General features: G+C 49.9%; 1 protein-coding gene across 4 annotated transcripts; it reads right to left on the reverse strand.

The window, feature by feature from the left end:
- Positions 1 to 725: 725 nt before the first annotated feature.
- Positions 726 to 49,702, reverse strand: LOC149352559 (uncharacterized). 4 transcript variants are annotated; one of them, XM_089581752.1, is made up of 6 exons: positions 44,797 to 45,202; positions 23,422 to 23,487; positions 15,161 to 15,258; positions 13,379 to 13,588; positions 3,360 to 3,458; positions 726 to 2,059 (listed from the first exon to the last, which is right to left on the reverse strand). In XM_089581752.1, the coding sequence occupies exons 3-6, from the start codon at positions 15,254 to 15,256 to the stop codon at positions 1,637 to 1,639; spliced, it is 828 nt and encodes a 275-aa protein (XP_089437878.1). In that variant the 5' UTR covers positions 15,257 to 15,258; positions 23,422 to 23,487; positions 44,797 to 45,202; the 3' UTR covers positions 726 to 1,636. The 4 variants fall into 4 exon arrangements, with proteins under 4 accessions (XP_089437878.1, XP_089437877.1, XP_089437876.1 ...); XM_089581751.1 differs by lacking the exons at positions 23,422 to 23,487; positions 44,797 to 45,202 and adding an exon at positions 49,550 to 49,702; XM_089581750.1 differs by lacking the exon at positions 23,422 to 23,487 and having other exon boundaries at positions 44,797 to 45,201.
- Positions 49,703 to 59,251: the final 9,549 nt, after the last annotated feature.

The following is a 59,251-nucleotide window of genomic DNA, read 5'->3' on the forward strand; positions in this document are numbered from 1 at the left end:
CTCACCTTTCTTTTAGTTGGCGCGTCTACGCAGGACACCCTGTAGCGTTGGCTGTGCTTCTCCTTACCATCCCTTCCCCTCCCCCCCTTCCACGTGCTGTCTTCCGCTAACCTTAGCAAGCGTTATTCCCCCCTCGCGTTGGCTGTGCTTCTCGCCTGCCTGCAGTAGTCGACAGCCACCCACGCATTCCTTTGGAGTGTCGCAGGTGCAGCTATCAGCGTACAAATCTATGAGAGTAGGGTTGGGGTTCGAGGAAGCAGTTCCTTCAGGCGAGTGGAGTTCTCAAGGAGTCAAGCTATCAAGGAGTCTGGGACCTTTGGAAAAAGTCGTAATGCAAACTTTCGAGTAGATTTACTAACGGGTGCCCACGTTATAAGAGAGAGATAAAAAAAGCCACCTGTGGCATAAACTGTGTGTCTGATTTGTACAATAGTGTCGCCACAAAATTTACACGCACGCACGTACAGTCTTTGTCAAAAGTAACCAGGCTGCATGTTTTGCTTCTAGCTTGTCTAGTGGAGCCCTTGTGGCTTTCCTAAAGACCAAAAGATGTTGGAAGTTGAGAAGACCGTTACTCCTTACCTTTAACGAAGATTTCAGCTTCAGGGAAGCCGTGAGGGCTCCACTGTACGAGCTAGAAGCAAACCATGCAGCCTGGTTACTTTTGACAACGACTGTACACGCATCCACACAGCACACACACAGGTGTATTAGAGGGCTCTGTCTCACGCTTGCTGCAAAACTTTTATTATTTTACGGTTGAAAGTTCGTCCTGCTTACACAAACACAACGTATGGATACATGAAATAAGCATGTTCAACCGGTCATACAGACATCAAATAAATGAACAGTCAAGCAGTATGTCACGCTAGCATGCAGACCACCTTGCTATCGCTCAGCCTTTAGCGCGGCTACTGTCGCTGCACAGCAATGCTCCTCTGGCTGCACAGTGTTTGAAATGCGACCAGCTGAGTCCGCTTGTCACGCCGCGTAACACGAATCAACACATTGAAAAACAGCTATCTTTTGGCAGCACAGGCCCGCACGTGCAAGCCCATCGCCCAGCGACGAGTGGTTTTCGCGCGATACGCACAGTCACGCGTCTTGAAATAGAACAGTGGCCAGTGTAAAGCACTTTCTATACACGAGTAATACCGCATGCCAAAATAGTCTGGGGACCAAATTTGCGAAGCTATTCGCACGTAAGGTCTCTCTATGACTGGCAGGGGTTTCGTTGTCACGCTGGCTGTCGTGACGGATGCAAGTCAGTCATGTACCGGGGCTCACGTGTTAACAGCCCATAACGGGTTAGCAGGTCCCGCTTGGGCTGCGTCGGATCATTCACACAGGGCACGATTACAACAAGCCTCAGTGCTAAGTGACTTCGCGTTCATCTCGAAACAAACGAAAGCCGCTCTCGGCCGTCTCGAAATTTCCTGCCCTATAGCACTCGCACATGCATCAGGAGGCTATGCGGACCAGTTGGGACGGAAACGCTAAAGCGGAACGCACACGCGCTATAGAGTATACACGTAGGGTGCGCGCCGTCCCGGAGCCTCGGGCCGGTGTATCACAGCTTTCCAGATGGTGAGGCACCCTATCGTTGGAGGCGGCCGAAGAGCGCTGGCCACACGATTCACGACGGCAGGGCGCTGCTGCCGGGCGACTGCGTCACGTCGTCTAGGTTGACAGTGACGAAGTTGGCGCTGTGCACGCTGGCGGTCTCGGCGCAGTCTGAGGAGCTGCGGGACGAGCTGCGAGACGACTTGGACGTGTCCGGCGGGTCCTGCCGGCGCGCGGCGCCTCCGCCACCTCCGGAATCCAGCGACGAACGGCGCGGCCGCAGCACCACGGGTCCCAGCCCGGGCGCCGCGCCATCCGCGTCGTCCACGCCGGCGGGCGGCTCCCACGACAGCTGGGACGCGCTGTCCTCCTTCGTGGCGCCCGGCGCGCTCTGCGCGCTGGATGCCCTGAACGGGAGCAGCCGGCCCAGCGGCGCCTCGGCCGCCAAGAACGACAGCTGCACGCAGTAGGCGGCCAGCGCAGCCACGCCCAGCACCTGCCACACGTAGCCACACATGCAGTTAGGAGCGGATCGCGTACAACGTCACGATGAGACTTGGGAAGGAAACAGATGCCACGTGCGGCCATTGCTCGTTTTGCTAATGTACGAACATTGAACAGAAGCCACACTGAAAAGAACCACCGTTCTACTGAGCTCGGCAGACGAGTATCACGCGGAAAAAGTCAACGTGCAACCAGTAGCATTTCCGTCTTCACAGTATCGTACATGCAGTTTGGTGCGAGACTCTGACAGCCGCGTAACGGTCCACGGTATACTGTTGCCACACGTTGGCAAGCATTATTGATGAATAGATATCGATGATGGTAGGTGCTGTGGCACAGTGCTGACGAAAGCGAAATATTACAGCCTTATTCCACAGGAAGCTTTATTCCATAGCCTTATTCTAAAGACGGCACAGACCAGCACGCACGTTTTGGACACACTGTGTCCCGGACAGGTGGGTCAATATCATTAATAAAATGGTTTTACTCCTCTCAGTGACAGTAAGGGCGGGCGCCCACAGCTTGAAAACACGTTCGCCTAATATAGCGAAAGGATCAAGCGCTCTGCTAATTAAGGCGCCCGTTATTTCTCTTCTAAATCGCTTTTGTGACTGCCGCAGGGCATAAGCGCACGAGGAAAAATAAGCGTTCTAACTTCACTTTTTCTGCAATAAAATAGGAGAAAGCGAGTCGGTATACTACACACGTATTCAGTGATAACGCTTTTAGTTACGAATTTAAAGGCCCTGTTGAACCGATTGAATATCAGGCAGGTCATCGTTGCACAGCCCTGGGGTGCTAGCTATGTCCTCAAACTGCGGTGACCAGCCAGTCACAGCCAAGTAAGACATTTGGAAGGCGCGGGCCCTTATTTGGGAGCCTTCAAAAATGTCATAAAAACATCTGCAGGTGATATTCTCTACCTTTATCATACATCGGTACCTGCGGGCGTCATTCCTCACGAGGAGCGATTTGACCCGTGTGTCGAGATGCATTTGGGACTCATTTTGAAGCGCGCATCGTAGCCTCAATGACATTTCAAGCGATTTCTAAGACACATAATCTTCCACTGTGAGCATAAACTGTATGCACATTCCATGCATATATAGCTATCCAGCGCGCAGTCTGCCACTAAATCACGTATTCGTGCAGGCGGCCGCTACCTAAACGATTCTGCTTCCTAGTGGGTTAAATCGGGTGTAAAATCTGTGAAATAACCGCTTTTTATCTCCCCCTCAGCCGGAAAGGCTGGCGTTAATTATGCGGCTTGCCAAATGCTGAGGCTTACTTACGGCAGCACACTGGTAGCCCAAGCGGTTTCCATGGTAAGCGATCATGAAGGCATCCGCGAAGAAGTAGAGAAGAGTCGTGATGAGCAGGTACAGGCATTCCTGCATGCACAGAACAGGCACAAAGGTAAATACAATCGAAACTTGAAATGTCCAACTCGAAGGAGATCGCCAAGTAGTTCGATATATCGATAATTTGATGTATAAAAAATGTCAATAGATAAGCTTGTCTGTAACACAGAAGTACGATTACATTGTACCCAGGCTAGTGACCACGAGCTAGGCGTTGCTAGTCTAACCTGCTTCGCATCGAAGTTGCAGCGGTCGGTGCTTTGGAACTAGCCACTGCCTGTCATGTCTAATCTTGTCACCACTACATCCTAAATGGAATATTCGCGCATTGAAATTCTGGTAAAGTTGATTTCCGCAATACCTTCGGCAGCAAAGCGAGCGAGGCATGCCAGACGAGTGCCACCGCCAGGCTTTAGTTAGGTTGGCTTCCTCGCATGACAGCGATGTGGCGTGGAAAATGAGTACGAGAGACCGAAGGCCACGCTCGAACACAGCCCGCCTTTCACTTCGTCATGCGGTTTCATAGCGCTAGCGCAGTCAGCAGGTGCCCAAGGCCGCGCAGCCAACCCGCCTCAGCGCGCGAAAAGTGATCGAAGGGCGCCGTTAGGAGAAGCGCCACTTATAGGAGCGCGGCATGCCGCTCGAATGACCGGCGAAATTGGAGTTCGATAGACTGGGCGACTTTTCTATACTTTTAGGTAGGCTTTTCATGGGGATAATCTGCATGTTCGATATAGGTAATAATTCGAAATATCCGGGTTTGATATACCCGGGCTCGATATACTCGCAAAATGCCACGCCACAACAGCAAAAAATAGTAACAAATGTTTCAGCGATGCCTCGTTTGGTCCGCTCTTAGCTACATGCGTCCCAGAGACATGGTACGTCCCTATAATCCCAGTTCCTATGTTTAGGAGCCCTATGTGTCGGCATATTGTCTTGCTACTTCCGCTACCCACGCCCTTCCTATATAGCGGTCAGCTGAAGGACAAAATGGTCGTAGTGGAACAAGCCCGGTAGCCCCCTCAGCGAGCGACCCAGAATTGCTGCATTAAGCGGTCTAAATGTGTCGCAGAAAAGTCGGTGTCGGCGTTATTGGCGTTGGCGCTGTAACACGAGAACCTCAAAATAAATCTTATGGAGATACGGGGAATCGAACCCGCGTCTTTCAGGTTGCAAGGCGACCACGCGCAGAACACGCTACGAAGGCTTGATGGTTCGAACTGAATAAAAGTGGACCTAGTTGGGGTCTGACTTCGTGAAGTGTTTTTGTGTACTGATGCGTGCATGCGTAATTATGAGTATACAAAATTTTAAATGGTACCCGATAACAATCGTGTTCTACTCTATAAAGCAGTTCAATTGACTGCCATGAGCTGTGGATACGCAGCGCCATTTATTTTGTAGAGATGGAAGTAAATGCGAATACCTTGCACTGAGGTATACGATAGGTGGTGCTATGACCGTGTTCGGTTTGAGTTTGGGTTTGTGTAGTTCTACATTACAAAGCGACTCAGACTCTGAGAGACGCCGTAGTGGAGGGCCTCGTTAATTTCGGTGATCTGGAGTTCTTTAAGGTGCACTGACACCGCACAGGGTGCTGTGGATTTGAATTTGGAGGACTGGCAGATGAAACTGTTGAGGATTTTGCGGGGTCGCAGCGGAGCACCAGACAGAGACGACCAGCGTGGCAGGCTTCTAGTTCCGGACTGCCCGTGCCGGGCGTGCGCCCCGAGCACGCGCTGTCCGCCTTTATTTTTTTCTAGCGCGCGCTGTAACGCCGATCTCAGCGCCGGCGCTTTATAGCGTCGCCGGGCGCTATAGGGCCCCCCGCCTAGACGGAACGGCGAAATGTACGCGCCGGCGGGGCAGAGATGGATTAGCCACAGCGGCAAGCAGGTCTGCAGGTGGGCCGGAAACATCGGAGGGGAGCTCCTGGGGAGGTGTCTCAAGGTACGCTGGTTTGAGTCGGTCGAGGGAGACGACCTCTTGACGACCATCGAGCAGGATTGTCGCTGACTTTGTCGTCCTGGTGAGGACGCGGTACGGGCCATCGTATGAGGGTGTAAGAGGCGCCTTTACAGCGTCTCGCCTGAGAAAAACGTGCGTCGAGGAAGCAAGGTCCGGGTGCACAAAGACTTGATGGGCAGTTGAGCGAGGCGGCACTGGGCGCAGGTGCTGGAGACAGTCGTGTAGGCGGTGAAGGTACTGCAGGGGTTGGGACGAGGGAGCCGAAGGTACGAACAAGTCTCCGGGAAGCCGCAGGGAGGTACCGAAGACGAGTTCGGCCGCCGAACAGCCAAGGTCACGACGCAGGACGGCGCGTAGGCCTAGGAGCACCATAGGGAGGTGGTCTACCCAGTGCTCGCGATCCAGGCGCGCAGTAAGGGCAGCCTTGAGCTGGCGATGGAACCGCTCGACCATTCCGTTGGCACAGGGATGGTATGATGTGGTGCGGCAGTGTTTAGTGCCGAGTAGCCGGGTGAGCGAAGTGAAGAGGGCGCATTCGAACTGGCGGCCGCGATCCGTGGTAACAATGCCGGGGCAGCCGAAGCGGGAAACCCACGTCGAAACGAAGGCTCTGGCAACTGTTTCCGCAGTAATGTCCGGAATGGGCACGGCCTCGGGCCAACGGGTGAAGTGGTCGACCATCGTCAGAATATACTTGTAGCCCTGAGAGGGGGGAAGCGGTCCAACCAGGTCGAGATGAATATGGTCAAAGCGTGATCCAGGCGGCAGGAAAGACGGAGGGGGAGTCTTGGTATGGCGTGTCACTTTGGTGGACTGGCAAGCAAGGCACGAGCGGGCCCACTGGCGAACGTCGGTGTTAATGTTCGGCCAGACGTACCGCTGGGTAACGAGGCGCTGCGTGGCCCGAATGCTAGGATGGCAGATGTCATGAAGGGAATGGAAAATGGCACGACGAAAGGCCTCCGGGATGAACGGTCGCGGTAGAGCCGATGATACGTCGCACCAGAGTGATCCGGGCACAAACGGATGAGGCACGAGCTGCAGACGGAGTGCTCGGGGGTGGTCACGCAGGGCGTGCAGCTCAGGGTCTTCAAGCTGTGCCCGCGCCAGGGACGGCCAGTCCACAGCAGGTGGAGACACGCCGATGGGGGAAATGCGTGAAAGTGCATCAGCTGCCTCGCTATCGGTGCCTTTGATATGTCGAATATCGGCTGTGAACTCCGATATGTAGGCCAGCTGACGAAGTTCACGGGAGACGTACTTCGAAGAGTTCGTACGGAACACATACACCAGAGGCTTATGGTCCGTGAGAACGTAAAAAGGCTGGCCCTCCAAGAAGTGGCGATAGTGCTGGATGGTGGAGTAGATAGCAAGCAGCTCACGGCCAAATACGCTGTAGCGAGTCTCAGCAGGCTGGAGCTTCCGAGAGAAGAAACCCAGTGGGTGCCACTCGGAGTCAATCTTCTGCTGGAGCACCGCGCCAATGGCCACGCTGGAAGCATCCACCATGATGCGAGTGGGCGCGGAAGTCCTAGGGTGGATGAGGACGACTGAATCGGCGAGGGCTTGTTTGGCAGCCGTGAAAGCGGCCTGAGCTTCGGGAGACCAGAAAATCGCAGAGGATGAGGACTTCGTGGTGCGGAGAAGGTCAGTCAAGGGGTGAAGAAGCTCGGCGCAGTGTGGGATAAAGCGCCGTGAAAAATTCACTAGGCCCAGGAACTCACGGAGCTTGCGTAGGGTAGTTGGTGCTGGGAAGTCCTTAACGGCCTGGACGTGAGAAGGCAATGGACGAATTCCCAGCGCCGAGATGTGGTGGCCCAAGAACTCGAGCTCAGAAGAGCCGAATACACATTTCTGGGCATTGACGACCAAACCAAACTCTTGGAGGCGTTGAAAGAGTTCCCGGAGGTGACGCTCGTGGTCCTGTGGAGTACGACTCGCGACGAGGATGTCATCGATGTAGGCGAATACCGCCGGGAGACCACGCGTCACTTCAGCGATGAATCTTTGGAAAGTTTGAGCTGCGTTGCGTAGCCCAAAAGGCATGCGCACGTACTCAAACAGTCCGAAGGGTGTAGTGATGGCCGTCTTCGGAATATCGGCCGGCTCAACAGGGATTTGGTGGTACGCCTTGACAAGGTCCACTTTACTAAAGATCTTGCAGCCATCCAGATGTCCAGTGAAGTCTTGGATGTGTGGAAGGGGATAGCTGTCGTGGACCGTGTGAGCGTTGAGAGCCCGGTAGTCGCCGCACGGACGCCAGTCACCCGGTTCTTTCTTGGGCACCAGATGGAGTGGTGAGGCCCAACTACTGGATGAAGGGCGAATAATACCCAACTGGAGCATGTGGTCGAATTCCCGTTTTGCAATAGCCAGACGCTCACCGAAGAGGCGGCGCGGGCGAGCTGCGACAGGTGGACCACGCGTGACAATGTGGTGGGTGATACCGTGCTTGGGTGGCTGATGTAGATTACAAGGCTTCGTGACCTCGGGAAAGTCTGCGAGGACTTGAGCATACGGGCATGACGGAAGCAGAGTTCGGATTCCAGTGGAAGCGACAGCTGATATAACGCCAGTGATGGAAAGGCGCGTCTTGCTGTCGATGAGACGATGGTGACGCATGCTGACGTCCAGATCAAAATGCGTCAGGAAGTCTGAACCGAGGATAGGTTGATGTACATCGGCGACGATGAAGACCCATCGAAACGTGCGCCGTAGGCCAATGTCCAGAGTGAGGGATCGGAGACCATACGTTGCGATGGAGGTTGAGTTGGCCGCACGAAGAGTAGGTCCATGCGACTTGGAAGCACGGTCTGCTTTGGAGGCCGGCAGTACGCTGACTTCGGCACCAGTGTCGATGAGGAAGCGCAGGCCAGAAATGCGATCCATGACGACGAAAAGGCGGCCAGGTTGAAGAGCGAGGTCACACGCCGCCGTCAGTGATCTCGCTGCGCGTTTCCCGACCAGTTGCATGGTGGAGTGCAGCGGCGAGCGTTGTGCTGGAAAGTTCGGTGATACCAGCAGAGACGCGGACGGCGAGGACTGGACGAGTGCGGACCACTCGGGGAAGACGAACGGCGGCGAGGTGTTGAGCATAAACCGGGCGAGGCATGAGAGGACGTCCGAAGGGCATCGATAGAAGCGGCCAGCTGATCGATCCGGGCCTCTAACCGTGAAATGACGGCGGTCTCCGGTGGAGAAGAGAGGGCGGCGACGGAAGGAGAAGTCGCGTCGTGGACTCGATCAGCGAGCTGGGCGAGGCGGTCAAGGGGCAAGTCGCCCGCAGCAGCCAAGACGATGCGGGACGGCTGCGGCAAGCGTTGTAGGAAGAGCTGCTGCAACAGTGCGCCATTCGGGTCTGCATTGGTTTCACCCAGGAGCTGCCGCATGCTATTGAGTAACTGGGAGGGGCGGCGGTCTCCAAGCTCTTCGTAGGTGAGCAGCTGCTGGAGGCGCGCACTCTCTGACGCCGTGGTGCGGTCCAGGATGCCCTGCTTTAGTCGCTGGTACGGGGTATCGCCCAAGGGTGCAGCAATGATGTCCGCTACCTCTTGAGCCACCTCAGAAGGCAGGTTGGAAAGTAAATGACGACACCGAGATGCCTCCGAGGTGACGTGGTGCAGATGGAAGACGGCTTCCACTTGGGCGAACCAGATCTGCGGACACTTGGGCCAGAATGTTGGTAGGCGGAGCTGGAGAGCTGCGACGTCCCGTGGGCGCAAGGTAGCGTCAGGCGGAAGGTCGCCTGAGGGCGGTAGGTTGCTGGGGTCGGTCATGTCTTAGGCCGGAGTCACCACTGTTGAGGATTTTGCGGGGTCGCAGCGGAGCACCAGACAGAGACGACCAGCGTGGCAGGCTTCTAGTTCCGGACTGCCCGTGCCGGGCGTGCGCCCCGAGCACGCGCTGTCCGCCTTTATTTTTTTCTAGCGCGCGCTGTAACGCCGATCTCAGCGCCGGCGCTTTATAGCGTCGCCGGGCGCTATAAAACCTTTGAAGACGTCAACTGGTCCGAACGCGTAGGCCGATGATAACACTATGGTTTCGCCCCTGCGGGCGGCAGCGTGGGTGCAACCCTTCGCGACCTCTTCGGGCTTCAGACGGGCAGGCAGCGGCGACTGGACCTGTGTACATCATGTTTTATGCGGGTGTCAACCACTGCGATGTCATGGAACCCGTACCGCCCGAGCGCCTGTGATGTATGCGTCTGTGTGCTGTTGTCAACAAATGCGACGCCAACAAGGGCGCAGACCTTCATTACGGCCTCTTTTTTTGTCTTTTCTCTTTCACTCCAAACTTCCTCCCTTTCTTCCCGGCGTGGCTGAGGTGTCCACTGATATGTGAGACAGTTACTGCGGCTTTCCTTTCCTCTAAAATCACAACGGAGACGCACAACGGCCAATTCAGGGAGCAGCGTCACAGCAGCCCGTTCGTGATCTCTTGCGGCGGCGGATGGGCTGTTTTCAGAGGCCTCCTAGGGGCTCCGAGCGATTTACCCAACGGGGAAGGCCGCCCGACGGGCGATGGCGTTCTATGGACTCCCTGGCAGCGCTGCAAGACGCTATCGCGTTCCACTCTTAAAGGCGAAGGTTAAGCGTCCTCCAATTTTTTCTCTTTTTCAAGCGAGCTCAGAGAAGGAAAACGGCAGGTTTGAGAGGATAAAGGATGGGCATTCGATCAAGAATCACATTGACTCGTGACCAGGAAACGATGCTCAGTAAAAGCGGCTATTCACGGTCTGCAGGATGTAACAAGTTTCAATAACGATAGGGAAGGCGAGTCGTTATGGAACAATCGAAAGACATCACGCCCTCAGCACAAACCTAACGAGCTTGCTCTGTGAGCACGAATAGACCACGTATTTCGTTTGAAACCCGTTAAATTAAAAAAAAAAGGAAATCGCTTGAAAATGGGCCTTACAATATTACTGTCCTTTACTTGCACAACTGACCATTACAATAAAAGGACCAAATTTTTGTAACCCTCACTTCGTTCCGTGCCTTTTTCATTTCCAGAATTACTAACAGAAGGATGAAGCTTGTCGCTGTTTCAGAGGCTAGAAAGTAGGACACTGACATCCTTTCTCGACGCCAAATGACAAGGAAAGTGCGCGGTTCAGAGATAAACCTTCTGTACGTAGCTAAAATATCGTACGCACTGCCCAAGCCGCTCATCTGCAAGCTGGAGTCTTTTTATCAGATCGTGCACATGGTTAAAGAGCATTGTGAACGCGGCGCAGCACAGTCCTCTGAATTAGGCTAAGCCTGTGTCCGATAACTAAATCCCGAGCCCGGCCCACCAAGCTCGGCACGGGTCCAGTCGCGGCGCCAGCGCAAGCGGGATACTGCTCACTATGTGTACAGTCTTTGTCAAAAGTATACAGCCCAAGGGGTCTGCTTCAGAGTCCTGCAGCGCGGCTCCTCTTGCGTACTCAGGGACCCTAATCTCACGAAGGCGGGAGGAACTTAAGTCCTCAACCCTCCCAAAGTTAGGACTGTCAAATGCGCTTAACCGCCCCCCTACACGGCTCGGAAGCAAACCCCTTGGGCTGTTTATTTTTCACGAAAACTGTACATGTAGACGCATACCACACAAGCATCAAAGTGGACTACAGAGCTGAATGCAAAATGGCTCCAGTTGCAACCTCTGATGAATTGGGGTTGGAAGACATCAAAACATGAAAAGACCACGAAGGTTCGCTCGTTTGGTTTCTTGAGCAGACTGCTAGGTTTCGCGCTCTGGCGCCCGTGGAAGCAATTCTTCGCTGCTGCTGTTCAACCTTTTGCTCTATTTAATCGTGCAACGTGTCTGAGAGTGCGTATGCCAGGTTACTTTGACTGTGTACTGCCGGTAAGCCTCCGTAAATTCGGATCACAAATGATGAAATAAAGCTCTCTCCAACGTTTGCTTCAACCAAAAGCCTCCGTGAACGGTTTTCTGCTTCGATATTCTTTTCCCCCATTCGTTTTAGGTGACAGATCAGAAAACCCAAGCTTTATGGCTAGAATGCCCCAACATATTACTTCGAGGCGTCAGAAGCCTTGCACAGCCCGGCTGTACAGGTATCCGAGTATGGCCTTGGCCCGCGGTTTCAAGTTCGAGCCGAGGCCAGGCCCGATCAACTAGTAAAAGCGCGGGTCCGGCCTAAAATGCGTCGCATCGCATGGCGCTCCTGCGATTTTTCGTGTACGGAGCCGAGTCCGCTGCGCAGCCTTGGACATCTGCTGTCCGCGGTAGCCACGCTCTATAACTGCGTGACGAGGGGAACATGGGGTGGGAGTGGGAGGGGTCTTCGGTTTGGCGTATCCATTCTCCACGCAACACCGCTGTCATGGGAAGAAGCCGACGTTCAATCCAGCTCGTGTCATGCAATGAAGCCAACCTAGCTGATCGAAGGCTATCGGTGGCTCTTGCCTGCCTGGCCTGCACTGCTGCCAAAAGCGTTAAGCACACCAACTGTGCAATAATTTTATTGAGGTACAGTTGTGTTTATAGTGCACTAGTGACAGGATTAGGCCTCTCAGCCGGAGTTTCAAAGCACACTGCGCTGCGGTCTCGATACGAAGCAGGCTATAGGCCTAGTGACAGCCAACGGTGCGTCGCCGGGCAGCGCATCGTTGCAGGAAGCGCTTCACTATCATAGGTGCACCATAATCTCGCTTCGAAGTGACAGATACTCTTATCTATAGTATCATGATTTATTTGTCAAATTATCGATATACTCAACTATTTCGCGTTCTTCTTCTAGTCAGATAGATCAGCAGACGACTTTACACCTAACTACACAACATTCACTACACTCCGTCTCTCTGGGACGCATCGCCTTTCTTAAAACATTGGTTCATGTTAGCTTGGCGTCCTCTACAAGTGAAGAAAGGATTTACTTCCAATGTGCACCTCGAACTCACGCGCAGCTTGCAACTGCATGACATTTGCGTTTATGGAAGCGTTGTGGGGAAGCAAGTTTAATGGAATAGTTTTTTTTTTTTGTACGTCAATTGACGACCATCAAATCTATGTTTACAAAGCCTGAATAATATGTCAAATAAAAGAAAACAACGGAGCAAGAAAGACGGTGAAGCGGCCAGTGTGCGCAAGCAGCGTATAATCTCGAGCCAACTGATTATCCACCAGTAGCACCCTCTGGAGCAAATGAAAAACAGAGAACGAAAAAAAAACAGACAAAAACAGTGACGCATGAATTAAGTTAGCACTACACTGTGCCCCAGCTTCTGGTTCGCGCTAAATGACACTCATATTGAATTATGAACTGGGCGCCGCCTTTGACACTGACAAGTTATATTTTAACGACGCCTTAATAATGACGTGTTCATACTTCCTTATAGTGTACATACATACACCTTCCTCAGAAGTAAGGGCATGCGTTCCTAGTATGGACATATCGCGCATACGTCCTTATACGGCCTCAGTAATGACGTCCGCGGTGTTTGCCGCATAGCGACTGTCTTTATCGTCTTTACCGTAAAGGTCGACAGCCAAGCTTTCCAGTTTGGCTAGAAGATGCCAGTTAACGAGTGACTTCACGGGGATATTTCCTGCGGCGACTTCTTCTTCGGCGCTTTCCAACAAAAATAAGACAGGAAAAGACGCCAGGAAAAGTCAGTCAGAGACCGCGCACATAGTTCGGCAAAAGTGCACGCGGGCCGCCCGTTGTGACCGAAGCATATCAGTCACCGTACCCTGCAGCAGAGTCAGCTGTCGAACTCCTGGCGCCTCAAAAGTTAGCAGAATAAGGGGAGCTCGGCTCACGCTCCTGATGGTCGGAGCGTCAGGAAAGCACGAGTGAGTGCCGTTGCAAGTCAGCGACGACTGGTATATTACAGCGCGCAAGCGGCCCATGTGTTGTCAACAAAAGTTGCACACATCTTCTCCGAGCACTCGTTCCATATAATGTGCATGCAATGCAATGCGAAATGTGCCCGCCGCGACCATGCAGCGAGCTGGATGCCACGCGCACTCACCGCGAGCGGGCGGAACTTGGTCGGGACGGGCACCCGGTGGGCTACGCCCAGCATGCGAGCCGAGAATATGGCCGCTGTGAAGATGACGCTGGCGAAGCTGACGATGGCGAAGAAGCGGTACGAGTGCACGCAGCCAGGCGGCGCGCAGTTGAATGCGCCCCGGCACTCGGCCACGGACTCGACGCAGATGAAGGCCACCAGGCCCAGCACCTGCGCGCCAGCAAGACGACGTGAGGGTAAGGCCGGAAACCGCCCGGCCTCTGGGGTAAAGCGCTGTCACAAACCACACTGTCGTGCTACTATACCACTGAAAGCCTGATGACGATGTGCAAGGAGCAGAGTAATAAAATCATACATTATGTTATTCCTTACTATGACTACCTTCGTTACCGCACACATGTACACACATGTCATATGCACACTCTTATGTGTGTACGTGAACATTGCATGCACGGCCGCCTTCGTCAAAGGTAAGGAGGGCAAGGGTTTGGCTTCTGAGCCGCGTAATAGGGCTTGTGTAGCATCCGTGGCAGTTCCATCTTTCGGAAGGTTAAAGTAAATGTAAATTGTTGACTTTCATGTCCCGAAGCGACACACTGGGCATGAGGGACGCCGTAGTAGAGGGCTCCTGGTTAGCTTAGACCACCAGGGCTAAAGTCTCGCACAGAAGCCTGGCGCCTTTTGCGTTTTTTTTCTTCCGAAATGCGGCCGCTGCAGCCGGGATCGAACCGGCGACCTTCGGATCAACAGCCGAACGCCATAGCCACAGAACCACCGTGACGGCTGTATCTTTCGGAAAGGTGAAGAGGACAGTTCCTCTCACTTTCAAGAGATTTAGAACGCAGCCGATGCATGACGAGTCACACAGCATGGCGCAGCAGCAAACCTTTTGGGCTCTAAACTTTTGACAAAGGCTGTAAGCACAAGCACTCGTGAGTAGCTGTCATCGTCAATTTGTGCGCTGGATATTTACTTTCATTCGTAAAAACAAGGCGCAGTGTGCTCATTTCAGTTGAGCGAATATTCATTTAGCGAACGTTTCTTCACAGGGTCCCCTGAAATTCGTTCAAGAGGTAAAGCCTTTGTCAGAAGTTTAGAGCCCAGGGGGTTTGCTTCTGTGCCACACTGCTTTGCTCGTAATGCCCGCGCAGAGTCCCAAATCTCCTGAAGGTAAGAAGATTTTTCGTCCTGCTCCCTCCGATGCGTAGGACTTCCATGAGTGCTACAGGAGCGCCACAATAGTGCTTTGAAGCAAACCCCCTGGGCTCTAAACTTTGGACAAAGGCTGTACATCACTGCAGCACTGCTAACGCCCCCATCAGACGCTAAGTTCGCATCCATTCTGCAGCGTCAGAAACGGCTGACCATGTTTTGTATTCGATGCGTTAAGAATGGTGCTTAGTAGGAGAGAGCGAGAAAAGGAGGGGACGAAATGGGAAGAACGTACGTGAACAGTGCGTATATATTTGGCTAAGTGTTTTGTTTGTTTTCAGTCCGACAACTTAGGGTACACAATAAACTAGCGCGCAATAAGAACCCCAGTTCGAGCTTGACAATTCACATTGCGCGGTAACATCAGTTGCTGTTAACCAGACTAGTTTTGTTAAGCAGTCCCCCATTTCATGTATGCATTCTTCTTGTTTATACTTCGTTGACTGGCCACGATTACCGGACGAAAGCCGGGCTAGTGTAGTTGCACCAGCCCGGATTTTGTCGGCCGGCTAACATTGAGTGGTAATTAATGAACCAGATAAAAATAGGCATTTTTTTTGCTCCTCTTACCATTTCGATCATTTGAAAGATTCCATCCCTTGATTTGGCGTAGCCGACGTTAGCCTGAATTTTCGTTGCGCCGTCTTCTTCGGACGGTTTTCCCATATCTGAAATGAATGACACAGGAATTAAAAAAAAAAAAACTGAAAAACCGGTCGAAAGTTCGTTAACCGTCGTTCGTTAATGTTTTTTTTCTCATCCTTTTCGTGTGCTGGGCGTGCGATTCATCTGCGCCCCGGTCAGTGTGTAAGCAGCCCGCAGAAGAACCACCGCGAGTTGAGCCACTACACTAAACATGCGCCTGTCGTTTTACATGCTTCTTTCGACATTTAAACGCTGGCATACAGTTTAACACACACACAACTGTTCGCTTGGCCGCTCGTGGCAGGTACTCTAAATACGGAACTGTCAACATCATAAGCTGCAACTTGATGATATTCTGTTGAAGAAATTGTAAGAAAAAAAGGTGTCTGAATCAGGAAAAGTTGCGAACCGACGATGATATTTAGGATGAGACCAAGAATTAACGAAAAAATCTGACACACGATTACGATAGTCGGTACTGCGAAGTTTGAGCGCAGCTCTTCACGTATTTTAGTTTTTCCACCCTTCGGGATCTTCCCGTGGCAGCCACCTTCCAGCTGTCCATTCCTCCGCTTTCACCGTGGCAGGGGGCATTTCACTCTGCTACTACCTGCCACCTGTGAGGTGACAGAGTGACCTGTGACGTGTCAGGTGCACCTGACACGCCATGGCGTGTCACGCCGACGCGTAGTGGCAGGTGGCGAGTTACGCTGCTCTCCACCCTCCGCGATCTTCCCGTGGCAGCCGCCTTCCAGGTGACGCTTCGTTCAGCTATTTGGACAACCGGTTACGCCGACAACGCCGACGACTACGACGCGGAACGCCGGAACGGGCGCCTAAGAGCTGCGCTGTAAAAAGCTTCCTAACATGCGGCCCTTACGACATTCGTCACGTCGCACTCACGACCGGTTTGTAGGGTCGATTAATCTAAATGCTGGAAGCATCGTCAATAAAGCAGACCAACTTGCATCAAACTTCTAACATACAATCCTCTCATTCTTCTAATTAGGTAAACATGGCGTAATAGTTCACTCCATAACAATGACATGCGCAATGAGATTTTATTTACACCGTTGTAAGGTTCCTCTCTGTCTTTACCACTGTATATGTTCGGCATTTTCAATGTTTCAGTGCAATGCAACAATTTTGGTGCTTTTGCAATATTTACGGTGTAAACTTCTTTTTCTTTTTATTTGTTAGCACGCCCGTCCTGCTTGGGCCCAGGCCTACAATATATCATGAATAAATAAATAAAAGCACGTCGGTTATTCCGTAGAATACTCTCAAGCTTCTATACCGATAAACATTTACAATGAATTATTTTGGAAAACCCAGCGCACGAAGCTGTTAGGCGATGATGATGACAAGGGGTTTTAATAGCACAAAAACAGCTCGCGGCCAGAGAGCCTCATGGCACAAGGTTTCTTCGTCTATACATGGTGTGGTCAAATAACCATTTTCCATGCATTTCACCTCATAGGAGCCGAGCACCAAGCCAGGGGGAAGTGTATGGCCATCGTATGGCCGTGGGTACCCGGCGGCACTTGGGATCGAATCCTGCACCTTCCGCATACGATGCGCATGTTAAAACTAATAGGCCACCGCTCCGGTATATGTTTGGCGGAGCTTACTCGGCAAAGCACATGATTACATAGTTTCAGGATAGAAGTTTGGTTGTGACTATCTTGAAGTAATCAATTGAAGGGCCGGCTTCGAAAAGGCTCAAATGGCTCAGTAAACGCCCAAATGAGCGTAGAAATAGTTCTAGATTCTGCACGAGAAAGTGACATCTGCCGTTATTCAGCAAGCAGCACATGTGTCTGCCTTCTGGACGAGCAGGCTTCGTAAGCATGACAACGCGCCGAGGAATTCATGCCACAAATGTGTTACAATTCTCATTCAAGGCTGAAAGGAAAGTTTGTATAAAAAAAAGAAATGAGTCGATTTGCATAGTTAGGCCAAATGAGAATTAGGCGTGCTAGCAGTTCGGTTTTCACTTCGGTTCCGGTGTTCACATCCAGTGCTCATGGTTGGCGGTTGTTCAGATAGAGATAATAGGCTAGTGGCCATATATGCGGAATTGGTCATCCTATCCATTCATAGATCCCTAGGAGTCTTCCTACCACTGCTGGCGCACTGTTGTAGCGGTCAAGCTGTGCGCCACTGCCCTTCTATGGCAGGTGCTGCCACCGGTGGGACTTGGGTTGCTTGGGTTGGGATGCGACCCAGGTTGGTCTTCCCGAATTGAGCGCCCGCCTGACCAGGTGGGCAGGTTGCTAGACAAACACACAAGGGCTAAATACGGGGAATGGCCACTATAAGTGCTAGCGCAATAAAAAAAAAAACAAGAAAACCTATACTTAGCTTACGTACTCACTTTCAAACTCCTCGAACCATGACGGTCGGCGCCGCATCACGCAGTTTGAATGGACAAATACACGGAAATCGGACGCGGCCTTAACTCTACAGTCAGCGTAAGACAGGACCTACTCTAGTGGGCGAACCGTCGCGCTAGCGCGTAAGTACGTACATCATGCTCTAAGAGGCCAGTCAGGGGGAGAAAATAGCGGCGACAATGCAACGGCACAACTCCCGGTGTATCCATTATCTTGTCTTAGTCGAGGGCTGCCGCAACACGTAGGGGGTCGACTGATTACGACGATCACTCATTGCCGAGTACTGCAAAGGCTTGATAGAGATTCCTGCAGCACTCATGTGGAGGGGAGAAAAGAATTTTAAGGAGGGAGCGTTACGTCATGGAGCCGGCCTCCGCAAGCCAAGCTTTCTCGAAGCCGTTCACTGTACTATCTCTCCGGGGACGCCAAAGTGGGTCATGGCATTGGCCGCGGCCAAGAAAACCTATCATGAGCCGTCATGTGGGCCCGCCTTTATCCCCTTTTAATCCCTCCTGAGAGCATTTTTTTTTCCTTCATGACAACGACAGTGCTGTCGGAGGCCAGTTCCGAGAGCGCCATCAAGCAAGCGGGGTGTCGCGGTTAACCACGAGCTGCCATGTCAGCGCCGCGTAATAAGCGAGAACGTGTGGCACTAGCAGGCTGCACATTCGGCGGTTTCCCTCTTTTCTGCGAATCTGCAGCGGTTTTGCTGGAACGAAGTCTGCTTCGTCACCGGCAGCGCCTCCGTGCTTGAGGCCGAATAACGGCAACTCATGTTTGCATCCCCGAGTTGTCTATACCTTATACAGCATACAGTGCCTCAATATTACCTAAGGGGAAAAGTGCAGCCACCTTATGTGCAAGCTTCTTAAAGAACATTTCATTCACCGCGGGAATTCCGAGGAGATGAGGTTTCGTGCTTGGCTTCGCTAGTGTAGGACATGGATGCTGCCTCTGAATCGGTAGCTGCGCCGCGATCGACGCTCTGTGCGCAGATTAAATTGTTTTATATTGCGTTTTTCAATGCAATAAATTTAACAGAAGTGAAAGTTCGGTGTTAGTCTGGTATAGCCTTTTTTCAAGGTTTGCCTAGAGAGGAGTCGTTTTGGTATGACTGAATACACGTTTTATCTCCAACAATAGCAAAACCAAATACAAAACCTCATCTTCCAGGCATTCCTGTGCCTCTCCATGGTGGATGAACTATCGTACCACCACATTCCCACTAAGTAATACTGAGGTATTAAATACTGTTTACAGTATCGCTTCGCCGCCTAACCTTAGTGCATTCGAGTACAGCAAGGGGAGACGGAATTAGCGGAAATGCTAAACTCGCGGTCAGACCCGATTTCTACCCCGCCTTCTATAAAACGTAAATTTTGTTGTATACGCAACGCTGAAAACCGTGCAGGAAAATCAGCGGAAATTGCTTTTTCGAGAAGACGGTTTTTGGTCAACTGGTGATCTTAACCCTGTTTTAACTCCTGCTATTCAAGACGCGGCTTAATTTAAAAGCAAATTCTGAGGGTACGTTTTGGAAGCGAGAGGCCAACACACGGACACTGCCCAGACGCTTTATCAGCGTAATTTTATCAAGCGCTACGCCCATGATAACAACGTCCTGCTCCAATGCTTTCGTGCGTTTAAAATGGCAGCCGTGTTTTGAAAGGAATATTTTCAAGGTGCAAAAACAAAAGACGGAAGGTCTTGCACTGACAAGGAAGGTCTGCGTAGGAGATTAAACTAATGTACTGGGTGAAGCAATTCTAATAGATGAGAGAAAAATCATATTTCGAAAACAGTTTTTTTTTGGTGCAATATGCCGTTATTATGTTATGAAATAATGAGGGAAAACAAATCATTTTTGTCCCGCACAAAAATGAGCGCTTATATAAAATTTCCTTTTGCTGCCGAAAATGAGCTGGAAAAACTCTAATTGAGGATATTTTTTTTTTTTTGCGGAATAACCTGCTTTTTACCCGGATTTGAGCTAAATAGATATCACCCGATTTTCGCCCCCCCCCCCCCCCCCTCCTCCAAAAAGAAGCCCAAAAACGCGGGGCCGTTACATATACGTAATTACTTTTGTGCACGTACTGCAGGGGCATGCATCATGAGCCGGTTGTTTCAAAGTTTTGCCACGGCTAATTCGACGACGAATCGTGTAGCATGCAGACAAGTCTGCGCGTTTTGGTATGCATGCAGATTGCGGCACGAACTCTCTGGAAGGGCGCTCAGCCGGCAACAGCAAACATTTTGATTTCATACAGATCGTGAAAGCTGGCTCACACAGGTCGATACGCTATCGCTCAAGGGCATCGATCACACTGGATGTGACGGGGGAAAGCACACACCGGACGCAAATGCAGCACTTCCGCAATCGGCCAGTCAACGTTGTACAGAAGCATCTCAAAGCGCGTACTTTGCGTCGGAAGCAAAGGACGGATCGGGGAGAGCCCCGATCTCTGCACCGCTTATTTGCCGAGCGCACGCGGCCGCAGCTTTCGGTGGGCACTGGAGCATCCCGTTCGCAGTTTGCTTTGTTCGCACCTTGGGAGCCGCGGGATGGAGGCGCCGGCAGCGTGCGTGACACCTGTCCTCTCCCCCCTCCCCCTTTTCGCTGGGGCCGCGATTAATCGCGCAGAACCGATCGGCCGCGCGGCTAAGTGGAACAAATATGACCCGTGGCCGGGCGAATCGAGGCACCCATTGTGTCCGTCTCCCCAAGGGCGACTGAGCGTGGCGGTGAAACTTCCGCGTCTCGCGGCCGTCGCGCGACCTCCGCACCCGAACCGAGGCACCGGGCCGCACCGTCAACGACCCGGGCGCCGGCGACGCCTCGGGGGAGATGCGCTCCGGCTTAAATGCCCGCCGCGAAGATTCCTCGCCATTTCCGCAACGCTGCGCCGGATGATGGGCGCTGGGCGCTCCCGTGCGCGCGCGCGCGCCCGCTCGGGACGCCCTTTGTCCGCCGCCGGCGCGCACGTGCTCGGGCGCAGATGCTCGGACCGCCAGCGGGAAAGCGGCGCTCTCGGTCACAGGTCTCTCACATGACCCTTGGCACGGTTGCACGCCGAGAGCCGCCGCGGAGGGACTGCTCAACGCGCGCTGCGACGTGGCGGGGAAACCACTAGGGACGGCGTCCAGCGGAGATTCGCATGTGCGCTAGGGTCGTATTCGCCGTTATTAGGGCGCCTCCCCTATGCACTTCCCTCTCTCTAAACAGTCTACCATCTTGAGCAGTCCAGAGAACTTTACCAGCAAAGCCGCGCAACGTGCCCAGTTATGACGTCCGACATACAAGAAAACTCTGAGAGGGCTAAAAGACTACACCTGATCCAATCCATAGTTTAGGAGTCGCCGAGCTATCTCACTGTACTCAACTAGGGGGATTCCGGGGCAAGACGGCTGGCATTTGATGACCCGGTGTTTTACACATTTACGTACACGTGATTAGCTCACCATATTAGCAACCGACGTACGTTAATTCTTGAATCGCGTGGTTGCACAAACCCATAGACGAACCACGTTTTTTTGCTATGGGTAAACTCCGTGACCGTCTACTAGACAGACAAGAGTCCATATTACATTTGGACACCCTTCATAGCGCAGTCGTGCACGGAGTTGAGAGGGAGGTTATTGGCGCATTGCAGAACCTGGGCGCGCGTGCATTGGCCACCTTTTTGAGAAACTGATCGGCCGCCATGCCGAATCGTGCTGTGTGCGCGCTCTCGCTGGTCACAGCATGCAGAACAGCCACGGGTCAGTGCGGTAAGAGCACTATGCGATGAATACAGGAGAGCGTGAATCGCGTTAAATGCGACTGTCGGCTACTCAAGAGTTATCCTTCATGTACTGAGCTCACTGCAAACTAGGTTGGTAGAAGAAAAAGTTCACCCAAAAAAGCCGAAAATTAGGCTAAGCAGCGTAAATGTGGGTCGGAGAACCCTGTACACCCGCCGCTGAAATTAGACAGCCGCCGATTCGCACTTTGCGGCGTTCTGAGATACCAAGAAGCGGGATAAAGCGGTCCTCAGTACTTAAAGGGGCACAGACACAAAATTTCGAACGCAAACAACCGATATTATTGATGCGAAAGCATTATATGCCCCCTTAGCACAAAAGTCGTCTGCAGTCTATGGTACACAATTCGGACGACATTAGGACATCTTTGGACGCGGCAGAGAATTTCATTTCGGTGCCGCGCGCGATCATGATCACCGCATCTGCATGACCACCATGCATTGCTTGGACATGTGGATCGAGAATTCCTCCCTGCTTGCACTATCATTCTACGTAAACATGCGCGAAGTACTGCGCACCATGACTCCAGGCGGCGACACAGTGCAATCAAGCTATAAATGGGCCTAGCGCTGGCTTCGCAGTCGCTGGTCATCGCAGTCACTGGTCATCTGTTCTTCTGCCTTGTGCAGTTCTACGTATAGCGCTTTCGCAATCTCACACGTAAGCAGTCTTAAGTGTTGCTGCCTAATTTTTGTGTCATGGGCATAAGGAGATGCCTTCTAGCAAGTTTCAGTCGCATGCGTTGAGTGGAACATAATTTAATACGATTCTGAATGTTGTCTGAGGAGCCGCTTGGCATTTCAGCACGCGTCGAGTGACGTCAAGGTGCACTTGCCCCAGTTATTGTGACGTCACCGAACCCAGTGGTTGCTCACAGGAACAACCAGTGCTTGCCGGCGACGCCGACGTCATCAGTATTGTAGAAGTCCGAGTTGGCCGGTGCATCGTGACGTCAAGGTGCACTTCAGCGCTGGCGCCAACAGAGACCGAAACTGCTGGTACAAAATCGTTTGTAATTAATTATTCACTCTACGTACAGCTGTTTTGACTTCATTTTTATGATTAGCAGGCCCGTAGGCTTGTTTCAAGGCAAAAAAAATTATATCAAATAAATGGGCACCCTAAAGCTTGGTGTCTGCACCCTTTTAACGGCCCCAACTGTTTGCATGCATCCTCACACAGGCCAGCACAGGAACCTAATCGGTGCTGCCGAGTAAGAGCGGCATATGGATGCCAGGCGGTATTCCAAAGGAGGCGACATTCGATGTTGAATAAAAGACGCCGCTCGCTTACAATTCGAGTCCTGCTGATTTCGAATATGCTGGCTCGGCTAATTTTAATTAGTCGTGCCAACCAACTGGCACGAGCCAATGAACCTGCAAACATCTGCGTATTGCCCATCATCGAGGGAGCAAAGTGACGTGTGTGGCCGTGGACGAAGAGCCGGGTACTTTACTCGCTGTATGCCCGTGGTGCGGTGGCACTAGGCGTATTTTTCGCGCTTAGACCTGTCGCAAAAAAAAAAAAAGAAATGTACGTAAGATGAAGATATGATTACATTTACGTACACCTGAACGCGGCAGAAAACGTATGCGCACTTTGTTCGATATGCAGCAACATTCTGGGATTTAGGGAGTGGTCTTGGTTTTTGCGGGCCTTTGCTTCACATAGAAGGCGGAGGCTGTGGGTTTTTCTGCTTCGGCGACGGCAAACGTCCACCAGAGTGAGCATTGGCAGCTAGCTGACATTGTAAAATACCATTTTCTTGTTATACAGAGCATGTATACAGGTAAGAGCGTTCCGAATGCAATCTGTGGCGTGGGGATGAACCGTGTCCGTCACCGTTCGCACCGACCGGGGCATGAACTGTGTGGCATGTCATTGGTGTCATCCTTGATTTCTTAAAAACATAAGAATTTTTCAATGTAAATGCACAGGGCAACGGAAATATTTTTGAAATTCAGACTGGCTAATGTCCGCTCGTACCAAAATCACGAAGGGTAATTTCGCTATGACTCCGAAGTTTTCCCTTGAACAGTCGTTTCTTCCAACCTAGAGACAAGAAAAAGGAAGAGAAAAAGAAAGCAGAATGGAAGATAACAATGACTATTTCACTGATTCAGGCTGTACCGCAGCATATTCGATACTCTCCGAATACTCTTTTAACAGTCCAAACGCACACAATATTGTGACGTGGCGGCCAGCCGAAGAATGAGGCGTGGTGAACGATGAACAAGAGATGATTTAATGGCCGCTAGCCTAGCGCGAGCGCTCCGTCCCGCGCCACTGCCAGCGTTGTCTTCTTCGTAACATTATCTTTGCCTGGCATCAAATACTGATAACCGAGGACTGTGACTGGGGACAGAGGTAACGGTCGGAACATTTTTTATGCTATTGATTTTATTATATAATTTAAGATGAGGTCATGCAAAAGCTGGCTGGTCGACCTCCTCGATTTGCATGCCATTGCCTGGTGACCGGGAGTGACGGATGTGCTATTGTTTTTGGTTTGGTTTTTGTGGGGTTTAACGTCCCAAAGCGACTAAGGCTATGAGAGACGCCGTAGTGAAGGGCTCCGGAAATTTCGACCACCTGGGGTTCTTTAACGTGCACTGACATCGCACAGTACACGGGCCTCAAGAATTTCTCCTCCAAAGAAATTCTAGCCGCCGCGGCCGGGATCGAACCCGCGTCTTTTGGGTCAGCAGCCGAGCACCATAGCCACTTAGCCACCGCGGCGGCTTGCTATTGTTTTTGTCCAGAAAAAAAGACAAAAAAAAAAATCTTGATTGCGAAGATATGGGCTCCCGCGCTTACGTGCATTGCTGTTCATATCCGATTCGGGTTATGAACAACTTAAGATATGCTGTAAGAAAGAGGTGCGCGACAATCTCGAGCAAATGTATGATTGCGCCGTGTGCTTCTAGGGTATTCTTGGCGATTTACAAATGGTATTCCTTTTTATAACATTCATCAAACTAGACGCACAGGAATTTTCTCTCTAATATTATTTGCACGTTTTTACCTAAGAAAACAAACTACAGCCATAAATAATTTAATGCTACGTTCTGCGCAAACTTTTCTACCAAACAATATAAAATTTACCGACATATCTTTCACGAGTAAGAAAATAATCGGCAGACAAGCCCAATAATTCTGGACAAACCCTTCTGGCTGGCTTTCATACTCCATCTCGGTACTTCCTTGCACCTTGCACCATTAATTCACATTTAAATAACATTAATTCACCTTAATTCATAAGCAAATCACCTTTATTCACAATTAAAGCACCTTAATTCACTCTTAAACTTTCTATAACAATTAATTATTTATTGGATTTCGGTTAACTGCACATTTTCCCTCGTTTCATCTCAGTATTCATTCCGGACTTTCAAATTTGGCGCCACGCGTTGGCTCCGCCCTCACTTCCGGTCACGTGGCCCCACACTTCCGGCATTTTCAAATCTGGATCACTTTTACTTTGGCCCCGCCCACTTTTTGAACATTTTCGCCTGTAAACTATACATCCGATTTCCAATCTTTTTGTTTTTTTTTTTTGCGCAGCACCCTCACATCATCCTCTTTCGATTACAACCATGGAGGAAAAAAAAAACTGGGGGGAGCGCGACTCCCTGCGGCCAGCCTTCGCAAGCCAAGTACTCGTACTCAAGCCAAGCCAAGCACTCCCTCCCCCGTTTTTCGCTCTCCCAGTCAGTCCTTTATGTTTTGGTTCTGGTATGTTTTAGTGCATGTGTTTGTGCTGCCCGCGGCGCGGGCATCTACAGCAAGGAGGTTGATCTACAGTCAGTTTGCCGCGCTGGTCCGCGCATGCGCGCGCGCAGCGGGGCTAGATTTCACCGCGCGCTATCGCGTGGCGTGATCACGGGTGGACCGACTTTACTATATTTTTACTTCTTAAGACTAGGCTTCATGGCTGTCACCGGATGCGCCCTCCTCAAGTTTCTTTTTTTTTCTCTATGATTACAACCATTCGTTCGACGCTACCTGTTCCGAGTTGCCCACAACTGCTGCAGACGCATTTTGCGGACACGGCCTTACCGACATAGCCTAGTAATGCTTTCGCATTAATATCGTTTCCAAAATGGTGGCGCCCTTACTGTCATTTTCAGTACGTTCACTGGCCATAAATGGGGCACCGAACTTTCACTTCGTCTCATGTCACCTATAACAAGACGTATGAGCGATAAATCTGCTTTATTTTGCATTTAGAATGACCATTCTGCCGCTTCAAGGCCGGAAGAGGAGAGCTGGTTTGTTGAGAAAAATGGTTGCCGTTCTAACAACCAGCTGACACCACTAGGCTGAGCTTATTGTTTCGTCTCTGTTTGTATGCGCAGAACTAATGCGCGAATGTAACAAATGGACTAACGTCTCGCAAAATTCTTGCATTTAGTATACACCCCCCGTCAAAAGCATACAACTCAAGGGGTTTACTTATGGGGCCTGCAGCGTGCCTCGTTATGCATCCTCAGCGGCCGCAATACAGCTTCGCGTCCTCAATCCTCCCAAGCTATGGACTGCTGGGTGTGCTAGGGAGCCCTGCTAAACAGATTAGAAGCGAACCCCTTGGGCAGTACACTTTTGACGGGGGCGGTACGTAAGCGTACATATTCTTATGACGCGTAGACAGCGTTGATTTATACTCTTCTCTAACCATATCTGTGTATGACGAGATCAGACGACACGCAGACGACGAGGCAAGGAAGAACACGTTCAACGCATCCTCCTGATTGGCTTAGGAGGTCTCTTCCTTTCATAGCGCTCCAAACAACTTCTGTGACGGAGCATAGTTTTCACTCCTGCCACCACGTGCCGCATGGTGCCGTACACTCAGTCACCGCGGGAATTTCGAATGTTGTGCACATCCCATTGATTTTCTATGGCTGACAACTCCTGCTACGCCTACCTTCTCTTAGTGTCCAGTCTATTACCATTAACGACCAGCGGTTATCCTGCCTTCGCATTACATGCCCTACCCAAGCACATTTCTTCCTCTTGATTTCGACTAGGATGCCATTAACCCGCGTTTGTTCCCTCACCCACTCCGCCGTCTTCCTGTCTCTTAACGCTACACCTATCATTTACCTTTCCATAGTTCGCTGCGTCTTCAATTAAGTTGGACCCTTTTCGTTAGCCTCCATGTTTCTGCTTTGTAGGTGAGTACCGGTAAGGTACAGCTATTGTATACTTTTCTCTTGAGGGATATTGGTAAACTGCCATTCGTGGTCTCAGACAACCTGCCAATTACACTATACCCTGTTCTTATTCTTCTAATTTCTCTCGTGATCCAGATCTGTGGTCACTACCTGTACAAGTACTCGTATTTCCTTACCACTTCCAGCGCCTCGCTACCAATTGTAAACTTCTGTTCCTTTCCGAGACTGTTAAACATTACCTTGGCTTTCTGCATATTAATTTTTAGGCCAACCGTTCTGCTCTGCCTGTCCGAGTCATTGATCATGTTTTGCAATTCATCCCTGAGTAACTTATCAAGGCAATGTCATCAGCGAATCGCAGATTACCAATGTGTTCTATAATGACATCCACCCGATGACATCCACCCGATGGATGTCGCTTGGCTGCGCTTGGGTGGATGTAAATGAGTAATTACTCCCTCATTACAAAATTACTCCTCCTTGGAGGATTCCCCTAGACATTTGACCAACACAGTTTCCACTTCGACTTATTGATCAATTCGCTCTCGCCCTACCATAAGCTTGCCGTCCCGGTTAGCTCAACTGGTAGAGCGACTGCTCCGGTGAAGAGGTGGTCCCGGGTTCGAACCCCTGACCAGGACGAATTTTTCATTAACTACGAGGTTTCTGAGAAAGCTGTACAGCTTTCCTTTGTAGCCGTATGGCTGCGCTCGGGTGGATGCCAATGAGTAATTACTCCCTTATTACAAATCTACTCCACCTTGTGAGATTCTCCTAGACCTTTGACCTAATGTGTTCTATATAAACTCTTATCCCCAACTGTTCCCAATCCAGGCCTCTGAATAGCTCCTGTAAACAGGATGCGAACAGAATTGGCGAGATGGTGCCTCTCTGCCTTACACTCTTCCTTATTGGAATTTTATTGCTGACTTTATGAAGGACTATGGTGACTGTGCAGTCGTTATAGATACCGTCCAGTATTTTTACATAAGGCTGGTCTACATCCTGATTCCGTAGAGCCTACTTCTAAGGTTTCGACTGAGTCAAATGCCTTCTCGTAATCCACGAAGGTTATATATAAGGGTTGGTTATATTCCGCGCATGATTTACAGTTGCAGTTTATTTCTTCTTTAAAATAAAACCCTTCAAAGTGAGCAAAAAGCTTTCTGTGCCCCAAGTTTTACAGCTTTTAGAAAAAAAAAAAGATTAGTATATATTTAAGAAATCGGCAAGTGTAACTGGACTCACTTTACGAAAATTATAAATTCGCGCTAAAAATTTTGGGGCAGCTCCTCGCAAATATATTTTGTTATTTATAACATAAGCTGAAGGAAGCATCAGTGCGCGTAAGCGAAGGATTAAGGAAATGCGGAAGTGAGGGCATAACAAGGGCATTTAGCTCTCACGCTTTGTGTAAGAACCACGAAGTATACATGAATACCCTTGGCATTTCGTTTTGCTTGCCTTCTTTCGCCCTAATTGCTACGCACGACCCTGTGAGACAAACGCTTCCATTCTTAGATTCACAGACTGCCATTGGGGCGTACGTCAGCGAAACGGTTGGAAATCTTAAGTTGCGCGGAGCTTAGGTAATGGAATCGTTCTTGGAGTCCGTGTTACTTTTCACTTCAAACCAGAATTGAAGTTGGCACCCTAATGGGACTATAGCTAAGATTTTCACGTTACGAACTCGGTTATCCATGCATTCTCCAGGCGCCGTACAGGAATTCTGGACGCCGCTCATTGACAGTACGTCCAGCTGACTAAAGCATCCAAAATATAACTCGTCAATTACACGCATAAGAAGGAAAGCTGGTATTTCTGGCGGGTAAGTGGGAGCGTCCACCTTTGAGTGAACCAACGGCAGTGCCCTAAACGAGGAAAAGCACTCGTTCGTAAACGTTTGCCGTTCTTGGACGCTGTGTTTCGCCTACAGCCGCAGGTGAAAGCTACGGTGACCACGAACGCTGGTACTGCTGCCAGTCAGGGCGTATTGTGTAGATGTCCAATGCGCTTGAGCACATCAACGCTCGATTAGTAAATTCAGTACAAAAATAATTAATGGATGTTTCACTTTCCTCACAATCGAAGGAGCGGCTGTACGCGGCGCGCCATAGTGGAATGCTCCGGATTACTTTCGATCCCCTGCGGTTCTCTAGCGTGCACACATTCCGCCTCCATAGAAATGCGGCCGACGTTGAACCGGAGACCCCGTGCTCTAGAGCCCGACTACACAGCCACTGAGCCACCGTAACGGGTATTAGTACGTGTGATTTTCCAAAGCTGTTGGCACTCTGTAAGGAAGACGAAGCAGCGAAGGTGACAAACAGTATAGTTTGCATGAGAGTTGCTATCGCTTGCGGTAATCTTGACTTGCGTTGCGTGGCCGCAAGTCTGCATGCACTCGTGCGTTTCGCGGTGTCGCTTAAAACTAACAGTCCTAAAGAGATCGGCGGCACATCAGTAGTAGGGACAAGGTACTTGCAAAGCAGGAAGCGCTGTGTATCTAGTGTACTATGCTGGCTGCGGTTCACATATCGCTCACCCATATCGAAACCCTCATCATGTGGGCGCCTCGCTGCATTGGGTACGGTACCGATCACAGTGTGGGGGCCCGGCACGCAAGGAGAATCCATCGCAAGTTCTCTCGGACCGACCTCGACGTGCACGTCACATGCATTTCCAGTTTAAAAAAGCAACAAAATGAACTTCGCTGCAGATCTATATACGCTGTGCACCAACAATGCCCAACACTGAAAATCGCCGCTTATTGAGCACTTTTGGTGCTGAGGCTACGAACAAGCACACGAGAGTGGGAGTAATACAGAGAACAATAACAAAAAAAAAAAGGCGGCTGAACCCTCCCCCGTCACTCTACATACCCCATTTCTTCGCGTCATCTGACCCCTGGCGTAGGCCTTCTCGACACGTACTCTGCACGTACGCTCGAGCCCTGCACGTACGCCCGACTGCGGAACTTGCAACTGCGACGCGCCGCGATATCCAAGGCCGCGACAGGGCTCGGAAAAAGAGCAAACCGGTGTTGGAACGCGGTACGACAGGTCGGCGCACCACGTACGTACTGTGCGACCACGCGGCTGCAGAGACAAATCAGATCATCTTCCCCGGCCTGGTCTTCCCAGTGGGGCTTTTTTCGACGACGAAAACGGGGTTTCTTTTCTCGTTCGGCTGTCCCCCGCCGAACCGCACATAACGAGACCGTGCTGAGAGGGCGCACAGGGATCTTTACCTGGTTCCTGCTACTCGCCTCCGGCGTCCGCGGATCTGTCCGCGAGGCCATTTGCGCACCCTCGCAGCGGGTAAGGTATTCGCGAAAGCTGCAGTTTACATGCGCGCGGGTTTCGACCGCACCGTTTCAAGCGTTCAAGTGAACGAAGCGCCACAGCTCAAGTGGCGATTCCGGAGACAGCTCTTCGCGCACTGGGAATATGAATGCTGCTGCTGCATGGACGATAGGGCGATGAAAGGAAATGGACGCAAAATAAAAGCACTTCTACCGCGTTCAGTGAACAGATCGCGATCGCTTGTTAGCTATTGCTATTTGTCATCATCATCAGCCTGACTACGCCCATTGCAGGGCAAAGGCCTCTCCCATGCCTCTCCAGTTAACCCCATCTTTGCCAGCTGCGGCCACCGTATCCCCGCAAACTTCTTAATCTCATCCGCCCACCTAACTTTCTGCCGTCCCCTGCTACGTTTGCTTTCTCTTGGAACCCACTCCGTTACCCTTAAGGACCAGCGGTTATCTTGCCTTCGCATTACATGCCCTGCCCAAGCCCATTTCTTCCTCTTGATTTCAACTAAGATGTCATTAACCCGCGTTTGTTCCCTCACCCACTCCGCCCTCTTCCGATCTCTTAACGTTACACCTATCATTTTTCTTTCCATAGCTCGCTGCGTTGTCCTTAACTTAGGCTGAACTCTCTTTGTTAACCTCCACGTTTCTGGCCCATAGGTGAGTACCGTTAAGATACAGCTCTTTGTAGCGCATTCTTATAATCGGCAAAGTTGTTGGTGTTATGTGCATCTTTCGGCAACGCACTAGCAAAGCTTGCGTGAATAATTCAAGAGTCCGCCGACTAGATGGTTGTCATAGAATGGTGTCAAGCGAAGAAAAGGCTACGTGGTGGCGGTCGGTGGAGTTGAAGCGCTAATGCGTCTGGTTCGCGCCCATGGTCTGAAACAAAAGCCGCAAAGCTTATCCCTGCAGAAACGGCAGTCAGTTGTATGGCGCACGTTTATTTACGCTCCGTTGCTATGCGCCCATTAGGCAGCTGGCAAGCAGAAAAGCCATGGCGGCTGCATAATGTCTATACAGCCCGAAACTATGTCGCTAAGGCCGCTTTCTTTAATGTATTCCAAGCCTTTGCTTTTGGTCATTTCAATGCGAGCGCGGATAAAAATGTGGTCGAACGCGGAGACGAATATCCATGTACGCCGTAGGCGTATCGAGCGCACAAGAGTAAGTACTGCAAATAGATGCGCCTGGCATGATCTGACTTGATTTTTGCGGCACCAGTCGCGTAGTGACATAAACCTGCTTTGTTTTCCTTTTTCTACATGGAATGCTTCAAAGTGTCAAGTCATGCTACAACATAAATCCGCCTATATACACGTATACGATCGGTACCCAATCCGATAACAAGCTTCTTTGCAAGCCTTGTTGCGCTAATCGTTCACGTGGAGGGACTATAGTATTTAACGCGTATTCCGGCGTTACCCGCATGCTACGTTTCCATAACATAAGGTACATATATCTACGTACAAAAGTTAGCGCAAAAAACGAGACAATCACAAGAAAGGTGGACAAGGTGGACGCGCTTGTGATTGTCTCGTTTTTTGCGTGTTACGTAAGGTAACACGTAACGTAAGTGTTACGTAAGGTACAGTCTTTGTCGAAGAAACCAGGCTGCATGGTTTGCTTCTCATTTGTATAACAGAGCCCTCGCGGCTTCCCTAAAGATCAAAATCAAAAAGTTCTTTGAAGGTGAGAACAGGGGTTCTTCTAACCATACAGAGATTTCGAGCTTGAGGGCTGTCATAATAGCTTTAATATACGACTGAGAAGAAAAACGTGCAGCCTGGTTACTTTTGACAAAGACTGTACATATACCTTGTGCCATGGCGCTCTTTGGCCGCAGATGCTCTTGCGCCATAAAGATTCACTATCATCATCATCATCAGGTTGTGTAATTTTAATCATTATGAACAGTCCTATTTACTGCAGGACAAATGCTTCTCCTCTCGGCAACAAGCCACACTGCGCGCGACTCAACGAAATCCTGTCTTCGCTCGCAAAAAACGCGCGGGCATCCAAACTGCTGCAGCCGGTGAGGCACCGGCGTCTATAGGATCAGCCGGCTGGGCCCGTGGTCTTGAAGCGGCGACCGACAGACGTGCTCGGTAAACAGGCAGCCGCGCTGTCACGAGTCAGTTGCGGCTTGAGCGATCACGCTTTCACTCCTTTGGCGAGGTGCTCTCAAGTCTGCGTGCAATGAGCGTCGCGCTGCGGAACGCCCACTCCGTATACACCCGCGTTAGCTCACATGCATACACACACGCACGTACATGAAAGGAATAAAGATGCATGCAAGTATTTCGTCTCTGGAGCGAGAGCAAATTGCTGGGCAGGAATTATGCAACAATTTTATTTGATTTTTATTCCTTTTGCGTTTCGTTACTGACTCTGGCGATGCCACGGCCCCGCTGTTACGGGCAACTCACTACGTATTAGGATAAACTAGAATTTAAAAACTGCGCTCCCCACGCTCAGCGGTAAAACCGATTAATTTCAAAGTGCGTCAGAATTCACCGCCGGAAAGAATCAGCGGTGACTTCCGAACGCGGTAAGGTGGCCGGTGACCACATGCACGTGCCGGCACCGTGTCGACAAAGCACGCAGCACAACGCGCCAACACGAACAGCGTGCAGACAGAGTGAAAATTGCTATCGCACTTACCCACGAACCATATTCGGAATTTCTTGAGCGCTGGATTAATCGACATCCGACCGTGAGCGACGTGCTGCGACAGCGCGAACAATGGATCGTAAACTGAAGACCGGCTAAACGAGACGAGTCGCTTCTGCAGACGACACCGAGCAGCGGCAGCAGCAGACGACGCGAGCGGCGCGGCGGGCGGTGGCGACACCCTCGACTGCAGACCTCCTGGGCGGGTTTCCCCTGGGCGGACGCTAGCGCCCCGGTGGGATGCGCTCGCCAACTAACGGTGTGCGCCGAGCGGCGAGTCAACAGAGCGCGAAAAGAAGGCGAACTGTGGCCGCTGCACACCTCTCTGTATATTTCTTTTTTCTCCTCGCCGTTCGCCGAGGTAAATCGCCTCGCCAGAAAGAACGGAAGGTGCGCTTGCTGAGGTTATGAAGTGCTTCCTGGATCCCGAGCATATCGGACGTGCTATACAGCGGTGCGCTTAGCACCGCTATACGCTTCACTTTGCTTACTCACCTGCGTGCTTTGGAATTTCGCACTCGTGCCGACTTGCGCATCGTCTTTTGTGTTCCACGATAGGGTCGGATAAGTGGGAAGCAATTTGCTTTTTGCACGTTCTTTTGTGTCGGGCGGCAAGTGAACCTGAACGGCCGCGGTTCTTTTTTGTCGGCTTGCTTTATCGCGCTAAAGGTCTACGATGCGAGCCAAAGCTGCTCGCACACGCGGCCTGCCTTCTTTTTGTTTTCTTTTCTTTTTCTGTTTACGCACTGGCCAAAGACGCATTCTTTATTGTTCAAAAGCCCGCATGTTTTTCGGTCGTTTCGCGCCGCGTGCTTTGAAAATCGTGACCGGCATTTTTTTTTTTTTTTTTTTGCGCAGGCCACTCGGTCGGCATTGAATGAAACTCACCCAGCGTTAAAAATATGCTGGGAGAAGATTCTTCCCCTTTTCAGGCGCGGTGTACGCGGTTGCGAAACCACTGTGTCAGTAGGCTAATTCTTTTTCGATGCATCTCCTCTCGTTCTTCCTCCCGCTTCTTTTTCTCTTCTCTCGCTAATAACAAGTGCGGAGCATGCGAAGGGACACGAAGAAGAGGAACGGGAAGCCGCAAGTGCCGAGAAAAAGGCGAAGGAAAAAAAAAGTAACAGGAACACGTAGGATCAAGTTCAAGCGGTCCGAATTTTTTTTTTTCCTGCACAGTGTAGCGGAATGCGGAACAGATATTTCGCCGCCAGAACATCCCGTAGCTACCACTTCTGTTGCCTGCACTGGGTCAAGCTCCGGTGTACTGTCTTACTTTTTCTTCTCCGCTGAGTTAGTTCGATCGCGATTCGTGACTGGCCCTTCTGCTTTATCGAATATCTCCATTAAGCTATTTCGTCAGCAGCGGGTTAAAAAAGCCTCAGACCCCATGGTCTGCTTTTGAGCTTCGCAGCGCGGCATTTACGACACACTCGACGTTCCAAATCTTCGGAGTAGGAGGAAGGCATCACCATACCCCTCCGCACTTTTCGAGCTTCAGGAGCTCACTTTTAAGGGGCAGGCTATGTGCAGCCCAAGGACATATAAGGCAATCCTGAGTCGCTACGATCAGCGGTAGTGTCAGAATCTCGCACAACGGCCGGACAGCAGGCAATTTTTTTTTTTTTTTGCTTTCTGCGAATTATTTGAGCACCCCGTTTGCACACGCATAGATGTGGAGACGAAGACTGCTTAAGATATGACGACTTCTTGCACGTTACGACGAATACGGTTCAAAAAATAAAAAGACACTGCCTCGTCACTCAATTAATGGTTTAAAACGCGATGCAACAGTTGAGACACACACAGCGTGAGCGCTGGACGTCGTTTCTCGTTTCTACGAACCGCTGCTTTCTACGAACGGTCTTCACGGAAGTCGTATGCACCGGCGCAGGCAACGGTATACCCGAGCGCAGAGGCCGGATGCGGGCCCCGGGAGCTCACGTTATCAGGCATTTGCTCAAATTACGCAAGATGCACACCTACCTATTTTCTCCAATGTTGCTCTGTTCCCCCTCTGTCTGTGGGCGTAAACTGTGCGCTACATACGACAAAGTTCATGGCGGCGGAATTCGGTGCCATTGCGAGGCGCTCTCCCGGCACGTCTTATGATTCGCCTGGATTTGTGAGGCATGCACAACTTACTCTCCCTCTCTCGAGAACAGTCTCATAACGGTCTGAGTCCTGTTCCGTGTACTTGCTCTACAAGTGCCCCAGTAGGTTACTGGTAATACAGAGCAGAGATGCATCGAGGCAGTAGATAGACCAACCAGGCAACCGCGGCGCATTCCTCGCCAGTTCAGCGTCGCGGCCAGTAGAACATGCGCACACTAAAGACACCCGACGGTGCCGCGCAAGCAAACGTTTCATTGTTCAGCTCCTCGGAGTCGCGACATGGCTCGCTGCCGCCATCTTTACCAATAAAAAATGAGGCTCTTCATGGCAATTACCCTGCGATGTACACATTGTACTAACAGCACAGGCGGGATTCGCCTCATATTCATTGCTGCCAACATAATTAATGCAAGGCTCATCCCGTCTACACCGTAACGCCACAGCCACCACCACTTATGCGTGGTTTGTGGATAATGGAGTGAAGCAAAGCAAGTAGGCGGGGAATTTGATTAACACTTTTCGCTGAAAGGAGTGGAGATGCTTACACACAACACGCGGAAGGAAGACATCGAAGTTTGTGAGAGGAAGATGCTCGGGCATGTCAGCTCCATGCTCGAGCATCTAACTGCGCAGACGCTTGCCGTACTTGCGTCAGTCGGTGTCTGTCACAGGTTGATGTCATGCCGCTCCCATGCAGCTATTTACACCTCTCGCTGTCTTTGAGGCCTCCAGAGCTGGGACCTGGGCGGACTCCCTCACTGTTTCTTGTATACTAGTACCTGTTTCTCAAGTTGCCTGTATGTGAGCCAGTGGCCGCACCATATGTACAGGGTGTCGCAGCAACGTGAGTCAAGGGTTAAAAAGCCACTATAATTGTTGCCGCTAAATGAAACTTAAGGAGCATAGTTTGCGGTAGTATGCGTTACTTCGTACTTCTCGAAATAATTATATAAACCTAATAAACTGACTTAACAGGCTAATAACCGACGGAGCTACATGAAACTTTAACTTTCACTTTAACTTTTTTTTTTTTTTCACTCCGAAAGAAGCGCGCGAAATCTTGGAGGACAACAAGATTTCGAGCGCTTGCCCGAGCCGATAGAAACTTCAGCTGTGCTAACTTAAGCGCCACGTCAACGGCCAATAAGGGAGCGCTGCCAGGAGTACGATGTTCAAAGCACACACTTGCAGCGAACGTTCCGGATTTTCTGCGCTTTCTTCGGAGCATGAAAAAGAATTTCGCGGTAACACTACTGCAATGAAAATGACGCCCTTCGTAGTTTATATGACATCCCAGAACTTTATGACCGAAAACTTTCGCACACCTTCAGCACTTAAAAATCCGGCTAATTGTAGCTGATTATAACTCTCTTAAAGGAACACTGAAGACAACTTCTTCCAAATCTTGTCCCTGGCAAAAATCGGTTCTGTAGCTCTTTCTGGCTATGCTGTCGCACAGGCTACGAGCTCACCATCACAATTAACTACCAGAATGTGTTTAGAGCTTAAAAGTTTTTTGGTAAATTCTGAATAATGTTAAGCCTATAATTATGATTCTTGAGCAACTCACGTGCGCCGCGGGTGTGTTCGTGAAAATGTTTTCTTCAAATTTCAAACACCCTATATACTTTTTAGAAGTTTTTCAAACTGCTCACTGGAATACTCGGTACGTCCACAGCGGCTATTCACGTTACAGAAAATAAGTTAATCTATATGTTACAATGGCCCGCTTCCACACGTCTTAAGAAGCAGCGGAGAGAGAGAGAGAGTGAGAGAGAGAGCTTGTCTGAGTGTGAATATGAGTGCGTATTTTGTAAACTACCGGCATATCATCTAACAGATCCCGTCAGGAAGGCCGAGATTGCAATATGCGGCGCAACCCGTTCTATGCCAACAAGTGGCACGAGGATATGTACAGAGCAGTTATTCACCAACGGTATACAGTGTAGTCAAGCGTGGCTCGGGAAATAGGAAAAATATTTACCAGCAGAGCAGCGTAACGGCGGACTCTCTATTTCTAAACTCAGGGGCGAGCAACTGCCCTGCTACGGCTTCTGTCAAGAGCAGGAAGACGTGCTGCACGTCATCTGACGTTACAGCACCTTTAGTCACCAACTGCACCGTATCGTGTGCCCGGCGCTTTGTATTTAAAAGCGCACTAGCGGCAGTAAATGACGCTGCATGCGTCACAACGAAGCTTATACAGAATTTTCTCAACCAGTAGAGAGGCGCATGTGACGCAGATTTATTTTCTGTCGCTTCTGAAGGTGGCGGTCGCAAAATGGAAATACTACTGCTGATGCGTCGGCGTCGACAACGAAATAACAAATTATGACGGTGGCAGCTGTCACTAGCGTTCCTCTGAAAAATTTTTTCTAACGTTTCCCTACAGGTCACGAGCGTTTCTCTAAAAATGACACATAGCTCTGCCCCGATAAGACACATTTTTTGTTCAACGCTTATCTGAAGTGTCACAACGGCGGAGCAAGCGCCGGCAGCGTGATGAAAGGCCAACATTGCCAGTAGCCATGCAACTGCAACATCCTCAGCACGTCGATTGGCGACGTCGCAGACCACACATGTATTTTGACAGAAATCGCAATTTCAAAGCTGAGTGTCGTCACTCGGCAACCTAAAAAAAAAATAATAATACGAAAACGCGGCCGAGAAAGGAAACGAAAGTCGCGCAAAAGGAAAGCAAAGAACAAACACCCCGCACACATTGAGCTTTAATGCTATGCGAAGAGATGCGATTAATGTGCACCCGCGTCGGTGGTTCTGCGGATATATGACGTTCAGATACTGAGCGCGAGTCCACGGGTCCGATCCCGACCGCATTTTGATGAAGGCGGACGCCCGTGTGCTGCGCGATTCCAGCGCTCGTTAAAAAAAAAACCCCAGGTGGTCGAAATCAATCTGATGCCCGCCACTGCGACGTGTCTCGTATCACAGTGTCACTTGGCACCTATAAATCTATAAAAGCCAATTAACTAACCAACAATCAATGTGCAGCCCCGCCGCGGTGGCTCAGTGGTTACGGCGCTCGGCTGCTGACCCGAAAGACGCGGGCTCGATCCCGGTCGCGGCGGCTGAATTTCGATGAAGGCGAAATTCTACAGGCCCGTGTGCTGTGCGATGTCAGTGCACGTTCAAGAACCCCAGGTGGTCGAAATATCCGGAGCCCTTCACTACGGCGTCCCTCATAGCCTGAGTTGCTTCGGGACGTTAAACCCCAATAAACCAAACCAAACCATCAATGTGCAAGCAGGCCACACGAGTGGTATTGCATGCGCGGTTTATCGTCCCACGTCCCATAACGTAGGGTTAACACGAGGGACTCCGTACTGGAGGACTTCGGACGAATTAGCGTTTCGCCGAAATTCCCTTCGGATGAATTTGCGTCTGCTGCGTTTCGCCTCCATCAGAACGCTGCCTGGGATTCGATCTCGCAACCATGGGATCAAGCAGCCGAATGCCGTGATGGCTGAGCCACCACGGCAGTTGTTGGAACCAAACTGACAGCTACAACTGACACAAGCAGATAACAGGCCGATATTTTTACAGCTGTTGGCACATGAAAGCGACTCGTGACCGGCTTGCACCTGTCCATTCGGCTGTTGTGATCGTCCGGCGCGCGTAAGCGAGGGTTCCCGCCAAATAGGCGCCGTTCTAACGCGCTATCAGATTTGAGTATTCTGATTGCTATTTGATTGTATAAGCTGTGGTGGCTGTGGCTTGCACTTCAATGGCAACAAACTGTGCAAGACAGAGTACGTAGCTCCTAATTACCAGTCTCATAAGTGTGTAGCAGACCAGGCATTGCAAAGTGTTCGTGACTTTTCATTTTCTGACGTCATCCACACTGTCCGCGACTATTTAGGTACATTAGGCGCAGTCGTTTCCGTCAAAAAATGCTGAACACACTCCGTTAGCGAGGCTCGGACATGAGCTGAAAAGTAAACATTTCCATCACTCTCTCTCTCTCTATTAGCGCTACAAAAAATAAACTTAAACAATCGGAGTGATTCATCGGCCCGCATGAACAAAGTTAAAATGCTTATTATCTAGCGCAAGTCCGGGGGAAAACGTCACGTGAGTCCACATGCGCTGCTTGGCACGAAAAAACAAGAGCGTTGCAATACGACCGCAAAAGGTTTTAATGACAGCGTATTCATTTTTCTCCGGGGTAAATTCGCGGTTTCCGAGAAAGACGCTCCACCATCTGCGACGAAACCTTTCACACCAGATGGCTGCAGCATCGCAGGCTGCGAACCGTAAAGACGTACCGAGCACGCTGCCCTATTCTATACGCGTTCCCGCCTGTGCTCGCAGGAATCCACAAAGGTTGCGAGTCCTCGACATGCAACCGGCCCAGGCGCACCACCTACGCGCGTGCGCATTTAACGCTTCGTACCCATCGCCGAGGACCAGTGGCTTTGGCGTTCGGCTGCTGAAGCTCAAGGTCTCAGAATCGAATCCCGGGCACGGCGAGCGCATTTCGACGGAGGCGAAATGCGAAATGCAAGATACGCCCATGTGCTGCGCGATGTCAGCGCGTGCTAAAGGAGTACAGATAGTCGAAATAAATCCGGAGTACTCCACTATTATGCCCTCATAGCCCACGTGCAGGGCTGGGATGTTAAACTCCACACACCGTTTCCCATTCCATGCTTCGGATTTTCTCTTGGGCAGTGAGTAAGCCGGGTTAGAAGGCGACCGCGGGCTCCGCCTATACGAGGTCTGTTAGAAAAGTATCCGACCTTTGGCCGAAGAAAAAAAACTGGCATAACTGGAGCGTTAGAAACCTAATAACCTTCAAAGTAGTCTCCTTGGGGCTCGATATACATCTCCCAGCGGTGCTGCCATTGTTGGAAGTATTCCGAAAAGGCCCTTTTCGGAATGGAATTTAGCTCTGCTGTCGTTGCAGCCATAATGTCCTTTCTTTTCTGAAATCGCGCTCCTTTCAATGGCCTCTTGATTTTAGGAAACAGCCAGAAGTCGTAGGGGGACATATCAGGAGAGTAAGGAGCCTGTTGAACTACAGGAGTCTGGTTTTTCGCCAGAAAAGTCTGAATCAAATGCGAGGAATGTGCAGGAGCAATGCCACGAGGGATGCGCCAATTTCTTGTTGACCTCAATTCCGGTCTCTTGCGCCGCACAGCACCAACTAGGCGATGGAGGACATCCCTGTAGTACTCTTTAGTCATTCTTTGATCCTGTGGGGTGCGTACTCGTGGTGTGCCACACAGAGGGAGTCAAAAAAGAAGTCAGCATCACTTTGACATTGCTGCGCACTTGGCGGGCCTTCTTTGGTCTTGGTGACGTGGAATGCGTCCTCTGTGACGACTGGGATTTGGTTTCCGGGTCGTACCCGTACAACCAAGACTCGTCACTAGTGATTACGGCGTCGGTGAAGTCAGGGTAACTGTTTGTGGAATCCAGCATCTCCTGTGAGACTTCAACACGAAGCTGCTTTTTCTCCACCGTCAGCAGCTTCGGCACGAATTTCGCCGCAACTCTCTCCATGGCCAAATCTTCGGTGATAATGGAATGTGCAGAAAAATTGCTGCTATCCACCTCTTCCTCAATTTCTCGGATAGTCACACAACAGTCCCGCATCACCACAGCGTTCACTTCGGCAATTACCTAGTAATTAGGCATGTTGATGGCCGACCGGAGCGTGGCTCTCTCTCCACAGATGTGCGGCCGTCTTTAAACCAGTTGCACCACTGCTTAATCAGTGTGCTGCTCATAGCATCATCACCGAAAGCCGTCTGAACATTTCGAATTGTTTCCACTTGGCTATCGCCAAGCTTCTGGCAAAATTTGAGGTAGTAGCGCTGCTCCTCAAGCTCCGCCATTTTCCTTACAACAAAAAACCGACGAGAGCACTGCGCACTGCCTCACTCAAACGCTGCTTCCCAGCGACTGACGCTATCGGCAGGCGGGAAAAAATTCGTGCATGCGCACGAGGGTTCAAGGTCGGCTGCTGTAAGCGCGCTTGTTTCATATCCATCAGGTGTTCGCAAAAAAAAACATAAAGTCGGATACTTTTCTAACAGACCTCGTACTTCTGTACGCGCCTGTACTCGCGTTGCGCATAGCGGTTGGGCGAAAGTGCTGCAGTGCTGTCGCGATGCTTTGCAGCAAGCGTAAGCTCTGGAATGATTTTTGCGTAGCTTCGTGAGCTGAGAAGGAGAGCTTTGAGTCAGAAGACGGCGCGATAGAATCACGTTATGCTGGAGTGGGGCCAAGTGCGTGGTCTGAATAGCACAAAACGGCCCAGTACAGAAAAGAACAATAAATACTACTGCATGACCGAAACACTGTACACAGGATCGTAATACCGATGGCCTGTAAGTCATTTTGCAGCAGATGCGCGAACCGCCGCACAAGGAAGGACGGTGGAGTGGGCATACAGATTCCAGAAAACCTACAGCAGCCTCTCTGCCCATTTTGAAACCCCGGAATGCTAATTTTTTTTTTTTTTCCTGATCAGTGGCCCTGCTTGACGCCACCTGTCTGGCGGAACCTTCAAGAATGTGATAGCACTCTGCCTGCAGCTCTTCCGTCGTAAAACTATGCAGCCTTACTTTTGAGCAAGTGGATTATGACACACAAAAGAAAAAAGGCAGAAGAAAAAAAAAAGAACGCTTTTAGCTAGCTAAGAGTGCACTGGAAACTTGGGCTCTGAGAAAGTAATTTTTTTTTTTCCCCTCGCGTATGAACGCTCCCGTTCTTTGGTGACCGGTCTGCTGATGATGATAATGAGTGATAGCTGGTACCCTTTTTGAACGGCGAAACAACTATGCAATGGCAGAAACACTATACCCCACCCAACGGCACGAATTGCCAGTGAGAACGTTACGCGAGGATTCCGAGAATTGATGGGATCCACGCCTGGTCACGAAGGATTTTTCTGCCCGGTCTAACGTATTACGGATCACAGCAACTTGTTGCGGTTAGGTTTCGCGCTGCTGAATTCTGTGAGATGTGCTAGAGTGAATTGTAGTTTTCCTCACTTTAGGCAGCATTATAGGCCGCTACGCGAGTTTTATGTGCTTGTTTAAGCAAAAAATTGTTGGCTATGCTGTCATGAATTGAAACCACCGTGAAGTGTCCGTTTTGTTTCATCTAAAAGGTGAGTCGTACCTGATGGAATATTTGTTCCAGGAGGATACTCTGCGTCCTCCTTTTAAAGCTTCGAATTTTTTTCGAATATTTTCCCCGCGTAATGAACGCACCGCCAATATTTTCAGACTCTTTGGGACAAGTTCGTTCATTATGCGAGCAAATGCGGTATTGATTATTCTGACAGACAGCGTCTTCTACCATATTACATGAAAAATTTTTAACTTTTTCCTCGCGATATAAAAAAAAAACTGCTGAATTTACCGTCTAAGGAGCGCAGATTACGTGCCAACTCGCTATCGTCATTGCCGAATAAAGCGGCGTCTTTTCACATTCCAAAAGAAAAAAAATGACTAGACGGTTGCCACTCTGTCACACGACTCAGCGACAGCTGCTAAGGTTTTACGATATGATGGGTTACAGAATGACACCGCTCAAGAGCGCGGCGCCATCGATCACCCTCTCCTCGCGGGCACGCTACATTCCTCCAATCTCGCCCTACCCTCTCTCCTCCTTCCACGGTAAGCACTCTCCAGATGGTTCCCATAGGAACCATCCTCCAGCTACGCCTTCCCATGCTCTCGCCTTACCCTCCTCCTTCCATGTTAACTACGCAACGGGTGGTTCCCGTGGCAACCGCCCCCACCGTTTGCGTCTTCTTACGTTCTCGCCAAACCCTCCCCCTTCCAATGGTAACCACCCTCCTCCGTTTGGGTATTCCTCCGCTCTCGCGTTACCCTCCTTCCACAGTAAGCACCCTCCGACGAGTGGTTTCCATGGCAACGCACCCGCTGTTTACGCCGACGACTGCAACATGTATTGCTACCACTAGGACGACAACTCGAAACCCAGGAACGGGCGCTTGACAGCTGTCACTGTAAAACTTTTAAATTGTAAATTCTCGGCTTTAACGTCCCGAAGCGACTTATGCATGGGCTATGGGGAAAGACGCGTAGTTGAGGGCTCAGGATTAATTTAGACCGTGTGGGGTTCTGTGACGTGCGCTGACATCGCACAGTGCAGGGTCGTTTTTGTATTTCACGTCCATCGAAATACGCCCGCCGTGGCCGGGATAGAAGCCGCGACCTTGCGATCAACAGCCGGACGCCAAAGCCAGAAAAGGGAAGGGGCGGGGAGGGGTTTCTAGTGTCACCAGCACACCTAGTGAGCCCCATTGAGAGAGAAGGCTATGCACCGCGCGAGCTTCCTAAGTATGGTAATGATGCGAAAAGAAGACATGAAAGCATGAAGTACGCCGAAGCGCAGCCACTCACGTGGGCATAGAAAGCGCATGCTGTCAACGGATGCGTTTCTGATAAGGCCCACTCCCTCGGCGACAACCAGTCAGCTAGCTTTCCAACACCCCGATCATGAAGCCGCGTCATTTACTCTTATCGGCAGTAGGCGTGCGGTGACGTTATGGGGCCGCGGCTTCCTCGGCGTACCGGGAGAGCGCGCGTCCGAAGGATCACGTTGCGCAGCCACCGGATGATCAGCAATGATACGCAGTAGCGCAGCCCTTGTGACCAGTGGCCGCCAGACTGAAGCTTACGAGCCGCGCGTCTCGTTTTTTAAGGCGGAAGCCTTTAATGTCTCATCGTTGTAAGCAGCAGTTGTCGACAGAAAATGTCACGCTTTTCAATTGGTGGAAACGGTCGTGACGTCACAGTGCGCGAATTTCAAACCGGGCCATTTGTACTTTGGCTAGTAACCATGCAACCAATTGAAGGGATCGTATAGTGATGCTCCAAGTAAGTGGGACTGAGCTTAGTTAATTGCTTAATTACTTAATTAGCCTAATTAGCTTTACTAGTCAGGCCATATAAATAAATAAAACCGATTAAGAAATTGGTCGAGCTCAGGAATCGAACCCCGGTCTTCGGCGTGAGAGACGAGCATGCTACCCACTCCGCCATGCCTGCTCGATGGTTTGGAATGAACAAAGGCGCGTCTAGTGAATACGGTGTCTTCACTCACTCTCATCCTCCTCCATTCCCTTCCCGCGAGGTTTAGGTGTCCACCGAAAAATGAGAGACAGATAATTTCCTTTCCTCAAAAACCAATTTACTGACGAGCGAGGCGTAGAACCGAATGGGCGATGGCGTTCTATGGACTCCTTGGCAGCGTTGCAAGACGCTGTCGCGTTCCACTCTTAGGGGCATCAGTGACCACACTTTAGGTCAAAAAAGTGCCCCCCTGAATTTTGTGAGACAGTTACTGCGTAATTTCCTTTCCTCGAATACAATTTTCATTCTCTTCATTACGGCTCCTCTTTATCTATCTTCTTTCACTCCCACTTCCTCCCTTCCTCTACGGTGCGGTTCAGGTGTCCACCTAGATTACAGAGAATTACTGCGCCATTTCCTTTCCTCAAAAAGCGTTGCGTTCAAAGGGCAAGGCATCGCGCTGAACGGGTGGTGTTCCGTGGACTCCCTGGCAGCGCTACAACGCGCTGTCGCGTTCCACTCCTAAAGGCGAAGCTTAAGCATCATTAATTAGCAGTTAATTAGTATTCAGGCATTAATCAGTAATTAACCATTAATTAGTGATTTGTCATCACTTAGTAATTAGTACTCAATTATATGTGACGCCACCGGTGCCACAGACACAGCGAAGGTGGTGCGGAAAACGCTTCCGCCTCTACCCACTTTAGACAGTCAAAGTGCCACCTGAATTTTTTTATTCCGCAGTTGGTATATACGATTAACGATGTAATGATTGAATTTTAAGAGTTGACGCACTGTCACGGTTGCCTATATCTGCGTAGACAGTCCCATTATGTCGTGCTTTAGCGACAAATCTCCATTCCCAGCAGGAGAAAAGGAGATAGTGAGGGGCCAGCACTTCTAGCAATTACTGTCGTCCAAAAGGCATTGATTGTCAAGCGATCGGGCACGTGCCGTTCAGAACTGGACGCGTTATAGAATTCATAAAGGGCGCCGCACTCACCGGTTGGCGAAGTCTATCAGCGGCTCAGGCGCTCATGTCCATCAAACTGGTGCGAAATGAAAGCGGTGGTGTCCTCCCACCCTCGGGCGCGCGGTGTGAGTCTCAGCGAGTCAGGAGCTGGCCCCCGCGTTGTTCCTCTTCGTACAGACGGCGGAAAACGGACGCCGTGTACAGGATGCCGTGCGCAGAAAAAAAACGCCGCAGCGCGCGCGAAAGGGGGGGGGGGGGCGGGGGGTTCTTGAGATACGACCGCTTCCTCTGTCATCCAGCAGCAGCAGCAGCCAACGGCTTCGACAGGGAACTCTCTACCGCTCTCTCTCTACGAACGCCGCCGGCCGGTGTGTGCGATCGCGATGAAAAAAAGGAGGCGGCTGCCGTCCTCGTGTCCGCGCGGCGCAAACTCCGCTACCTTCGCCGGCGGCTGCCGAGTCAGCGCGCTGACGCGTCATACCGCGCGGCGTGTGAGCGGGCAGCGCGCATCGCCTTACCGAAGCGCGTTCCAGCGTTGGCGACGACGACGACATGTGGATGCCTGCGAAGCTGGCGACGACGGCGGACTGATATACTTCGACGGGGAAGTGGATCGCGTTCGCGGGAATTCACTCGATCGGGATCAGTTCCGCGATCGTCAGTACGCGACGCACATTTCTTCCTGTTCGTTGACGGCGAGAAAAGCGGCATGCGTTGCGCTGACCCTTCGTCGCGCCGTAATGCGCGACTGCCGCGTATGCGAATTGTATGCTGCTCCTTGTGTGGAGGGCTCAAAGTGGGGTGACGGCGCAACTGCGAAGCCACTTATGCCCGCTCCCTCGCACCTCTCCATCTGTTTCTCGCAGCGACTCACTGTTAGTAGCGATCCTGAAACGCTGTGGCTCGACAAAACTTGGCTGCATCGTGCGAAAATACATGCGCTTTCGAAAGCATGCAGGCAAAGCAACCCCTCCAGTGCACGTAACTTGTTGAAAAAGCCAAATTTTGTCGAACTATAGCTGCGAGGGTAATCGCGTTATCGAAATTCTAAAAACTGATATGGCTATTACTAACGACCGGCTACTAATCTCTAATTGCAACTAGACGCCTAACTCTATTAGTTAAAAAATTACTTATTAAATATTAGTTAGCCAGCTTAATACTTAAGACGATTAACCGGTTTTCTGGTGTCCGCCAACACTGGTAATATTACGCCGCAAAACCCATATTTTTACTCCAGAAAGCCTATTTTTGAAAATTTTTGAAAGTGTTCGCTGAAACACCCGGTATATCGCTTGACGCCTTACGATGCGCACTAAACGTCAGGTGTAGTCCATTTGTCACCCTTGTAATATACAGGCAGACAGCCACACGCCGCGGTGGCTCAGTGGTTATGGTGCTCGGCTGCTGACCTGAAGGACGCGGGTTCGATCCCGGCCGCAGTGGTCGCATTTCGATGGAGGCGAAACGCTTTGCGATGTCAGTGCACGTAAAGGAACCCCAGGAAGTCGAAAGTCCCTCATAGCCTGAGTCGCTTCGGGGCGTGAAAACCCATAAAACCAGCCATATTTATTTTTGTTTTATCTTTTCTTACAGTGCGATTTTCAACGAGAGTAATAACGAAAGTAACGACGCTCATTTCTACATATCTTAGAGGTGTAGTGTTTCAAGATAACGTTGCAAATTATATAGCATATATTTACGCGGATGCCGCTATAAATATAGGTGCTCTTTGATGGGCTTCCATTTTTCTTGGTTTGAGATTATACAATAACCTTTATTTTGTGGTATCTTTTTTTTTTCATTTTGTATCACTTCCTGACCAGTATTTTTGTCGGACCCCTCTTCCTGACGTAGTGTTCCAACTTTCGAGCCTGGGAGGAGCACGAATAAACAGATAAAAAAAACCAGTGGCCTTGACGCGAAAACGCTCTGCGGTCAGCTACCGCGTGCCGTCACACCCAGTTACCGCGCGACGTTCGACGTAGTATACGAACAGACTCTCCCAAGCAAAAACCAACAAGCCGATTTACGAACCAAATATCTCTGACGTCAGCTCCCGCCTGTTAGCGAACACTGCTTCGAATGCAGATGCAGTCTTTGTGATAGCAGCCCGTGCACCTTCCTTTATTCCTCTGAGAGTTCGGACACTCAGAACGCTCTGTCGCTGAAACATCCGACTGACCACATCACTAAAACTGTTCATTCATACCAAGGAAAGCAGGAAACGGGGACGGGGGGGGGGGGGGGGGGGGGGTACTTGACTCGCCTGCAAGTTCGCGACCAGTATAACGTACAAAAGCGGGCATGTGGCGCTACTTGGGCCAGTGACACAGAACAAGAAGAATTAAAATCGAATAGAAATAGAAGGTGATAGTTAAACTGCTCAAACGTCACGTTTTTCATTGGTCAATGGCATAGCCAAACATCTTTCAAATGTTGTTTTGCCCACCTGTCTGCGCCTTTGAGGAGCAGTGGAGGTGGGGAGGAGAGTCGTCATCCACATTCCCCCCCCCCCCCCCCCCCCCACACACACACACACACTGACTGCCCTGGCCGTACGCCTCTGTCGTTGGATCCGTAATCGTGCTCTCATTTCTTCAGCCGTCGTGTGGCCGAGGATGCTGCACCGCCTCGTAAGGATCCGAATGGCGTGAATGCGAAGCGCCAGGTGAAAAGCGACAACTCGGATGAGCAAAACTCGACCTCAGTAAGCATGAAACCCGCCGCGGTGGCTTCGGCGTTCGGCTGCTGAGCTCGAGGTCGCGGGATCGAATGCCTGCCAAGGCGGTCGTGTACCTACGGAGGCAAGCCCGTGCGCTGTGCGATGGGAAGGCGCATTGAAACGGGGGCCGAATCTCACCATGTAACCCTCCACTGCGACGTCCCTGTAAAGCTTTGGGACGGTAAACCCCATACATGATCTTTCACCTAAGACTCTCAGCAATGTTTAAAACTGGCTCTTCTGAGTCAGAAGAGCGCTTTTTTTCGAAATATCATTTTCAGCGATGTAGTGCATCAGAATACAGCTAAGACATGCTAACTATAGCAGGCTGGTTAAATAATAATGAATAGTTAACTTTTTAACTATTACTGTTAGGCTTCCTATATATTGAGAGGTCCACCATACTTAATATCCACATCAGTTTTTTGATTTTCGAAAGTGCCATTCTCGCCGCCGCTGCAGCGCAGGTAATTTTGGGGCCGCACTCGGCCGAAACCGAAACGCGGTACCAGAGCGATAACCACGCCTACAAAACGCGTCACACATCGGCGTGCCTGTCACGTGCTCTTTGCCCGCTGGCAGCTCCCGATCGGGCGCCGCGAAAGGAGCACTTGGCACCCACACCTATCAACATGGTCATTTTCAGTAAGGTACCCACAGGGTATACCTTTCCTAGACAGTCGCACGGCTACAACGTGATACTTTGAGAGCGCTACCTCAGGTGTATTTCACGTTGTGTGCTGCGGTATACATACAGTCATTGTCAAAAGTATACAGCCCAAGGGATCTGCTGCTGAGCCCTGCAGCGTGGCTCCTCTTGCATACTGAGGGGCCCTAATCTCGCCAAGCCGGGGGGAACTTAAGTCGTCCTCAACACTCCCAAGCTTAGGACTGTCAAATGCGCTAAAGGGCCCCGCTACACGGCTGGGAAGCAAACCCTTTGGGCTGTATATTTTTGACAAAGACTGTACCTGTGGGAGGTTACTAATCCAAGGAATGAAAGCTCCGAGGGTGCAATATGCGCTCGCGTCATCGTATATCTCATTCTCCTTCCTTACGCTCTCGCGGGCATTTTCAGTCTGCAGCCATGCAAACACATACCAGCAGCGGATACACGCTCAGTTTATCTTGTCTTATCATGTATACAGAACAGCGTGGCTGCAAGGCGGTCCACATTCCTTCGGAAATTTATTGCTTGCGCCTCCGCGTGGGCAGCGGGCGGCTCTCTTCCGGGTGTGCAAAAGTACAGAAAAACCAATGGGACATCTTCAAGTTACTCGCATTTAACGCGCTTCTTTTAACCACTTGTTGTTTGGGCTTGTGTGCGAGATTCGCCATCAGCACGAGTTTGAATTCACTGCTGCACATGGTCCAGAGATGCATAAATAACCGCCGCAATGTGCCCGTTATATTTAGTCAAGGCCTCCAAGAACGAAAAGGTTTGCGAACTTGCATATCGAGCTGGCGGCATGCCTTGCCGAGAATGACAGAAGTAGGGACAGATAAAGAGGAAATGAATGAGAGAGAATGGTTTGATTTAGTTTCTGGGGGTGTACTGTCCCAAAGCGACTGACATCAAACATTCAGCGTCTTTGGGTATTTTTAAGCATAAACTACATTCTCATTTTATGGCCTTACCTGAATGTTTTCACTGATACTCAATAACGCGTGTTATTCAGGTCGTGCTTTCCTTATTTCTGTTCATACTTTTCTTTCCTTCCACTGTGAACTGCTGCTGTTTTCTGACTACATTTTAATTCTTGGTTTGGTTTATGGTGGTTTAACGTCCCAAAGCGACTCTGGCTGTGAGGGACGCCGTAGTGAAGGGCTCCGGAAATTTCGACCACCTGGGATTCTTTAACGTGCACTGACATTGCACAGTACACGGGCCATCTAGAATTTCGCCTCCATCGAAATTCGACCGCCGCGACCGGGATCGAACCTGTGTCTTTCGTGTCAGCAGCCGATCACCATAACCACTGAGCCACCGCGGCGGCAATTAGAGAATGTCTAAAAAAGATTGGTGATCTCCGGTGAAACGGCCGGTGTTCCTCTCACCTAATCGAAACGTTGCGGTGCCGCGCACATGGAAAAAGCAGTCCTCTCGTCGGCGGCGCAGTCGAACGCCATGCGCATAAGCACCGTGCCTCTTGAATAACCACACAACACACACACACACGAACCTAGAATGCCTGATCGACGAAGCACAGAACTCACGACTTTCGAATATACATTCCGAAGACGTCCAAGACGAGTGTCGCGAAGCGGTAGCAGACGCCCGCGGAGCAGACGACCCCGCGATGGCAGCTCCGCCTGGCAGCTTCTCGGCGGGGCCTTCCATGAAGCGCGCGTCCTCGCCCTTCGGTATGCGGCCCACGCAGCAGAGCCTGCGGGCGTCGTCGGTACGGGTGACTGTTGCGCGGCGGCGTCACTTAAACGCGATGATTGTGCACGGCCGAGGTCAGCGAGTGACTAACAGCGCGGCCTCTCCTATCGGCGTGTTGTGATAAAGTGTCCGCCGCTGCGGGACCACGCCTCACGTCTCATTTCACGCGAAGCTGCGGACAATCGGTTAATAAGCGAAGTGATGAACCGAACCGCGAGGCTCTATGACAAGGTGTGTGCCACAGCGAACATGACTGGCGCTTTCGTGCATTACGGCATGCTGTCTCGAGTCAGTATGCGCAGGAGATTCCTTTAAACCGAGATTCTGACACCGTTATTTCGGCGTTGGCATTTCGTATTAAGACCCACGTTACCGCTGCTGCAAATGACGAAGAGAGATGGCGAGAGAGACGATTATTACTCGGCGCTCATCTCTCTCTCGAAACACTGTCGCCAGTTTCAGCGACAGTCGCTATTAATGGTCAGAATCAGCGACAAATTTGGGAAAAGAGGGCGGGAGGACTGGGGAGGAGGTGATTGCACGATCTAAGCGAGTTTTATGAAAGGAAACTGCACCGACTGCCATTTTTTCGACGAAAAAGGTCACCGAGAATGTATTGTAGAACTAGGAGCGCCTCCGACCCAGTCGCCCTCTGTGTAAGCGTAGCCCTTAAATCCACTGCCACTGGTCAGAAGATGTCGTGTCGCGGTTCATTGGCACGCGCACGCATTCTAAATAACTGTGTTTGGCTCATGATGACCTTAGCTGCGTATGTGCCATTAAATCCAACACAACACAACACGCATTCTAAATAACGGAGTAGCGCAACGAGGGGGCCTGGAGGCCGGCACGCGAGGCGCTTATGTCGCTGAGAAAGTTGCGCACGCGTAATTTACGACCAGCGAAATTGTGTTGTCCCCATTATTTTGCTCATGCGTGCCTACAGTCAGTAATAATCTGCTTGTTGACCATTATTATCAGCGTATCCAAGGGCGAAACTGTTTTGTTATTTGAGGTTACTCAGTTATGAGGCACAAAATTGACGTACCGCTTTTCCGCACTTTTTAGAAATTAACGAGCAGCATTTAGCTTGTCTGTATCCTTACTGCGCACAATCTCTAATCTCTTTCCATTTCCAGCTTACTTATCTATATTTCCTTTAATCGGCCAACTATTACATACCCTCCGCACCATACTCTCAGTTCTGTGAGTGATGAACAGCGACAGCACAAAGCTAAAGTTTCAATGCAACTGGTGAGGTATCCAGGAAGGCAGAAGTAATTCATGTTTTTGTTTTTCCTATTCGCATGCATGCATTGTAAGGTAGATGCGGAAATATTTCTGCAGAATGCAAACAGAAAAAAACAACTGGAAGGGACACTTAAGCTCCGCCTTAAGGGTCTGTCGCGGTAGTTAGTGAGTTAACTGCCATATATGCAGAAGGTCATTCTCTACTTTGCATTCATAGATCCTTGGGAGTCCTCACACCACTCCTGGCGCCCTGCGATGGCAGTTGCTCCCAGCGGTGGGCCATGTGCGGCAAAGGTTGCCCTTCCCGAACGACCAATCCTTAACTTAACTGCCACCTGCCACGGTGGGCAGGTTGCGATGACGTACGCCGCAAGGCCATGCGACCTAGGTGGCCCACTTACCTCCTAGGTTGCTCTTTGAGGACCACCTGCCCGAGCCATGCTCGTGATTTTTCGCTCACAACGCCGACGCCGACAACGCCGGATTTCCTGGAGAATGTGGCCAACTCTGAAATGCGATATGACAGCGATATCCAACGCAAACAGGCTTACATGTATCTCGGGCGTATCTTTGTACAGGGGAAGTAGACCACTTTTTTAACTCGAGAGCGTTAGTGCCCCCAAGCCAGAAAAAAAAAATTGTCCGGCGTCGGTGATGGCAACCGTTTGAAGCCTCGCAGCCGGAGAAACCGGTCGCTCCGGCAACCTACGTGAACCACCTAGGTCACGTGACCTTGTGGCATCGTCCCAACCTGCCCACCGGATTGAGAGCAAACTGACCACCCTGGCAGGTGGCAGTTAAATGAATGATTGTTCACGAGAGGTCGCTCGGCAAGAGCAACCTGGGCCGCACAAGCTCCACAGGTGGCAGCCCCTGCTATCGCAGGTTAGTGGTGCGTCGCTTAACCGCTGCACCACTGCGCCAGGAGTGGAATGAGGACTCCCAGGGATCTGTGAATGTAGAGTCGGTAATTACCAATTCCGAATATATGGGCGTTAACCTATTAACGCAGCCGCGTCATACACTTAAGGGGGAGCTTAAGTCTCCCCTCCAGTTTTTTTTTTTTTTTGTGCGTGTATTCCTACTGGCCGAGCAATTTCTGCGCAGAGATGCAGGAGAGCTTTCCACGCCTTCCAGAGTGATCGTGCGGCAGCGTCGCGTCTATTCCAGGGCACAGAAATCAACGCCTCTCAACACGCACCGACACAGCGGTTGCCGAATTTTTGCCCTGCAGAGTACATGCAAAAGTCCTAGGAGGGCCTAGAGTTTCTTCCTAATTTACGCCATTTCAGCTTTAAAAAATACATAATTATGTATTGCTAAAATGTATTTCACTCTGCGTTTAGCCTTCCAAAATTAACGCGATTTTAGAACAGGGCAATTTATCAGTGTCTGCCTCCAAATGCAAGGATTCTCTCATGCATGGCAGAACGACCATTTTCTGCTTTTCTAATCGATGCTATGGAGCCTGTCGTAACAGCTGGTTGAATTCCTGAATGAAAGCCCATTGGGTTGTCCATGACCAGTGAAACCATTAGAGCACCTTGGCAGAACCAACGCTTAAGTACACGCTGGTTCATTTCGTCAGCATCAAACCCAGGCAGTATTTTTCACGGTTACATGGTGAACTGGGAAGTATTTACGGTTCTTAATTCCGCATTAATTTAGCGTTAAATACCTTCTGAGCTGCTGGAGGGCATGAAATGTTTAAATCAATAAGTTTTTCTGCGCTCGGCTATTGAGCCGGAGTTCCCGGGTTTTAACTCGGCCGCGGCGGCCGCGTTTCGATGGAGGCGAAATGCAAAGGCGCCCGTGTGCTGTGCGATGTCAGTGCACGTTAAAGATTTCCAGGTGATCGAAATTAAACCGGAGACCTCCACGGCACCACTTTCTTCCTTTCTTCTCTCACTCCCTCCTTTCTTTCTCCTCTGATCCCTTACCTTAAGAAGCGGTTCCCGTGTCCACCGAGATGTGACAGATACTGCGCCATTTCCAGTTTTCAGTTTTCAATTTAGTGAACAGAAATAAGCGCAAGTGCCAAGAAAAGAACGCCAGTCTCATTCCCCCCCTTAACATTCGACCAAGCGCAAAAAGTCCTGAAGGATCCCTTCACTTTGCAAACACTTCTGGAATAAAAAAGAAAGTGAGAAATTGCGTGCAGAATAAAGATATCACCACAAAAACGATGCTGTCGGGGGTAACACGAGGCCACGTGAAATTTTAGTGCAACTTTCAAACAGGTTGCGTTCGCCTTTAGTGTCATCCGTGCAGTGTCAAAAGACAAGCTTTCGTGGCGCTCCCTGCGTCCGGGAAGCTCACTTTATTTGGCTCGACGCCCATGTAATTTCTCCTAGTCAATCCCAGGTGTTCTGGCCAACGAGTGATCTTCTCTAACAATGCTTTGTCATCATCATTCAGCCCAAACACGCCATGCGCTGTTCAAGTGTGTAGCGCCCGCACAGAGGTTGACACGGCCGCCAAGGACCCATCGCTAGGAAGATGCACCGCGTCTGCGGAGTAATTGCGCTGAAAAGACGCCCCATTGTTCGTGCCTTGCAAGAAGCTAGGTATACGCGCGTTACATTCAAGTGTTGGCGGTAGTGTGTAAAAAGTATGGTTCATTACTCGTCTGGCTGAAAATCGCGTAATAGAATATACGGAGATTTTTAGTATACACTCCACACCCGGTGTATAGTCCTCAGGGCTCAATTTTGGCCGAGATTTTTTTTTTTTTTTTTTACTGTAGGTTGCCCGTATCCAGTACATAGTCCGCAGGGGCCCGGTGTGCAGTGCGCGCGTAAAAATGTATGTTCACCCGCATATTAGTGCGACCACGGCTGTCGAAGCAAAAAAAAAAAAAACGCTGTCGTTTCTGCGTCAGACGAAGGCTGTATTGCCTTCCATATTTTCGATGTCTCCTAATCAGTCGCAGACGTCCGAAAGCCGGCTTTAGCGAAGCCATTGACGCTAACACGACAAGGGATAGCCTTCCAGGAATCCACCACCCCCTTTTAATTTTTTGTGTGGACTTTCATATTCTTCTTAATCGAGATACCAACTAGTGCTAGTTAGCGTGCGCGCAACCAATCATACCACGCGATGGCAACAGGACCACAACGCAACTATATAGCAAAACTTCGTCATAGAAACGCGTTTCGCATCCAGTATATATTGAGGGATATGGAACAAAAATTCTATATTGGCCGCACCTATAGTTGAGCAACACTTGTTGTTGGGCTAGTTGGTAATACATACTTCTGAAGGAACCAGCGCACAAAACACAACGGACATGAAAAAGGTGGTACACGACGGACAGGAGCGCTGAACTTACAACTTTATTTCGGAAGTAAAGATGCAACGTATATATACAGCCATGTCAGGGAGGCGTGTCACACAGGGAAAGCAAGAACAAGTGAAATCTACAAGGTCATGATGAGACAAGCGGCACAAGCAAACCAAAAACCTTAACTAATATAACATGTGAAGGTGACCAGTTTCAATGGAGGCAAGAAAAACAACAGGGAAAAAAACAAGGGAAAAACGCCAGACCTCGTGAAGATGAAAATTGATACTGATAACAAAAACCGATAAAAACAAAAAGGCAAAAGCCAATAAAAGCGATAAAAGCAATAAAGTTAACAGGGCAATGGAAATGAAAAAGATAAAATGCCAACAAGTAACACGGCAAAAAATACTAACAGCTAAAATTAAGAAAACATCGCGGAAAAAACTAACAGCTAAAAGGTAAAACCCACAGAAACATAAGGTTAAGTCTTGTGTAAACAAATAGCGGAATAAAGTTGGCGGGAAAAAGACGGTTGCATAAGGTAGGAAGTTAAAATGCTAGTGCCTCGAATTTTGTGCCAGATAGGCGAGTTCTTTCTCAGATAGCGACACTGAAGGCTGGCTAATGCACTTTTCTTTTAACGACGCTATCGTGATTGCCTCAACTATTTCACGGGGCCTCGTGTTTCTGATTGTGGCTATTACCCGAGTCCTTTCGAAGTGTGGCAAACATCCTGTTTCTACATCTTTGCAATCCCGACAATGAATACCAATGTGACGGCACTTTTGAACATTTGCGTTGTAATCATGTTCTTTTAGTCTTTCATTTAAACAACGCCCTGTCTGTCCAATATACTGCTTCCCACAGGACAGGGGGATGGAATAGACAACTGAATCGGTACACTGCACAAAATTCTTCTGGTGCCTGATATTGCATGTACTCTCTTTTTTACGAGTTTCGTTGACCTTTCTGCAAAGCTGGGAAAGTCGCTTTGGGGCACTAAAGACGACTTCAACTCCAACACGTTTCCCAATTTTCTTAATGTTGTGCGAAATGCGATGCAAGTAGGGCATAACAGAGACTTTCTTTCTATTGGTGTTGTCAGTCGGGGCAGTCGAATCGGGTCGTTTTGATTTTTTAAGCATTGCTTCAGCGACTGAGGCTAAAAGCTTAGTGGGGTAGCCAGCATTTTCTAATCTAATTGTTTGCGCTAAAAAACTACTCTCAATTTGTTGTTCACACGATTTTACCAGCGCATTTCTAAAGATTCCTTGAACTACATTCCTTTTAACCAACTTAGAGTGGGCTGAGTCAAAAGGAAGTACCGGCTTCTGGCCCCTTGGCTCATAAGACCAGCATAGGTGATCACACTTGAAATGAAGGCCCAATTCTAAAAATCTCAAGGACCCATTATTTGGAAGTTCATGTGTAAGGGTTAAAGGAGATAAGCATTCTAAGAAAATGGCCAATGTTTTCGAGACATCAACTTGGAAGGTATCCTGATTGCAATCGAGAAAAACGAGAAAGTCGTCTACAAAACGAAAAATCTTTGTTACTTTTGTACCCTCCAACCGACTGCTGACGTTTTTATCAAGTTTGGCTAAATACAGGTCGCTCAATAAAGGGGCAATGACGGAACCAATACAGATCCCTTTCTTCTGAAGAAAAATCTTGTCATCCCATTCTGCAAATGTTGATTTCAGATAGGCTGCTAGAAGTTCCAGGAAACCGCTTACTGCAATACCACATTCATTTTGAAAGGAAACCGGACCAAACTTGTCAATACAGTCGTTAACGCATTCCAGCAGGTCGTCATGTGGGATAGAATAAAATAAATCCTTTACATCAACAGAAAACCCTAAAAGTGGTTTGTTGTGCTGGGTCTTTAAAAATTCAACCACTTCTCCTGCGTGCTTAACAACGAAAGGATCATCAAGAGTCAATTTTTTTAGATGAAGCTGCAGAAAGCTGCCAACACATTTTTGCCAGGTGCCCGTTTCAGAAACAATGACTCTTAAGGGACAGCCAGGCTTGTGCGTCTTGGCCGTAAAGAACATATTTAAGGAAAGATTTTTGCTGCCGTTAGTAGCATTTGTAAGCTTTAGCAAATTTAAGCTTTTGCATAGTTTCTTCACTTCTTTCTTTGCTTTAGAAATTGAGGTTGCGCGATGTCGATCGAAAGAGGCTTGGATTGCTTCAGAGGCTTTACAATGGTAGAGCTGTGTAGGTAGAACACAGAAACCGCCCTCCTTGTCAGCAGCCAGTAACACTAGGCGCTTTTCTTTCAAAACAGCTATAGTTCTTTGCAGAGGAAGCGCAGTGCCTTTACCTTCACACCTTGCCAGCCTTCAGAAATGCACCGCTGGGCGTCCGCTCCTGGCGCAAGCCGAGAAACACTCCTGACGGCGGCAAGCAAATCGGGGGCGGATAACCTTGGTTCGATGGCGAACTTCGGCCCTTTGCTCAGTAAGCGGCGAACATCCTCTGGTAGAGAAACATCTTCAGCAAGATGCACCGGATTCCTTGAGGCTGATTTCTTCTTAGGTACTTGTGCTCGAAGATGGGGCAAAACCTGCTGCCACAAGAATTCTGTAGTTCTGTTGATGATGCAAGAGAAGTGACGCCAACGGTCACCTGGGCCTTGTGAAGACGAAGACGGGATAAGAAGAAGACGCAGAACCATGGTATTCGGCTTTGTAAGTTGCTCAGGTCTGAGTGGCAGCACCAAGCACGTATTCACAAGGACTTTCTGCGTCTTCTTCTTATCCCGTCTTCGTCTTCACAAGGCCCAGGTGACCGTTGGCGTCACTTCTCTTGCATCATCAACAGAACTACAGAATTCTTGTGGCAGCAGGTTTTGCCCCATCTTCGAGCACAAGTACCTAAGAAGAAATCAGCCTCAAGGAATCCGGTGTATCTTGCTGAAGGTGTTTCTCTACCAGAGGATGTTCGCCGCTTACTGAGCAAAGGGCCGAAGTTCGCCATCGAACCAAGGTTATCCGCCCCCGATTTGCTTGCCGCCGTCAGGAATGTTTCTCGGCTTGCGCCAGGAGCGGACGCCCAGCGGTGCATTTCTGAAGGCGTTGACATGCTGGCAAGGTGTGAAGGTAAAGGCACTGCGCTTCCTCTGCAAAGAACTATAGCTGTTTTGAAAGAAAAGCGCCTAGTGTTACTGGCTGCTGACAAGGAGGGCGGTTTCTGTGTTCTACCTAGACAGCTCTACCATTGTAAAGCCTCTGAAGCAATCCAAGCCTCTTTCGATCGACATCGAGCAACCTCAATTTCTAAAGCAAAGAAAGAAGTGAAGAAACTATGCAAAAGCTTAAATTTGCTAAAGCTTACAAATGCTATTAACGGCAGCAAAAATCTTTCCTTAAATATGTTCTTTACGGCCAAGACGCACAAGCCTGGCTGTCCCTTAAGAGTCATTGTTTCTGAAACGGGCACCTGGCAAAAATGTGTTGGCAGCTTTCTGCAGCTTCATCTAAAAAAATTGACTCTTGATGATCCTTTCGTTGTTAAGCACGCAGGAGAAGTGGTTGAATTTTTAAAGACCCAGCACAACAAACCACTTTTAGGGTTTTCTGTTGATGTAAAGGATTTATTTTATTCTATCCCACATGACGACCTGCTGGAATGCGTTAACGACTGTATTGACAAGTTTGGTCCGGTTTCCTTTCAAAATGAATGTGGTATTGCAGTAAGCGGTTTCCTGGAACTTCTAGCAGCCTATCTGAAATCAACATTTGCAGAATGGGATGACAAGATTTTTCTTCAGAAGAAAGGGATCTGTATTGGTTCCGTCATTGCCCCTTTATTGAGCGACCTGTATTTAGCCAAACTTGATAAAAACGTCAGCAGTCGGTTGGAGGGTACAAAAGTAACAAAGATTTTTCGTTTTGTAGACGACTTTCTCGTTTTTCTCGATTGCAATCAGGATACCTTCCAAGTTGATGTCTCGAAAACATTGGCCATTTTCTTAGAATGCTTATCTCCTTTAACCCTTACACATGAACTTCCAAATAATGGGTCCTTGAGATTTTTAGAATTGGGCCTTCATTTCAAGTGTGATCACCTATGCTGGTCTTATGAGCCAAGGGGCCAGAAGCCGGTACTTCCTTTTGACTCAGCCCACTCTAAGTTGGTTAAAAGGAATGTAGTTCAAGGAATCTTTAGAAATGCGCTGGTAAAATCGTGTGAACAACAAATTGAGAGTAGTTTTTTAGCGCAAACAATTAGATTAGAAAATGCTGGCTACCCCACTAAGCTTTTAGCCTCAGTCGCTGAAGCAATGCTTAAAAAATCAAAACGACCCGATTCGACTGCCCCGACTGACAACACCAATAGAAAGAAAGTCTCTGTTATGCCCTACTTGCATCGCATTTCGCACAACATTAAGAAAATTGGGAAACGTGTTGGAGTTGAAGTCGTCTTTAGTGCCCCAAAGCGACTTTCCCAGCTTTGCAGAAAGGTCAACGAAACTCGTAAAAAAGAGAGTACATGCAATATCAGGCACCAGAAGAATTTTGTGCAGTGTACCGATTCAGTTGTCTATTCCATCCCCCTGTCCTGTGGGAAGCAGTATATTGGACAGACAGGGCGTTGTTTAAATGAAAGACTAAAAGAACATGATTACAACGCAAATGTTCAAAAGTGCCGTCACATTGGTATTCATTGTCGGGATTGCAAAGATGTAGAAACAGGATGTTTGCCACACTTCGAAAGGACTCGGGTAATAGCCACAATCAGAAACACGAGGCCCCGTGAAATAGTTGAGGCAATCACGATAGCGTCGTTAAAAGAAAAGTGCATTAGCCAGCCTTCAGTGTCGCTATCT

This window comes from Amblyomma mixtum, chromosome 3 (assembly GCF_055824585.1).
Source record: "Amblyomma mixtum isolate Tamu chromosome 3, ASM5582458v1, whole genome shotgun sequence".
Taxonomy (NCBI): domain Eukaryota; kingdom Metazoa; phylum Arthropoda; class Arachnida; order Ixodida; family Ixodidae; genus Amblyomma; species Amblyomma mixtum.

Bases quoted from the DNA above. Each gene is read 5' to 3' on its own strand.
- LOC149352559 (XM_089581753.1), bottom strand. From the start codon at position 32,638: ATGTCGATTAATCCAGCGCTCAAGAAATTCCGAATATGGTTCGTGG. The intron at 15,259-32,592 runs GTAAGTGCGATA...CATTCATTTCAG, and splicing joins ATTCCGAATATGGTTCGTGG to ATATGGGAAAACCGTCCGAA. The intron at 13,589-15,160 runs GTAAGAGGAGCA...GCTGGCGCGCAG, and splicing joins TCTTTCAAATGATCGAAATG to GTGCTGGGCCTGGTGGCCTT.